Consider the following 72,089-nt stretch of genomic DNA (forward strand, 5'->3'; position numbering starts at 1 on the left):
AGAAATTCAACTTCCCTTCGGTACTAGTAAAAAAACGAAATAGTAACAGTAAAAAAAATATAACTTAGATTACTACACAAAGCAAAGAAAATGATTCAAACAGCATGCAAGCCTCGTGGTTTCAATACAAAACTTTGTATTACAACACATTTCGGCTGGAGGCCTGAAAGGACATTCGTAATAACCATAAACAAATTAAACATCAGATTCAATCACTGAAGGAAGGTAATGGAAATAAATATTTCCCGCATATTTGCATATTTCTCGCTAGAACTGTTCTAAAACCCAATTTTCTTGACAAACGATATTAAAATATTGCATTTTCCACCAAGGATCAACTTAATGTCAGCCATATTGTTTGTTTTGGCATTAGAAGACGACAACCCCTAGAAAGTAAGGCAAGGCAACTTTATTTATATAGCACTTATATACACGGGGCTGACTCAAAGTACCTCACATAAACACATTGTCATACAATAAAAATAAATAATAAAAAAAATAGATAAATATAAGAAAACAAAGGCAAAGTAAAAAAAAATGCATTCTAGAAAGTGCAATGTAATTAAGATTTAGCAGAAAGCTAAAGCAAACATATATATATATCTTTAATTAATTAATTGAAAAAATTACATTAACATTTACATTTAGGGCATTTAGAAGACGCTTTTATCCAATGCGAAACGGTATATATCGCTGTCAGTACAGTAAGGATGTTCAGAGAACCAAGTGCCAAGCACTAACAATCACTAGGTAAACCCATTCCCTGTATACAACAGAGACAGCTAGGATAAGACGCCCTTTAGCTTCCAGCGTCCGCCTGAGGCCTGGGGCCTGGACCGGCCGTACTCCTCCTCACTCTGAGGCCTGGAGCCTGGACCGTCCGTACTCCTCCTCACTCTGAGGCCTGGAGCCCGGACCGGCCGTACTCCTCCTCACTCTGAGGCCTGGAGCCCGGACCGGCCGTACCCCTCCTCACTCTGAGGCCTGGAGCCCGGACTGGCCGTACTCCTCCTCACTCTGAGGCATGGAGCCTGGACCGGCCGTACTCCTCCTCACTCTGAGGCCTGGAGCCTGGACCGGCCGTACTCCTCCTCACTCTGAGGCCTGGACCGGCCGTACTCCTCCTCACTCCCCCCCTGCTCCCCCGGTCGCCCTCGAGACTTTAACGTACGGTCCGTCATCATCTACTGGCTTCAAGGACAGCGGGATGTCTGAACGAGCAGAAGATTAGAAAATGAGAAAACAACATGGGGCATAAGATAGAAAGTAAATACTGTATTCATTCCCATTTGAAAATTCAGGTATCCAGTTGCTCCCGAAGTCAACAGACGGTAGAGTTGACGAATAACAAAATGGAAAAACAGTAAAAGTCAACCAAGTAAGTCAATAAAAAGTGAGCATATAGCACATAAATAAAGTGTGTGTTTAACAGTTGTCCCAAAGAGCCACACTGTGTACCTTGAGGTCTTGAGGTTTTCTTTTTCTTCAGTGCCCAGTAGACTCCCAATGCTACTAGCAGCAGCCCCACCACCGTCAGATAACGAGCGAAGAAAGGGATGGGGTCTATTACAAAGAAAAGCAGAAGTTAGTTAGGAGTGACTCAACTTGGGAAATGTTGTAAATACTTCCTTATGGGTTATGTATCTGTAGATATTCATTGTTTCTCAAAACGGTTAGTGGTCCTCTTCCTTAAAAAATAAAAATTCAGGTTTAAGTAAATTGATTGTAAGGAAATAGTATTTACTGGGGGGGGGGGGGGGGGGGGGGCGTTTATCTGACCTTCATGTGACGGTTATAGGTCATGTGACGGATCAACGGCGAGGATCCAAGGGTCTCTCATTGATTTTTGTCGTTGTGTTTTTCACTCACCGTCACACACAGACAGGGTGATGTTAGCCGCGGCGGCGCTCACGCTGTTGCGGACCGAGCAGGTGATCAGCCCCGACAGGCCCCGCTTCAGAGTGACGTCACTAGCGTTACTGGGTCCAGAGAGGGAACGCGTGGCGTTCAGCGGGAGTCCGTCTAGACTCCATCTGTAGTGGGGTCCGTCCCCCTCGGCAGAGCAGGACACCCTCTGCTGTCCCTGAGACAGACACTCCCAGGACAGGAGGGGAGAGGCGACCGGGGCTAAGGGAAAGCGACCGAGGAGGTGAGGCTTACAGTTTGTAAGCTTCAAGTAGAGGCTTACTTTTCCCAGACTACCTAGTGTTAACTGTACTTGACAAATTGTATACCGAAAAGGTAAGGTAAGTAGTAACCTACATATCTAAAAGGTTTTAAATCAAATTTGGTAAGTATTAATAATAAATGGGAGGAGGAACTGTTTAAAGAGTGTATTGAATAGGCCTTAAACGTTTACAAAGTACAGTATAGCATAATGTTACCGATAATGTTAACAGAGCCTGAGAGCCAACAGTGATTCTAAGAGCTACGAGGTCAGAGGTCAGGGTCTAAAATGTAGACTAAAATTTAGACCTTGACCTCAGCTGTTTCCCTCTTATCATCATTAAGGGTCCATCAAGGTCATTATGGATCATTTAGAGTCTAAATGATCCTTAATGACCTTAATGAACCCTTAATGATGATAAGAGGGAAACAGCCGCTCGAACCGGCGGTTGCTACTGATATATATATATATATATATATATATATAGTTACTCACCTTCAATGGATAAATAAAAATAATAACAATCTGTTCCCCTTCTGAAACCTATACCACCCATTGAGTATAAACCATTGTCCGACCTGTTGAGGTCCTTTATAGTTAATATTCTAGTACTGTAATTCATTGAAAATCGAGTGTTGTTTATTATCCACGGGTTGATAAGACCAATCAGAACATTGTTTCGCTTCAATTTATATCGAAGCCTCCTTGAGTTCATATCCAGCTGGACCTCCAGGGTTCCTCCCGGGGAGCCGAAGCACGGGGTCATTGAGGACTGTGTTGCGTCGCAGAAGGTCTTCACACCTGGAGGTTTACAGAAGACAATAAAACACAGGAGATCTCTCACTCAGATTCACAGACCCCCGCTCTTATTGTTATTATTATTATTATTATAAGAGGGGCGGACATTTTGATTGCAGTATGTTCCATTGCAGAGAGGAACTTTATACTAATATATCAACAATTTAATATTTTTGTAAATTTTTGATTTAATATACGTAATTTCCCTACGATTGTCATATAAATAAAAATAGCTTACCCTAGCCCTAATACTCTTGATGATATCTGGTGATGCATTGTGTTGAAGTCAATGTAAAAGGCAGAGTAAATTAAATAAATAAATCAGTCAATATACCCAGAATTAACGTACGATGAAAGAAATGTTGGTTCAACCCAACTACTAATGTTTAAACCAAGAGCTACAAAACCATAAGTCACTCAATTATATAAAATACGTTCTGAATTAATTCAATAATAATGCCACAAAAGTCTTACCATCAGTCACCCCGATTAGTAACAGCAGCACAGCCCCCATGTTGAGCATCTCGACCTCAGTATGATCTCAGTGGAGTCCAGGACTCGAGTCTGTTCCCAGGAACCCACAACCCCAGCCTATATGAGATCCACATGTCATCGCAAAAGTGGAAGTGGTGCGGCTTGGGACACATTATAATCACCACAGCTGTACTTAAAGGAGCAATACCTCATTAGGATGAAGACGACCGACAGTACTGTTTTAAGAGCAGTATACCACCTTCTAGGATGCAATAATAATCAACACAAAGAAAATAGGAAATTAAATGATAAATTCATATTCAAATTCTCCTAGTATATATGAATGATTTCGTGAAAGGTTTTCTTGTGTCATTTTAATTTGGGGAAGTCAGAGACAGCAGAGCAGCAAACATAGCTCAACGGTTTGCAGAAGTCAATTGAAACCAGTCGACTTACCAAAAACTTGGACGTTTCTCTTCTGTTTAAGGTCACAGAGGTATAATTTCCATGAGATTGGCTCTTTTCTTTACATTTTTGGAACATTTACTGAGAAAGTATGTTTCAGTCCTATGTAGGTACTTAATTGTGTAGCATCTAGCACTTGGTTCTATGAACATCTTTACTGTACCGACAGCGATATATTGTTTCACTTCATATGACAAATGTACTTATTGTACCAAATGCTCTTATTGTAAGTCGCTTTGGATAAAAGCGTCTTCTAAATGCCCTAAATGTAAATGTAAATGTAAATGTTGCAACATTAGTGTTGTTACAACATCAACACAAGTATATGCATGAGGTTTTGTACTGTTTCCTATTTAAAAAAAAATAGTTATCAGTTCTTGGGTTTCATTCTATTCTTATTCTAGATTTTCGTTTCTATGGGGAAGTATTCTAAATGTGTCACTAGCCGCGTTTACATGGACACCTCTGAAAGATCCGAATAGATTTCTAATCGGAATAAATCTGTTCCTATCATGTCATCCGAATGTAATGTATACATGGCATTAACAAAAGTGTTAAGCGTACGTTTGTATGTCTCTCGCGCACAACCATTATGTTGGTCTGGACTTATATGATATATGTAAGGGATAATGTTTTACAGACCGCCGGTCATTATTGGGAAAATAAGCCTCGACAGGGTGAACCGGACCCTGACGCGAAGCGGAGGTGACTTGCTTCGCCCTGAAGGGTATTATCTTTTATAATGACCGGCGACGTTCTATACATTTCCCGCTTATTACACGGCTCCTTGCCAAAACGAAACAATTCTATACACGGTGTGTCTTTTTACAATTACTATTCGTAGTGTTGATCAGCAGAGAAATAGTCTGCCAAAGACGTTGACGTCGCTTAGCAACCGGACACGCTGGGTTTGATAAGTTACCGTACTACTTGCGGAGTGGTAAGAAAGACGTGAATCAGGCAAAAAAATCCACTTTCGATGTGCATTAAAGTACCGACGGAATGGACCAATTGCGAACTACTGCAGCTGCTCTAAGTAATAAAGTAGCCCACCCACCCCAAACTAATCTGAATAAGTGTATACATGTCGATTATAGCGGACTACACAACTTCTTCTATTCCGCATAGAATTCTATTCCGAACAGATAATTGTATTCCGACTGAGGCGTATATATGATCCTTTTCTATTCCAATTGAGCTGTTCTTCCAGATCTATTCGGATCAGAAGTGTCCATGTAAACGCGGCTACTGATTCATCATCTATTATTTCAGAGCAATCTGTTAACAATTGCACTATGATTTTCTAGAAATAGGAATATAAGTTCTTGTTAGTACATCAATCTAAATTTTTACATTTGCATTACATTTTCGAAATAGTATATTTCATATAGAAATACATTAAAGCAAGTGACACATGCAGAATATTATATTATAAATACTAGTCATATTATAACATGCATGCTAGTTAAAAATATTTAATATGTCAATTGCTAATCTGCCCACCAGATGATTTGCCTCACCCGCTTGGTCGTGGAATGGCAAACTGGGTGTGGCCAATACCAGATATTAAATAATAATACACCCATTGTAACACACTCGGTGGCTGCCACACTCCCCCTAGGGGACTTCTTCTGGGATCCTCCAGACGTCAAGGACGCAGGGTGGGGGTGGCCTTGAATCCAGTTTATTGTTAAAGCTGTAGTTAACAGGCATGGCAAGGGTGCTGCGCTGCCATGCAGGAGATCTCCCGGCTGCGTGTGGAGATGGCCGGTTTAACCTTTTGCACATTGATTATTTAATGTGCAACAGGTGTGCAACCCCAGAGTCCAATCCGACTCAGCCAGGTGAGGCTCCTTCAACCAGCCATCATCCATACACACTTCCACACCCCTTACTCTAACAATGTGGAGAACTGGATACGAGTGAAGTGAATGGGATAGGCGGTCTTGAAGAGCCTCGTTGATATTAGCATTAGGCTAACAAGATGCATGTATTCCTCCCACACTAGTACAGTAATGCTGGCCTTCAGACCCGCTCTGCGCCGTCTGCAATATGCTTGTCTGCTCTGCCTCCACAAGTGTTGCGATTCTGTTATTGCAAATGAGCTGTTTACAAGATGTTGCATGCTACATCAACACTTATCTGTCTGGCGTTGTAAATGGGGAGGTTATAACTATTTACCAAGAATCTAGTGTGAAAGCGACTTAAAATGAATTCAGATATCATTGGTTTAGGGGTTAGAGCATCTTGCTCAGGGGTGCCTTAAGGTATCGGGGTTTTAAAACCCTGCCCCCCACAAGCTCCTGCCTATAAAACACATTAACTGTGCGATGATAACAATAACAAGACCTGGTAGCAGTTCTCAGACCTCACATCAACACAGCTTTCCAGGTCCCAAGCCTGGCCATGGTTACTTCAGCAGATCAAATAGACCTACCACAACAAAGACACAAAAGACACAAAAAGTACAAAGACGGTCACGTGTCATATAGAGACACATATCGAATCATAGTGTTCATATCAATCACGTGCCAAGCAGCCTGCAGCTCACACACACACAGCACGCTCGAACGCATACATACACCGCAAACCCAAACATACACACCGCATACACACACCTGTGATGGAAAATCCATATGTTGTAACGTTTTTCTTTATGAACTTAGGCTTTGTTTACTATTCCATGTATAGTCTTGGCACCCGGCTCTTTTTCAGGATCGTCTATAATGTAAACCTTTGTGTTTCATCTGATGTATATCTGTTTTCAGATTCTGTTAAGCTCGCTGCCTCTTGTTGATTTGGGCCTGTTTTCTTGACCCCCTGGGGAGCGTTGAGAAGGGAAGGGTTCCATAAGGCACGGCCACGACCTCCTTTATGACATCCTGAAGAGCTTAAATCAATAGATTACCATCTGGTTAACAAAGGCTTTTGGTTTATTGGGGGACAGCTGCCCTCAGGAACCCGACAGAAGTGTATAAGAAGTCCTGACTTTAGGTATGCAGTGGACTTCTCCTTGCGAACCTTTAGAGAGACGCAGTGCAAACTTCCATCTGAGGCCTCAGATTATTGTATTGTATGCCTATTCTATTGTTTGTTGATGCATGTTGTGATGTATCTTTGTTTGTACTATATTTACAAATATATCTGACCATAATTGTCCACAAGTATTGTGTGCTTTTTGCATTTGGAAATCTCATCTGTTACCTGATAAAGGAATTGCCAAGACACACACACACACACACACACACACACACGCACACCCCGTACGTCAAGACAAAGGCAACGACACGCTCGCCGAGCTAAGACATTATGTTTTTACACATAACGGCTCCGCCATCGACACACGCGCAGGTTAGAACACACATGCACGTCGTGCACACACCGCAGCGACACTCGCCCAGGTAAGACGTTATGTTTTTAAACATAAGTGCTCTGCCATCGACATACGCGCCCAGGTAATAACACACACGCACACACCGCAGCGACAAACTGTCCCAGATAACACGTTCTGGCTATAGACTGTAGAAATTGCGATAAAAGCGTGTCGTTCATTTTGTCATATAAAAAACGTTAAATTCAAACATCGCACCGACCGGCATATCAACACATAAGTCACAGGATCTTAAAGAGACATTGTCCCTATAACACAGAACGAAAACATGTCAATAACACAGTATGGTGAATTATTTCTATAGAGTCCCCCACAAGACTACACTTTGTTGCTCAAACGTAAAATTACCCTCCTCCTTGAGCCTCCCGAAATGTCTTTGCACTTTGTTGCTCAAACTTAATATTACTCTCTTCCTTTAACCTCCCCATATGTCTTGCGATATTGATATCCCCCCCTCCCCCATGCGGACTGTTTTAGTTGTTTTATTTTTCTTATGTTTTGTGTGTATGCTATGTGTGACTGTTGGCTACTGCTGCCTGTCTTGGCCAGGACACTGGAATAGATGTTTATTCTCAATGATGATTATTATTTTCAACTAACCAATAGTAGTTGCCTTGCATTTTAAAATGTGAATGCACTTTTCACCCCTGAATAACAGTAAAAGCTATTAAATAATTTATTTGCATGCATAGTATACTACCCTTTCCATTGAACAATTACCCCTGTTACCATAAATTGCCACAAATTTTATAATGTAATCAAATGCTCACACACTTGAGCATTTGATTGTGTGCTTTCAGACACACGTGAAAGTCCTGATATTCTCCTGATGGGCCGTATGTGTGAACAACATATCCTGACATTTGTACCCTGAAAATCTCCTGAATAAGGCTACCCCTGAGGTAGTCTTTTCTCCATAGGAAATGTAAATGACCTTATATGTGAATGAGGAGTAGAAAGTTGATATTTCTCACACCACTTCAGTGGGCGTGTTCATGATGCTTCTGCATGTCATTGAGTGGCCCCCTAAATGATAATCAGAATGTTGCCTTTTGTTCGCTGAATGGTTAAAAAATATTTAAATGTAGGCCCTTCTTTTCAGAGTCATTTGTGGTGAAAGACTGTTATACGTTGTAAAATTATAGGCAAAATGTTATTATATTATGCGCTCAGGGGTTTCCACATTATTGCTATGAGTTTTCGCGGGAGTATTGCGCGCTCGCTCAACCTCTAGTTGTAATAAAAGGTGATGAAAGTCCTTTGCTCAGCAGATCAGTGTGATGCTGAGGAGGGTGAGGAGTTGTTCTGCACTCCTGCAGCTCTGAATAGCAAACTAACACAGTCCCCCCAGCCCCCTCCTAGCTATGAATTATGGATGAAATATTTACAGCCATGACAGAAATAATCTGTTTTGAAAAGATCTATCAGCAGATGTCACTGCGGTGGAGCTGGTGAATGCAGTACACGTGAATTCACACAAATGAATTGCACCAAGAGGTATCATGGGGACACCCACTCACTCACTCACTCCGTGCCTGGCCTGTATATTATGTATTTCGTTTGGAGCCCATTCCTTATCGTAGGCTGCTCTGTTCCTGGGCGACGACAGCAAATAGCACAAGAGATAACAAGCCAAGCAACTTTGTGTTTTGATTCTCCTCAATTACTGCCTCTATTTTTTTTATGACCAAAATTAGCCCGGGGAAGTCTCTCGGACCAGACGAATCACTCGGCTGGAACGAACAAACAAGGAGGGTTGTGTTATTTTCCCAGGATGCAGTGCAACCAGGGTTAAAGAACCTCTCAGGACACAAAGACCGCAATATCACAAGTGTGTGTGCAGAGCGTGTGGGGCTCAGCAGGTAGAGAGGGTTGGCTGGTAACCGGAAGGTTGCTAGTTCGATCCCCTAGCACCTAGAGTGTCGAGGTGTCCCTGAGCAAGACACCTCACCCTGACTGCTACTGACGAGCTGGCTGTCGCCTTGCGTGGCTGACCCCGCCGTCGGTGTGTGAATGTGTGCATGAATGGGTGAATGTGAGGCGATATTGTAAAGCGCTTTATGTGGCCGCTGGTTATAAAAAGTGCTTTATAGATGCAGTCCATTTACCGTCTAACCTGCTTGGGAAAACCGAGTGTGTTCCCCCACCCGGAACTCTGTGGCAGCCGGGCTGTTTTTACAGCCAGCTGCTGTCGCTGATGATGTTACTGATGACGTCACACATCCTCTGTGGCAGCACAACGCCACTCTCCAAGGCCCTCGTCAACAAGCCGGATCAGATCTTCCAGATCAAACCAGCCACGACCGAAAGCTACGGGCCTGATGGCGGGGCCTGGTGTCATGGGCTGACCTGACTCACTGTCACGTGTCAACACATTCATCCCACGAGACTCGATAAAGGATAAGGTAGGTTGGGTTACCATATCCAGTGGGGATCAAACCCAGAATCATTGGCTGGGAGTCTCCTAGGCCCGGTGTTGTGTTCACTACTGCATTGAGTTACTCATACAGTCATGTTCCGTTGAATTGTACAGCCTCTAGGTGGCGTAGTAAGGCAGACGAATGATAGATGCGAGAGGAGGGGAAGAAGAATGTAATGTAGGTTGATACAAGAACGGAGATAAAGATGTTTGCTGGAAAGTAACGCGTTCGTGTTGGTTATTACTACACACCCAACATAACACCCGGTTTCCCGATAACGTCCACTCTTAGCGCTCTAAGAAGACTCCTACGTTTAGACCTATCAAAGTTGTTTACCTCTATAGGCGTGGTTGCCGAACAGTCTCTTAGGAGTCTTCTTAGGAAACACTTCTTCCGTCTTTCGTAAACAGCGCTGACCAGAAAGAACGCTGAAATCGATTGCTCAGAGATCGTTTCTCCTTTTCATGCGCAGGTACATAGCATAGCCTACACTGATTTAAGAAATATATAGAAAATTTAGAAACAGAGGAGGAGATTGAGGCAATCACATCCTTAAAGGTCCCATGGCATGCTACTTTATGGATGCTTTAATATAGATATTAGTGGCCCCCTAACACAATATTTGAAGACGTTCCTGAAATTCAGCCGTGGTTTAGAATTACAGCCACTACAAACCATTCGCACATTGAGCTTTCCCCAAATGCGCTGTTTCTGTAGCTTTAATGCAAATGAGGAGAGAGGCGGGTCAAGGAGGAGGGTGGGGGTATGGTCCTGAGGAGCTTGCGGCCACGGTACCATGCGCTCTGTTTACATTGGATTGGATTGGATTGTATCGCAATGACAAGGCGTACACAGCCTTAGGCCGTGTTCTGTAAATATTCTAGAACACTCCGGGTGCCCCGGCGGGAGTCCTGGAGCTCTATATCTAAATAATATCATATTATACATAGATATCTATATCATATAATATATATTATCATGGCCAAAAGCTGTGTGCGCTCCAGAGGATATTATGAATCTCAAATGACTGCGTCGGGTTCTCCGACGTCTCTGGTTCTTCCACTTCCACATCAATCTGAAGTAGACTGAACCACGACATGGAGGAGAAAGGGAGTGTTGCCCGCGATTGTTGACCGCGACTGTCTCCCGCCGGGGCTTCGCTGCCGAGGGACCACCGCCTCGGCAGCGGGCAGCGGGACGCGCTTAGGCACCACCGCCTCCTGCAGCGGGCAGCAGGCAGCGCAGAGGCAGTGGTCCCTCGGCAGCGGGCAGCGGGAAGCGGGGCTCAAGCGGGAGACAATCGCAGGCAACAATCCCTTGCTCCTCCATGTCATGGTTCAGGTACTTCAGGGATTCAAAGCCAATGTTTCTTTCCCCCAATTCCTTCTCAACCATGGCTGAGATAACCCCCACTACGAGTCTCATTGTGGAAAGACCAGAGACGAGAGTCTGACGTGTTATGCGCCATAACACCAACAGCAGAATGGTTATCCATATAACAAAGAATTGTACAACACTTGCATTACAGTCCTGGAGCTCTATATCTAAATAATATCATATAATACATAGATATCTATATCATATAAAACATATTGTCATGGCCATAGCTGTGTGCGCCTCCAGACGATATTATGAATCACAAACGACTGCGTGGGGTTCTCCGACGTCTCTGGTTCTTCCGCTTCCACATCAATCTGAAGTAGACTGAACCGCGCGCTGCCGGCTGCCCACCGCCGCTGCCTGCTGCCGGCAGCAGGCAGCGGCGGTGGGCAGCGGGGCTCCGGCGGGTTCCTTTCCCCCAATTCCTTCTCAACCATGGCTGAGATAACCCCAACTACAGTCTCATTGTGGAAATACCAGAGATGTCAAAGAACCGATGTTTTATGCGCCATAACACCAACAGCAGAACGGTTATCCAAATAACAAAGAAGTGTACATCGCTTGCGTTACAGTGTGTGAAATCACACACACACACACACACGTGTGGCGCTCGCACAGTCATAGCTCATTGTCTCATTGTCGGGCCAAATTCTCTGGGCTGGCAAGGCAGAGAAAGGGGAGGTGGCATCTCCACTTATGATGACAGACGGGGAACATTCCAAAACAACGCGTCTGAGCTTCGTTTTATTCAAAGGCGGAACAGAATGCCTAGTGCTCGTTTTACACCAAAGAAAATTTAGCTTCTAGGGGAGCATAGGTAGCCTGGCTCCGCCCGCCTAAGTACTTCCACTCAATTTTCATTTCCTTTCAGTACTACGTCTTGGTCTTCAGTATATTCTTGGGTTTTCTCCGTCCAAATTTTGTGCGTCCAATCAGCGAACAGAGGGAGTGGATGAGAACAATGACGTTAAAGTCATCTCTCGTTGACGGACATCTTCACGCACGGTGTTTGGTTTGTTTACAGCCTGCGCGCAACGTGATTCCCGGCCAAACGTTAGCGATTGGTTATGGCAGATCCAGAGTGGCACTGGGCAGATCCAATAGTTTCAACTTCAACAGACACCCGCCTTCAAGTGAGTTAAAGGTGACATATTTTGGTGTTTGCCCAACAAGTAAACGTAGTATTTGAGTTCCAGAAAACATGTTTATGAAGCTGTTTGCCGGAAATAGCTTTTAGGAAATATCGTCTACCGCTATTCCCCTCTGCTTCAGTCCCTTCAGAATGCGCTGTTTCTGGTGTCTGTAGCAGATGCAAATGAGCTGCTGCCCATTGACCAATGAGCTGTCAGACTGAACCACAGCATGGAGGAGAAGGGATTGTTGCTGTTTGCTGACACCTGGAGCTCTATATCTATATAATATAATATAACATAATAATAATATTATATACGGGTATTTATATAATATATCTAATATCACGGCCAAAAGCTATGTGCGCCTCGGATGAAATTATGAATAGTAAAGACTGTGTCTGACGTCTCTGGTACTTCCACAAGTAAAGACTCGTAGTGGGGGATATCTCGGCCATGGTTGAGAAGAATTGGAGGGAAGGAACTTTGGCCTTGACTCTCTGAAGTCCATGAACCGCGACATGGAGAAGAAAGGGATTGTACTCCGGGAGCTGAGCTGCCGGACTGCCTCCGAGCTCCCCGCGCCGGAGCTGCCGGACTGCAGTCCGGCCGCCGTTGAAGCGGTCCGGCCGCAGTCCGGCGGTGTACTCCGGGAGCTGAACTGGCGCTGAAGCTAGGTGGCAGCTCCAGCGAACTAGCAGCTCCGGCGGACGAGCAGCCCCGGCTGGGGGAACTCGGCGGCAGTCTGGCAGCTCAGCTACCGGAGTACAATCCCTTTCTACTCCATGTCTCCTCCTCCCGACTTCCACCGAAGCTTTGGCGGCAGCTTCGGCGGGGTGAACTCGGCGCCAGAGAAAGGGATTGTAATCCCGGAGCTTAGCTGCAGGGCTAGCGCCGAGTTCCCCCCGCCGGAGCTGCTCGTCCACTGGTCCACAAAATCATAGCGATGCTCTGATTGGAGGGGAGTGAGGAAGTGGGAGGTTATATTCAAATGCCCCCTTCCTACGTAGGAGGGGGCGCCGAAACTGACTCGCTCGTTTGGTAGCTGGAAGCAGGCTGCTTCCAGAAATGCGTATCTCACTTTTTTCAAAGTTTGTATGCGTGTGGGAGCACTATATACCCTCAACAACACCCCAAATCCCAGGAAAAGTGCTGTTTGCATAATATGTCCCCTTTAACGTTTGTCAATTGAGTGGGTCCGGCTCTCTGTGCAAATAAGGTGTCTGACTTTATTTATGAAATAGACATTTTTGAAATGGAAGCTAATTTTTGAATAGTTTATGTTGCTTATTATATAATACTGTTTATGCTGAGCCTGCTTTGCTTTTTGCTTGGGGTTGCCGCGTTGTCCTGCTTACTACGGTGAGGGTTTCGTATAATTTTGTTAATTAATTAAGGGCGCCACCGGAGGGCGCCCCTACACGATTACTGCACCGTCTGGGCCCCGGTGCAGTGCACCGGTGGCACCGTCGATATTTACGCCACTGTACATATGGAGTCTGCAGGGCCGATTTGATCTTGAGTCCCCTCACTTGAGTCTCACTCGACATGCGCGGAGAAGGGGGGCAGACAGGCTCAGGAGGTTCGAGGTAAAGGCAAGGCAGGACCAGTGGGGTATACTGCGAACCTCGCTGAACATACCCAGGCTTTCTTGGGAAAGCCTGGATCGACAGAGACGCAACTTGCAATCAGAGTTAAATGGTACTACGAAGCTCACTTAGGATTTGATTAGTTGAGCCAGGTTTTCCGTTTTAGGTTCAATGCGTGTGCACGTGAAAGTGGCGTTTATTGCGTCATTTTACTAAGTTTTACAAACTGGATAGATCAAGCAGTCAATATAAATGCGTATGAGTGAAAAGATTCTGCATATTGTCAATAAAATAACCATGTGCCAAATGCTGAATTGTTCGCCATTAATCCCAATAGAATGATGATGATTTCAAAATGCATAAGCAACGTCCAACCTGCCTCATTCTATAATTTAGGGAATTCACTGGACCCGGAGGGATATGAACACAGAGCGGGTTCACCAGGCCCGGACCGGCCCTGGTGTGATAATGGACGCAGAGGGATGTGAACACAGAGTGGGTTCACCAGGCCCAGACCGGCCCTGGTGTTATAATGGACCAAGAGGGATATGAACACAGAGCGGGTTCACCAGGCCCGGACCGGCCCTGGTGTTATAATGGACGCAGAGGGATATGAACACAGAGTGGGTTCACCAGGCCCAGACCGGCCCTGGTGTAATAATGACCGCGCTGTCAACAGGGCAACTTCTGGGACCTAATCTCCGCTCTGCTAATTAACTTCTGGATGCACCGAAGTGTTGGGCTGGGCCATGTTTAATTCAGCTAGAGGGGGAGGAGCGGGGGAGGAGAGGGGGAGACGAGGAGGAGTGGGGAAGACGAGGAGGAGAGAGGGAGAGGAGAGGAGTGGGGCAGCGGGTGAGAGGAGGAGCGGGGGAGTGGAGGAGCGTGCGAGACGAGGAGGAGAGGGGGAGACGAGAGGAGCGGGGGAGACAGCCTCGCTTAATGGAAACAGTAGCAATTTTGACCGGACAAAACAGGAAAAGGCAGCAAAAAAAAAGCACGTCTTTGATTTATATTCAAATGAGAGATATTCACAAGGCAGAAATTGGATTCTTCTTCCATTGCAGACAAATGAATTTCCTGGTGGAAAATTGTTTTGTATCATCTGGTGGTGTTAATACACAGCTCAGAGCATCAGAGGCAGGACTCATTACAGAGATTGTGAGAAACTTCTATGAAACATACAACCTTCTCTAGAAAGCAAACCGCATTTTCATTTCCCCCGTCTGACAACGCCCCCGAGGGCTCTTAAGGGGTGCTGCTGCCGCGATTAATTTGCACATGTAAGAAGATCGCATATCAAAGGACTGTCTGCACAACGTTTAAACGGGACATATTATGAAAACAACACTTTTCCTGGGATTTGGGGTGTAGTTTTGGGTCTCTGGTGCTCCCAAACATATACAAACTTTGAAAAAAGTCTGTACATGATTTTTTGAGTGAGATATGCACTTCTGAAAGTACCCCACCTACAGTTACCAAACGAGCGAGTCACTTTCGGCGCCCCCTCCTACGTAGGAAAGGGGGCATAGTTGAATATTACCTCCCACTTCCCCCAATCCAATCAGAGCATAGCTAAGAGTTTGCGGACGAGCAGGTCCGGTGGGGAGAATTCGCGGCAGCCCTGCAGCTAAGCTCCGGGAGTACAATCCCTGTCTCTGCCGGACTGCGGCCGAAGCTTCGGCGGCAGTCCGGAGGAGGAGACATGGAAGAGAAAGGGATTGTACTCCCAGAGCTGAGCTGCCGGACTGTCACCGAGCTACCCCCGCCGGACTGACAATCTGGCCGCCGTCGAAGCAGTCCGGCCGCCGCCGAAGCTTCAGCGGCAGTCCGGCAGGTCCGGCGGTGTACTCCGGGATCTGAACTGCGGCCTTAGCTTTCTGGCTGCTCCGGCGGGTGTACTCTGGGAGCTGAACTGCCGCCGAAGCTGGCAGGTCCGGTGGGGGTAGGTCTCGGCGGCAGTCCGGCAGCTCCGGCGGGGGGAGCGCGGCGGCAAGTCCGATAGCTCAGCTCCTGGAGTACAATCCCTTTCTCCTCCATGTCGCAGTTCATTGACTTCAGAGAGTCAAGGCCAAAGTTCCTTTCCCCCAATTCCTCTCAACCATGGACGAGATATCCCCCACTACGAGTCTTTACTTGTTGTGGAAGTGCCAGAGACGTCAGATGCAGTCTTTATGATTCATAATATCATCCAAGGCACACATAGCTTCTGGCCATGATATTAGATATATTATATAAATACCCACGTATAATATTATTATTATTATATTATATCATTTGACATAGATATAAAGCTCCAGGAGTCCGCAAACAGCAACAATCCCTTCTCCTCCATGCTGTGGTTCAGTCTGACAGCTCATTGGTCAATTGGCAGCAGCTCATTTGCATTAAAGCTACACACACCAGAAACAGCGCATTCTGAAGGGACTGAAACAGGGGAATAACGGTAGGCAAGATTCTTTTCCCTAAAAGCTATTTCCAGCAAAAAGCTTAAAAAACATGTTTTCTGGAACTCAAATACTATGTTTACTTGTTAGGAAAACACCATAATATGTCTCCTTTAAAAGAAGCGCGTCAGACCTTTACCCCGCACACTGTTGTCTCTCGGCACCAACAGCGGGCGTTTTGCTGTGTTTTTTACGTAAACACAAACGCTTAAGGAGGACACGGCCGCAGCTTGTGACGGAATTCATTTTTCGGTTCACCTCAGGTTAAATATGAGGTTCCTCCTGTGAGTGACAGCTGGGCTTCCACAGCCTTGATGACGAGCATCACCACTCGTAGATCCATACCGGATGTTCAGAATGTTTATACAATGAAACCCTTTTCCAAACAAAACATCATTTTTTTCATGTTTTGAGGTGAGGTTGATTAAATCATGACACTTAAATGAGACGGTTAAGTGTCACTGTAAGGTACATTTGCCACTACCCCTTCATACAGTTTTCATTTCAACTACTAATCCGTTATAAAGCAGTTATATCCTCCAAATAACCGCTTATAAAGGCAGAATGTCAGCGTAAAGCCTTGAGGGAAAGACCTCGAGGTGGAGTCCCCGGAAGAGACCCCACACCTCCCCTTCTAGCCCTGGGCAACGGAGCCCAGGTGTGTTTGAGTCCCAGCTGCTGGCAGCACTGTGAGGTCTCATCCTGAACACTGCTCAATACGACACAAGCGTTTTGTACCAACGCTCTGTCGTGTCATCAGCCGATGACCATGAGCTACTAACGAGAATACAACAGCATGTGGATCAGGAGGTCGAGCGGGTTGGCTGGTAAGAGGAGGGTTGCTAGTTCGCTCCCCGGCTCCTCCTAGCTGAGTGCCGAGATGTCCCCGAGCAAGACACCTCACCCTGACTGCTCCTGACGAGCTGGCTGTCGCCTTGCGTTGTTGACTCTGCCGTCGGTGTGTGAATGAATGGGTGAATGTTGGGCGCTATTGTAAAGTGCTTTGAGTGGCCACTGGTTGGAAAAGCGCCGTATGAATGCAGTCCGTTGACCATTTACAACATCATATTTACGTCTGTACATCATTTCTGCAGAGAAGGGAGCTTTGAGAGTCAATAACTTTAATGATCGCTTGTGGAGTAACAAGCCCCCTCCCCCACCCCACCCCCTCTGGGTAGACCCTAGGGCACGGAGCCCCCAGCCTGCTGCTGTTGGGATCCCCACGCAGACAGACTGTGAGAAGAGGTCTCCCGGTTAGTCCTTCGGACCGGGGACTGATGGCCCCCCATGTGGCCTCAAAGATAAGCAACACTTTATGCACTTGATCATCCACAGTGTGAAAGAAGTTTCTGGAAAACGCCTCCCTAGTCCCTTAGAACGATTGGAAAGGTTAGGAGCATTTTCGTTAAGGTACACGCCTCACCGGAAACAGAACGGACGACATAAAACGCTGTTTAACCGAAAATTTAAGATTTATGGGCTTGCAAAGATATCAACATGAGTGTGTGAGTGAAAATGTAGCATGTTTTCTGCAGTGCAAGGCGATTATCATTAAATTGTCCAGGCCTTTAACACTTGAAATATTCTACATTCACACACATGCTGCTTCATTCGGGAAGCAGGCAGACATTTTTTTTTTTCAAGACGATCCTTATCCAAATAGAAAGTCCGACAGGTGATGCTCTTTAACGCTTCCATTAGTTCTGATGCGACAGTGCCCCTTTGAGGACAGCGGCGGTCATGACGCTCATTCAGCCGTCCATGGGTTGATGAATGATGTTTCTATATGGACGGTGATTGACACAGTACAACTACAGTAAGCCAGCATTTAATAAGCCTTCTGTATTTCACCACAAAATACTAATTGTGTCTAAAATAATATTTGTTATCGGCCGTTTCACCGATGGCAGTTTTTCAGTTAAAAGCCACGGCCATGGTTAAATAAAGGGCCCTTATTTTAATTGACTGGAGCAGGGGCTAGGGCAGCAACGCATACTAATAAGAGATAAAATACACAAGGGGATCAGAGTTCCTTCTGTTGAGGGATTAGTCCATGACCTCTCAGGCAGAGGAAGTTAAACCAGGATTCATCAGTCTCATTCAAGTCTCTCAGGCTTCGCCGCTCCACCTTTCCACCCATCTATCCCCCGCTAACTCTCTCACACACGCTCACACTCTAGCTCCCTTCACACTCATTTTCTGTCTCTCTCACACATTCACTCTCTCACACACACTCCATCACACTCACTCACTTATTCTCTCCCCCTCTAACACACTTGATCTCACACACTAACTCTCATGCTGTCACTCTTTCGCACACTCTCTTTTTCACCCTCTCTCTCTAGCATTCTTTCACTCTCTCATTCTAGATCTCTCCTCATACTCCCTCCCTCCCCGGGGGTCACTTAGGGGGGCCCGGGTCTATCCCCGGGGCGTCGGGCATCATGCTGAAGGGCTCCAGGCGCTCCCTCCCCCCCTCCCCCCCTTCCCAGCCCTGTGTCTCAGTGGGGGGGGGGGGGGGGGGGGGGGGGGGGTCATTTGGGGGGGCCGCGGTCCGTCCCCGGGGGGTCGGGCCGCATGCTGAAGGGCTCCAGGCGCTCGGCCTCCGGCAGCAGGTTGTTGAGCCGCTCCATCAGGGGCACCGTCTGGTCGACGCCCATCTGCACGCGGCGCAGGAGCATGGACATCTCGTTGACCTTCTGGATCTGCTCCGCGTACTTAGCGTAGCGCTTCTGCCGCTCCTGCATGACGGCGAACAGGGTCTCCACCGACAGGTCCATCTGGGAGAGAGACAGAGAGAGAAAGAGAGACAGAGGGGGAGAGAGAGAACAATATCTCACACAATATCATACAATAGTTAAAGGGTTACTTCACCCATTCAGAACCGGCGTTCTATCCTTATAAAATCGCTATTGTAATATAAAAAAAAAGGTTTTTTTCCCTCAGTCTAACCCAGTCTTCCCTTGGCCCAGCTTTCCTGATCTAATTTTCTCCCGAGATGACGTCAAATGACGAGTTTGACGTCATCTCGGGAGAACTTTGCTTGCCTGCTAGAAGGGCCGAGGACTACAAACCACTGGTTCTGCAAATTTGTGTGCCCACCAATAAGGAATGAGGGGGGGCGGGAGCTCGTGTACGAGATGTAAACACAATGTTCGCCATCTTTCTTCACCGCTTATTTAGAGATCAAATTTGCATTGTGAAACAGCCAAAGTGGATTTGGAAAATCTATTGTTGGATTCGGACATTCAGGGCTATTAGTACGAGCCAGAATACAGCCAGGAAGAATAGACACAAATAGAGGAGGAGGCTGCTGCGGCTGCAGCTGAACAAGCCTTGCCTGTTGCCGAGGACGAGGAGCCGGAGCGCGCCGGTTTGCTCTGTTTGCCTATAGACACTAAAACAGAGTCCCTGTGCTGCAGCGAATCTCAGCTATGCACGTTTCTTCTAGAATAAATGGCTGAATCTGGTGAGGACGAGGCCATGTGTGTAACCTCTCACCCAGGCTTCACGCCTCATCTGAACAGCTAGGTATTGGATACATATTTCCGGACCCAGAAAGTGAACTGGAAATGCCAGCCAAAGCCCGCGGAGAGAAACAGACGTCTGAGCATAGAGTAAGTGCACAACACATTGGCTACAATAGTTTTGAGTCCTGGGGAACGTGACAATGTTGCTATCCAAAAGTAGCCCATCTTATTGGCAGAGCATAGGCTACGTTATGTTAGCTTGAAGTCTGTGTAATGCTGTATCGGCTACTCAAGGCATAATTTATCTTGCTTTGCTAATGTTGTTCTCTTTCTTTCTTAGACAGCATCGGCTTCCTGTGTTGTCCAGGCCATTACAGCTAATTACCCAGCACAAGATGGGCAGTACCGTGGCTACCAGGAGACAGTAGATGCTCAAGATGAGCTGTGACTATTTTGACTGTAGCAAACGCACCCTACACGTTTTATTTTTGTAAATAGTGCATATTTTTTCATGAATAAAACTTCAAATTCATGTTAGTTGTTGTGATTTGTTCACTAACCCAGGTGCTGTTATACTAAAGTAGGCCTACTGTATAAGATAAACACTTATTTCAACTGGGGAGAAAAGGTTGAGTACAACTACTGTGCTGAGCTACTATAATTAGCAAATGTTTTTATGCTGTACAGTAATATACAAATGATGCGTTTGAAAAAACGAGGGCAGAACTCTAAACTAGTCAACGTATCACGGGGAACATGTTTACACAAAGTTTGCTCACGCTACCACTCGCGCTAGGACCATGGGTCCTTCCCCCTCCAAACAGAAACAGGCGGGCAGTGCAGCGAGCGCAATGCACTGTGGTAGTTGGAGGATTTCTTACTTTTGAGCCAAAGAGACAATTTTACATTTATAATACATAGAATTATTTACTTCATATAACCTTCATATCTCCATCGGTGAAGTATCCCTTTAACCTTTTTTAATCTATTATGATGCCAATTTTTATTGTTTCTAACGGGTGAGAGTAGTAGATAGTGGTAGACATTGGTACACACATAGACCCCCCCCACACACACACACACACACACACACACACACACACACACACACACACACAGCGAGAGAGAGTGACCAGAGCGAGGGAAGGTCGGCCCTCCGCCCCACCCCCCCTGTGACGGCGTACCTCCTTGATCCTCTTGACCAGCGCGTTCTGGTCGAAGGACACTGCCTCGGCGCACTGGTGCAGGTGGTCCTGGTAGCGCAGGCAGAGCTGCATGACCTGGGCCGAGTCCAGCCGCTCCAGGCTCACGCTGATGGGGGACGTCTGGCCACTCAGCACGCCTGGAGGAGAGACCGGACAGGGGGCTGGAGAAGGCCTTTCAAATGCTCAGCGCTGTCTCAGAGTAAGACAAGGCTCTTGGGTCTGAGCGCACTGAAACTGGAAGTCATGTCGAAGTGGACGGTGGAAATGGAACTCAAACTGTGTATGGGCATAGGTCTAGACACAGCACTGTTGTCATTCACTCTGGTCACCATATCATACCACTACTGACTGACTGACTGCCGGGCGATGTCTCTGTCCCATTTCTTACCCAACACTCTCTGTACTCAGCTTCGCGGCCGCATATTGATCCCATCAGAGACATGAATAGATGGAAACTATCTATATATTATTATCAATTTAACACAAGTGTCTAATGGACACCATTTGCCATTAGAAACGTTTCTCAGACACACTAATCACCACTAACCTTATATCCAAACTTAACCGTCTCTAACATAATACCTAAACGAACCATCTCTAACCTAATACCTAACCTTACCACCACTAACCTAACACCTAAACTAACCACCTCTAACCTAACACATAAACTAACCACCACTAACCTAATACCTCAACCAAACACCACTAACCTAGTACCTCAGCTAACCATCTCTAACCTAACAACGAAACTAACACTCTACCCTCTGGGGACGCAGGTACCTTTCAGCAGTGGCTGGAAGGTGGGGATCTCCTGGAGCTTGATGACGTCGGGGTCGCTGTGGATGTTCCTGAGGGCCGTGGTGCCCGGGGCCACCACTACGATGTCGTCCATCTTCGCCTTCTGCTTCGCCGGGGAGGGCACCACTGCGGCGGAGGAGACAACACCAGCCTTCAGCAGTCATCTCTTAAAGCGGACCTCAAAGACACACCCCTAGGATCTCGGTTAAAATCTCTGTGCATTTTAACGCATCTCATATCTATTTCCTGATATAACTCCCTTAGCCCACCATCACACTGAACCGTCAATACAGAAACGTATCTTACCTGTGGAGGTGTAATCAGAGTGCTTGTGCTCCGCATCCACGCTTTGTTCGGCCCCCATGGTGCTGGTGCAGCTAGTGGATGGATAATGGATGGATGGGTGGGTTATGGATGGACAGAAGGGCCACAGCAGCCTCAAAGTACTGTAAACCGTCGTTTAACAGCGGGACGGTTCCAGTAATGACCTCAGCATTGGTTATAAGCTGGTCGTTTTACCCTTCTGATCCGCGGTCTAACTACATCATACCGCTAGATGAGCCGACGCACACACCAACCTAGGTCCGTTGATTGTTGAATTAAATAAAAAGCATTATTCATACGGGGAATATGATCCGACGTAACGCGTTGGCTTTGTTTTTTATTCAGCAGGTTATGATAAAAGAGGAACGATGACCGACAACGGACACACACTTCCGTAAATACTGATCACGTGTTTGTTTTGCGCAGACTCAGTAGCGTGAGAAGTGTGCAGAATAGTCGTAGGTTGAGAGATGAATAAATAATTAAATAATTATTATTAAAATTAATATAAATTTATATAAATATGTGTAAATATAAACAATAAATATATATGAATATCATAATAAATAGTGTGTAAATACTGTGTCATGCTCTGTATGAACACTTATTACTCTGTGGCTTTAAGTGCTGTAATGGCTCTAATCGACGTCTCCAAGGGAGAGTGTTACTGTCCTTAGGGGCTGTAAAAATGCGATTGACTGATCTGAGGACTAATGAAGGATATATGTCAGCAAACTTCCTCACTTTTGGTGTTGGTCCAGCCTTTGTGTGTTGATCCCAAGCATTTAAACCTGGGAAAAAGACCACTATCTTCACCTGGTCTTTGGAAAGTCAAACAGAGACAAGAATAGCATGTTCAAAGAGTGAAACAACACAATCCATGTTCCACGTGTGCGATTACATGACAAGCACACACATACACATACACGCACATGCAAACACACACACACACACACACACACACACACACACACACACACACACACACGCAATTCTACAGACATGTTTATATATTTTTTTATTCCCATGGGCCCCCCTCTGCCATGGGCCCCCCACAACTGTGTAACTTATACCCGCAGTCCTGCTCACACACACAGGGATGGATTAGGGATGGATAAACCATTTCTAATCTAATACCTAAACTTAACCATCTCTACCCGACTACATAAAGTAACCATCTCTAACCTAATACCTAAACTGACCATGTCTAACGTAATACCTAAATTAACCACCACTAACCTAATACCTAAACCCAACCATCTCTAACCTCATACCTAAACTAACCATCTCTAACGTAATACCTAAACTAACCACCACTAACCTAATACCTAAACCCAACCATCTCTAACCTCATACCTAAACTAACCATGTCTAACCTAATACCTAAACCAACCATCTCTAACCTAATACCCAAACCCAGTCCGAGCGTCCCCATTGGTTAGTGGCCAGCTTGCAGAAGCCTTCCTGGGAAGCGAACACATGTCTGTGGTTAGGGTTAGGGTATAAAGCCAGCGACAGATCCTCAGTATGCAGACGTGACTTCAGTCCGGAGCGATCCCAGATAGAATGAAGGTGCTTGCGTTACTACTGTTGCTCGTTGTGTCAGCCTTGGGCAAAAGGGTTTTCAATGGGTGAGTGGGCTTTAGATTGTGGCGTGTATTGTCTATGCATGTATAGATTAAGGATATGTGTGTTTATTAACACCCCTCATTGGTTTTCCTTTTCAGAAGTTTCTTCCTTGAGCTTTAAGAGGGTTCCCTTGCCCTTTATGGTTAGAAGGTGTTGTCAAAGGTGGCCTGGGAAGCCCTTTGAGATTGTTACTGTGATACTGAAGAGCCATAAAAATACAAAAGACTTCTCTTAACAGCTGCTGTTTGTAATATTGAAGGTCTGGGAGTTGCGTGCCTGGCTGTAAACTGGAGCTCTGGTTTTGTGTCCTGTAGAGACCAGGTCTTGAGGGTCCACCTGGAAGCTGAGGAGCAGGTCCAGGTTCTGCAGGCGCTGGAGAATGAGCAGGTCTGGAAGGTGAGCTGAGGACACACACGCAGACACACACACACACACGCATGCACACAGACACGCACACACACACACACATTCACAAACTCACCCACACTCACACACGCACACTCACAGACGCACCCTCACTCACACAAACGTACACATACGCATGCACACATACACACATGCAGACACACACACACACACGCACACACAGAGACAAAAACACAAAGACAAATCCACACGCACACGTGCACACACACACATACACAAACACAAAGACAAACTCACACAAACATACATACACAAACACAAAGACAAACTCACACTCAGACACACATGCACAAAAAGACAAACTCACACACATGCACACGCATACGCACACACACACACACACACACAAACACACACACATGCACCCACACACAGAGTTAAGTCTCTCCTCTCCTGGCAGGTGGACTTCTGGCTCCACCCGGTGTCTGTGGGGCGGCCAGTGGAGGTCCGCGTGGGCCAGGCAAGCCTCAGCGGAGTCAAGGATTACCTGCAGACCCACAACATCCGCTTCTTCGTCATGATCAACGACCTGCAGGTGGGTCACTGAAGAACCTCCAAATATTGGAAACTCCCAGCAGAGCCAGAAGGGAAGTCATAGATTAACATGCAACACATTATTCTGAATGAAGACATTCTAAAACGTTATAATCCACATTTAAATCAATTCATTTTCTACTTGACAAGGCAACAATACAGCATGACAAAATAACATCAATGCTGATAAAATTATATATTCTGACATTAGTGAATGGATTGACTTTTGTGTGTGTCTGTGTGTGCGCGTGTGTATTTGTATATGTGTGTACGTGTGTCGTGTGTCTGTGTCTGTGTGGCGGTGTATGTGTGTGTGTGTGTGTCTCTGTGTGCATATGCCCATGTTTGTGTATGTTTATGTATGTGTATTTGTGCGTGCATGTGTGTCTTTGTGTGTGTGTGTGTAGGAGCTTCTGGATGAACAGGAGGCTGAGATGAAGGAAAGTCAGGCTTTGGAGCGCAGTGGATCGGATTACAACTTTGGGTCCTATCAGAGGCTGGAGGCGGTAGGTTCTCCAACACTCAGGCTAGTCCAAACCAGTTTGCTATTCAGACATGTGTCCACAGGGACTTACACACAGTGCATTTGTGTGTGTGTGCGTGTGTGTGTGTGTGTATGTGTGTGTGTTTGTGTGTGTGTGCGTGCGTCCCATGCAGATCTACAACTGGATGGACACTCTGGTGGCTGAACATCCCAAGCTGGTCACCAAAGTACTCATTGGGTCGTCATACGAGAACAGACCCATGTACGTCCTAAAGGTAAGGGAGTAAGAGAGAGAGAGCGAGAGAGAGAGAGAGAGAGAGAGAGAGAGAGAGAGAGAGAGACACACACACACAGAGACACAGAGAGAGACACAGAGAGGAGAGAGAGAGAGACAGACACAGAGAGAGACAGACAGAGAGAGAGAGAAGAGAGGAGACAGACAGAGAGACATAGAGAAGAGAGGAGAGACAGACAGACAGAGAGAAATATAGAAGAGAGACAGAGAGTCAGAGAAGAGAGGAGAGAGAGACAGACAGAGAGACTGAGTGAAGAGAGGAGAGAGTGAGAGACACAAGAGAACGAGAGATAGAGAGACTTTTGATCGGTGTGGGGGAATAGATATAGCTTTCTAGTATGTATCTTTCAGTATCTCACATGTCGTGTATGTCTGAATAAGTGTTGACAATGTAGGATTTGTAATAAAGCATTAAACAACCATGACACAATCGCACCGGTAACTGATCTCCATCAGAGGTTGTTAGGCTGAAACCTTCTTTACGACATGAAAATGAAGGGCTTGTGTCCGTTTTCTACATCTTCATTCAGTTCAGCACCGGCGGCACCAACCGTCCAGCCATTTGGATCGACACCGGGATCCACGCCCGGGAGTGGGTGTCCCCCGCCACCGGCATCTGGACCGCAAACAAGGTAGAGAAACACCGCTCCCATGTGATCTAGTGGGATCCAAGTCAACCATCATGGGCGATGTCATCATGTGAACCAGTGGATCCAGGGCAACCCTTATGGGCGATGTCATCATGTGATCAAGTCTGAAGCACCTGGCTCAATCAAACACCCTGGCTGATGTGGCTCAAGAGTCGAGCTCACCCCCATCACTTTGTTATCGGGTTTTCAGATTGCGACGGACTACGGCAAAGATGCTTCCCTGACCTCACTGCTTAACACCATGGACATCTACATGCTGCTGCTGGCCAACCCTGATGGCTACTCCTACACCCATGACAATGTAGGCTAACAATTAACCCCGATGGCTACTCCTACACCCAAGACAATGTAGGCTTACAACTAACCCAGGACAACGTAGGCTAACCACTAGCCCCGATGACTACTCATAAACCAACGGCAACGTACGCTAACAACTAACCCTGATGGCTACTCATACGCCCACAACAACGTAGGCTAACAACTAACCCCGATAAACCCACAACAATGGAAGCCAACAGCTAGCTATGAGGCTGACTCATACATTCACAGCAATGGAGGCTAACAGCTAGCCCTGACTCAACTGAAACTAATCAGTCCCTCCAGAAAAATGTGGCGTTTTTTTGTGATTGTGATGCGATTAAAAAATGCGATAAAAACATGTGGCATATTTATGCAATTTTATGCGATGAAATTGCGGGAACTTGCGAAAAAATGCAGGAACTTGCGAAAAATGCAGCTTTTCGATGACGTTCACGTTGCGTAATTACATCACTTCATAACGTTCCCATGGCAACAGTGGGAAATGGCTGCTCTTGTGTGAAGTAAATGCAACATTTCTCAACTTTCTGCTAAGATATATGTGACTTTTTTGCAACGAAAATGCGCATAATTCACCGCATAATTTGCGAGGAAATCTGCAATTTATGCGGTGAAAGTGCGGCATATTTGAAAAAATGCGGCCCCTGCACGAATATGCGGACTTTGGCTGATTATGCGATCGCATAATCACGTTTTTCTGGAGGGACTGACTAATACAGTCCCAAAGGTCGTTCCAGGGCATTTCACCAAAACAGAAGTATTACTATAGTCAAAGAGCTTGAGAAAAACTTTCACAACAAGAAAAATGCTTTGATGAGCTGGTTAAATTGACAATTAGAAATAGGAAGAAAATTCATGAAAGATATGGTTTTCCTTTGGTTTTTCAATAAAAGTATAAACAGTATACAATATGCAATGTAATATGTTTCTTATTGCCCCAGGGGGTGTAAGTAAGGACATCGCAGTTGGAATGTATTCCTTGGAAAACTCCTATTAGCGCTAACAATAGGATCACCATTACAGAATAGTAATTCACTAACATTGTTGAAATTATACTACATTTACAATTACTATCTGTTTAAAGTTTAGAAGTGTGCCAATGAAAAAATGCCTTGTTTGCTGTGGCTTGCAGGACCGCATGTGGCGTAAGACCCGCTCTAGGTCTCCTGGCGTTAGCTGTCGCGGAGCGGACCCCAACAGGAACTGGGACTCAGGCTTTGGAGGTGCAAACAAAAGGCAGTGGTTTTCCACATCATTGATATGTCTTAAAACAATGGTTCCCCAAGGCAATGGTTCCATCAGTGACCAGAAAGCTGTGGAGAATGATTCTGAAAAATGTCACTGATGTATTAATATATATATATATATATATATACACACACACACAGTATGCACATAGCCTACTTTGAACACACAGTATGCATATACTGTGTGCATTAACATACAATTACAGTTATATATTATATATATATAATACATAACGGTAATTGCATGTTATTAGACATTTCCCCCTATATTTCACACACAGCATAATCAATCTCAAAACCAAAAAGTTAAAATTTTATACAATATCTCATGGACAATCAAATCATGGACACATGCCCAATACGTGTGTGTTCCCCCTGCATGTGTGGCCCAGGCCCCGGCACCAGCAGAAACCCCTGCTCCGACCTGTACCACGGCCTCTCTGCCAACTCCGAGGTGGAGGTCAGCAACGTGGTGAACCTCATCAAGGCCCACGGAAACTTCAAGTCCTTCATCTCCGTCCATGCCTACTCCCAGCTCCTCATGTACCCCCACGGCTACTCCTGCAAGGACATCCCTGACATGGCCGAACTGGTGAGGACGAACACACTATAGAGGCCCTGTTTTATTTGGATCTACTTCAGTGGTTCTCAAACTCTTTCTCAGTGTAGACCTACCCCCTCTAAGATATTTTTTCAGCTGAGTGCCCCCTTTTACCGGCACAAAATAATTTTGGGAGGTTTTTTTTATGAACATAAATAATGTATTTGTGTTCTAATTGGCAGTATCAAAATAAACATTACAACCGTGCAAATACTCACAATTTAAGCAGAAACATGGGCCTGTGCTTCATGCAACTCCTGTACCCCCGTTTGAGAACCACTGATCTAGAGATCATCCTACAGCCATGTCATGCCACCATAGAGATGGTTCGATAGGGTGTGAAACTGCTTCTTAAGGCTACAACATCACAGCTGGAGGTAGAGTAGGAACCTGCACGGATAACCAAAATACATAAAACATAGAAAGTGGTCAAATTCAAAATATAAATCTGTACAAATCGATTTAGAACGTGTAAATGCAAGATGTGTTGGATACTGTGCAACAGGTTGCTATTGTTCCGTATCTGTAGCTGTAGGCACTGCAAAAAGTGTATTATTATTAATTCTGTATTACTACTATTATAACTATTATTATCTGTAACATCTGTATCTTCTTGGTTCTCTTTAGGACACTGTGGGCCGGGCCGCAGTCAAGAAACTGGCCTCCCTTTATGGAACCCGCTACGAAGTTGGAAGCATCTGCAAAATCATCTGTAAGTGACACTTGACTCCTGCAGTCCACTAGAGGGCAGTAGTCGCACGTACTCGAATGTGTTGGAACAAACTCACAGCGTGGCACATCTCACCACTTTAATCAAACATGGCATGGATTGAGCACAATGAGGGGTATGCAGAGGGACTCGTGCCTCAGTGGAAAGAAAATACATGCAATAACGGAAAACAGAAAGTAGTGGGGTAGTGAAGTTGGGACACTATGGCATGATTAAACTTTTCAAAGGGCTCCAAATAGAGGGTTTGAGAAAGTGAATTCTTTCTACAAAGAGAAAGACTAAACTACTTAACAAAATACCTAAATAAATGACGTATCCTTTACAGATCCAGCCAGCGGCGGCAGCATCGACTGGGCTTACGATACCGGCATCAAGTACTCCTTCGCCTTTGAACTGAGGGACACCGGTCTATCTGGATTCCTCCTACCGGCCAACCAGATCATCCCGACCGCTTCAGAGACCTGGCTGGCCCTGAAGCACATCATGGAGTATGTTCGTGATAACCCCTACTACACCCAGCATTGATCAATAAAGCATCTATAACGCTGTCATGGAGTTGTGGGTTTGTGTTTCGGTACAAAAAAATTAAAGAATACAGGTAAACTGTCAATGTAAACCCTGAAGAAATGGGATACATATAATGAAACTGGTATGAGGAACATTAATAGCACCTATACAGTCTATGATTATGACTGGGGATGTTTATTGGTATTGGTAATGTTCCTATGGATGCAGACTGGAACATACAAAAAACACAAAATAAAAGAACATCATTCAATCACATCATGGCATTACAAAAATTAAAGTTCTCTCGCCTCACGTCGAGCGTAACAGGGACAGCCCCCTTTATGAAAGGCTGAATTTCCCATTCATTTTCTCCAATTACTTTTCAGAAAAACGTTATATAAAGAGTTTTAAGCCTTGAACAAGCCGATTATCCGTCAAGTTAGTCGTGATCATAAAACATTTGATTCAGGGCAAAAATAAATAAATCAAAATTTGAAGAAAAAAAAACGTTTAAATGGGGGGCGGTGACTGTTACGCTCGGCGGTCGGGGTGGAGCGTGGACCTATTAAAGGGGTGGAGGCGGGAAAGTGGTCCTTTATGTCGGTGAACTTTTGTGACCCTGGCCTCCATTTTGTCACTCTCCTTTGCGGGTCGACACAGAGCAGGGGAAAAAATGGGATACTTGAAACAAATCGACGTCGAAAACTTCAAATCATGGCGAGGAAAGCAAACTTTAGGGCCATTCATGAGATTCAACTGTATTATTGGCACGAATGGGTCCGGTAAATGTTTACTTTTATGTTCTGTTCGTAAGTTAATATTTAGATATCTAGTCAATAGTTAGCCTTAGCCGACGCATCCCACATTAGTAAAATCCCACGTATAAACGACGGTGTTCGGGCTGCTTTTTTATAAATTTTATAAAATTGCTTTTATAAAATTATTTAATTGCTTACACATTAACAAAGATTAATACACATATCCCCCAAGGGAAGTCCAACATCATGGACGCGCTAGGCTTCGTGCTTGGGGAGCGGGCCAGCTCCCTCCGGGTGAAGCAGACCAAGGACCTGGTCCACGGGGCCCACACCGGCCAGCCCGTCCCCGGCCCGGCTGGCGTGTCTATGACCTACTGCGGGGACCGCGACCAGGAGGAGAGGGTGTACTACCGCAAGATCTCCGGTGAGCTCTTGATTAGCTCGGTGTGACGCGTTTATCCAGAGTTTTGTTTTTTTATCGCTCGTCTAACGGAACAGTGCTGTCTAGTGTTCCTCGTTGAGTTTAGTGGTCTTTCGAACCATGGTACTCTATCAAAAAGTGCTACCTTATGTGTTTGGTAGAGTATTTAGTCTGTAGACTACTACAAAATCATGTTTATTTAGGGGGCGTAGCGTTCAACACGGTGTGACGTCAACTTCGCGTTCCCTTACATTGTTGTATTATTGTAGTATGACAGACTCGAGTCATGATTTTGATGACTTCAGACTCGACTTGACAAAATTACGCACGACTTGCGACTCGACTTAGACTTGACTGCTATTGACTTGAGACTTGACTCGGACTTTGCCACTTTGACTTGTAATGACTCGACATGTCTTGAGTCAAAAACATTTATTGTTTTAGATATCTACCCTATTTCTCGCCTAGAGGGGTAGACACCCAAGACGCATTCACTTCCGTGAAGATGAAAAAAAAACAGCGAGCGAAGACAAATCTACACTTCAATAATATCAAAACGAAATTTTGATATCGTTTATACTTTATTTAGAATAACAGTTTTAGTTTCATATCGGCTGCGTTTTGAGTTGGTCCCATTGAAGCCGTCTGGCCAGCCTCTTACACTTAAGACATCGTAACTAAATTACTAATTGTTCAACCGTTTACCTTCGTTCAAAAAATATAACAAATCTACACACTCGTATCTTCAATAATATCTAAACTGAATTTCGATATCATTTATGCTTTCTTCAGAATCGCAGTTTAAGTTTCATATCGGCTTCGTTTCAGTTGGTCTCATTGATTTACGTTGACGCTGGAAGTGAGGACGTTCAGCAGTGTTGCCAGATTGGGCGTATTTTACCGACTTATTGGGCTACATTTTGAGGACGTTCAGGCAGTGTTGCCAGATTGGGCGGTTTTCCCACACTATTGGGCTACTTTTAACAGCATAAGGTTTACCGCGGCTAAACGGAATACAATTTTATGATCGGAATAGAATTCCATGCGGAATAGAAGAGGTGGTGTAGTCCACTATAATCGACATGCATACACTTATTCCGATTGGTTTGGGGTGGGTGCGGATACTTTTTAAGTTAGAGAGATGGCATCAGCAGTTGCAGTAGCTCGCAATTGGTCGTCTCTGTGCTTTTATGCACACCGAACTGGACCGCTGTCAAGGTAACTGGATTTTTTTTTATCTTTCTTATCACTACGCAAGTATTCCGGTAACTTATCAACCCCAGCGTGTCAGGTTGCTAAGCGGCGTCAATGTCTTTTGCGGGTTATTTCTCTGCTGAACAACACTACGAATGATAATTGTAAAAAGACAGTGTGTAAAAATATTTTTTAGTATTAGTTTTATCAATGAAAAATTAACGTCATTGACGAAATTCTTAATGATCAATTAGTCGATCGTCGATTAATCATGCCCATCCCTAGTCCCGATACCACTTTTTCACTTCTGATAAGATACCATCGCGTAGGCCAGTGTTTCCCAAACATTTTTTCTGGGGACCCATTTTTTTTAAATTACAAACTATTGCGACCCAATTCACAATAGGCCTTATCTGTGAAATCGTGAGAAGAACAAATTTGTGCGTAAATTAACATTCCTGAACGTTTTTACTGCCAATTCCTCATCCCCTTCTATATGAACTTAAACCAGCCATTTCAAAGAGATAAATCATAACTTTGTTTTATGCACTTGTTATTGAAAATATAATACACATATTAAATACTCAATATAAAATGAGACCAAATAAATACATTTAGGCGGAGTTCACATATCCTTGTTTTGGCTATCTCATTGTTGTTATTTCCTCTCACAATACATTAGCCTTTCAACTAGATTCAATGTTATAAGTAAAATTATCAGAACAATACAACAAAACATTCAGTACTATCAAAAACATGATTCTTGTTGAAAGTTTTTTAAATGCAAATGTTAAAAAAAAAAGTTGTTTTTTTTGTTCAATTTATTTGGCGACCCAATTCAAATCTCCCAGTCTTTGGGAAAGACTGGCTTAGGCTAGCTGCCGACATCAATATCTATCCAATACTTTTTTATACTCTTGGACAAATAATAATAATAAAAAAATATATGGAACCACATTACTCAGGATTGCCAATATGCCACCTTAAAACATCTCACTTAAGAAAAGTTGAATGGCTTAAATAAAGTGAAAAGATTTGAACAGAGTTCAAACATTTAAATGGAGTAAACAATTTAACAAAAATGTAAATAGTTGGAAACATAAAGTGAAGCGCTAAACAAATAGCTAAATGGTTAAAGCTTGAATACATTTTCGAGATAATATATAGAATAGCTGAGCTGTTACAGCTAATAGTTTGGAATGGTTGAATCAAGTATGGGCGCTTGTGCGCATGCAATGCATGCGTGTGTGTCATCACTTGTAGTAACCAGGAAGTGTTATTGATATTATTCTTTCACATCTAGTTAATCGAGATAAGCTCAGAAAACAATAAGGCATGTACAGTTGGACTCCTTTGAGTCTCATTCATATGGCTTACCGTTTGTGTAGATATCATGAAGTGAAAAATATTGTTTACGTTAGCATTTAGCTTCTACCGGGAGTACATTGGATATGTAGGAAGCAGCTAGCCTCTAGCCATATAAAAGGGGGTCCCGACACTCAAATGCCCGATTTATATAATATTCATATTCATTCAATATTCATATTTCCAATTGATCAATCATTTTAATCGATTGGATGTCCGCGACGTCCGAAATGGTTAGCTTTTGTGATCGCCAAGCTTGTGGCTATCACAACAGCTGTGATCCGCTGTAGCCGAGGTTGGTGCTTGTGACGGCGCCTCTCCTCGGCAACAGTCGAGGAGTGTCGTGCCACAGATAGGCCCAGGCTGTTGCACTTTTTTCTTCTTTAAGGTTGAAATACAGCCACACTGCTGACATGGTTTTTCAACAGGAAGCTCTCATGCGTATGCATGAGATAGTAGTAATACTACTGTACCTTAATAGGCTATTTTACATATACAAAGTGATAATGTAGTTATGTATGTGTTTGTCTCTATTCCAACATCAATTAAATCTGATGCTGGTGATTTCTTTTCTATGCATCACAGAAAACTTTTTAAATTACGTGATGTTCTTCATTTAAACAAAACTTCTATATCCAAAAACATAAGATATACAGTATTCATAGCTATCCTGGCTATTATTTCCCATATTCTGTAATTTTACATTAGTCCTGAGTGACTACGACGACAATCCCATTTGGGGACTTGTGTATGTAATAATCTTAAAAATGAATAGTGTATTGCTATGCATCTGAAATGGGTATGAATCTACTGTTAAACTGCCATTTATTTATTACTTAAGGCAAAAGGCTCTTCCTGAAACCTAGTATTTTGTCCAGGCAACTCATCAGAATATTATGTCAACGGTGAACATGTATCCCTGGCCAACTACAAGAAGGATCTGGAGTCGATCGGCGTTGTGACCAAAGCCCGGAACTGTCTGGTATTCCAGGTAAGCAGAAATCTTATTTCCCAAGTGATTGAGTTGACCACTACCATCAGTCTACTAATGTATAACAAGAAAGACTCAAGATGGAAGATATCTCTGAATGGTGGCCTTTGGTCGACAACAAGGAAGCTTGAAGACACTACATCTTGAGAAGACTGAGCTTGATATATTGAAAAACCTAAGCCCCTCTACTTCTATAATCCCAGTTGTACTTCTGTGTCGAACGGTCGCTACGGTAGTAGGCCATCTAGCTACGGTAGTAGGCCATCTAGCTGCAGTAGTAGGCCATCTAGCGGCGGTAGTAGGCCATCTAGCTACGGTAGTAGGCCATCTAGCTGCGGTAGTAGGCCATCTAGCTGTGTCCCGGGCATAGCCTGTAGGCCACAGCCGTAACTAACCTATGCTTCAAAAGTATAAGACAAAATGGAACAATGCATCAACGAATGCTCATCTTCCTCTTTCCTCCCATTGTTGAAAGTAAAAAATGACCACCGTGTTTGTATTTTCATTATTGCCCCAACAGGGGGCAGTGGAGTCCATCGCCATGGAGAGCCCCAAGGAAAGGACAAAGCTGTTTGAGCGGATCAGCCAATCAGACGAGTACGTTGCCCAGTATGAGACGATGAGAGTGGCTCTGCAGAAGGCCAATGATGACACTCAGTTCCAGTTCTACAAGAAAAGGGCAGCCACGGCGGAGAGGAAGCAGATCTCCCAGGAGAAATCGGAGGCAAGAGAGTGTTTCCCCACTTTAGAGTTCTACTACTGTGCATTTTATTTTCTAGTTTTATTCTTGTTTTAAGTTTTAATTCTACTACTGTCCTGCAAAAGCCGAGTTTCCATGCTGGAACGGATAATGTAATTGACCCATGACCTCCACCCGCTCCCCAGGCCAAGAAGTACCAGGCACTGGTTGACAGTCTGACCCAGAGCCGGCTGAGGCTCAGCCTCTTCTGTTTGTACCATAACGAGAAGGACATCCTGGCCCTGACCTCCCACCTGGGGGAGGAACAGCAGGGGGCAGCCGCCAAGAAGAGCTGCATGGAGGAGTGCAAGGTCACCGTCCAGGCCCTCAAGAAGGATCACGGACGGCTGAACAGGGAGCAGCTGGCCATGGAGAAGGAGCTCCGGTGAGTAGTCATCCCCCTGGCTGTGTGTAGAAATGAAGAGAAGGAGGAAGCACTGAGCTTGTTCTCTGTAGTGTCTTTGTTCGTATTGTGTCACAAGGTTAATGGTAAAACCCCCTCCCTGTGAGGTTGATTTAACTGAACTGGTTTCCATACGATTCAAGATTGCCCCCACATCCTCCATGTCACTCAAAGAGCCACTCCTAGGATGTCAGCATGTGGCTGTTCACGCCCTGCGCCCTAGGTCGGTCCCGGTCAAATCCTATCAATGTTGTTGCCTAGTGCTGAGGAGCAGAGGCTGACCCAGGGTCAGTCCCAGTACATCAGGGCCAAGGTGAACACCTCCCACCACGTGAAGAAGGCAGAGGAGGCCAGGGTAAGGCTGCAGAAGATCCACCGGCAGAGGGCAAAGAGGGAGGCTGCCATGGCGGAGGTCAGGCAGGAGATGGTGGAGCTGGACGCTGCCTGGAGGCGCTGCGAGAGGGCCAAACAGGAGGAAGGGGCCCTCGGGGGCCAGGACATTCAGCTGGCGGAGGAGCAGGTGATAGTAACACAAGTAGTAACACAAGTTCAAAATACAGTCTGCCTCTGTTGATCGGCCTTCAGCAATTGCTAACTGTTTAAAAAATATATATATAGATATATATACGTTACTGACAACAAGTTTGTTGGTTTTTCATATATACAGTATGATATATATATATCATATATATATCATATCAGTATATATATATATATCAGTATATATATATATATCTCAGTGGAGGCTTCTCCAGTGAGGAGAGGGAGGAAGATCCTCCTTAAAATTTTTGAGAATAAAAAATGTAGATTGTCCAGACCACTACTACTACTTTAATGAATTAATGCCCTTAAATAGGACTACTTTAATGCCTTTGTATAAGTCATGTTCGTTTCCCTGGGTAAAGGGACATTAGCACCCCCTATCGCCTGTTGACAATTACTTCAGGGAGGACGTTCCTCCCTCAGCCTCCATTGACTCCGGTTCATTTCCCCGAAAGTGTTAGCAGCCGGTGAATAACATGGGGTTCAATGGGAGAGAGGAGGAAAGTCCTCTGAGTGGGTGTGACTAGCTAAGGCAGGGGTCTTCAAAGTTTTCCAGGCCAAGGACCCCCAAACTGATGGAGAGATGGAGTGGGGACCCTCTACTTATATATTGTATAAAATTGTGTTTTATATTAAACTGGTCCTATAGTGCCACGTATAATTTTACCTTGTTATTTTGCATTCAATACTAAGATATTCAAATAATACACAGGTTCATATATTCATGTTTTTATTTTCAACATGTGCAAGGTACAGTGAGAAGGGTGGCCATGCCACTGCCATTCATAAACATAACATAACATAATAAACTGATACCTGCCAAGATCAATAATGATTGCATGTAAACTTGCATAAAAGCTATTCAAATGGCATTTTTAAAACATAAATGTGGAACCGAAAATTAGTGATGTTTGTTAGTGTCTTTCTTACACTCAGCAAGTAGTCCGGTAACTTATCAACCCCAGCGTGTCCGGTTGCTAAGTGACGTCAACGTCTTTGCCAGACTATTTCTCTGCTGATCGCTTATTTTCCCGACAATGACCGGCGTTCTGTACATTATCCCTTACATTACAGCACTCTCCCTCTCCCAACAGTCTTGGCTGCGCACTCTCATCCAAATTCGTATCGTTTGTGGCGGAGGAGGGGGTAGATACAAAGACCGGACGAGAAACTTGTCGCTGTGCTGTCCTTCTTAAATGAAGGAGCAGGCAGAGGAGAGTTCTCTCCTGCTGGGCTTTCATTAAAATGAAATACATAAAAATGTCGCAGCCAGTCCAGATGTGTCAGGTGTGCGCGAGAGACATACGGACCTACACACACTTTTGTAAATGCCATAGCCTATCTAGTACATTTGAATCGCATGATAGGAATAGATCTACTCCGATTAGAAATCGGATCAAAAGTGTCCATGTAAATGCGGCTAGTGTGTTGGATTCATGTTAATGTGTATTTAAAGACATTTCAATTTGTGGAAAAAATTGGGGGGGAACATAAAAAAAATGTCTAATCAACCAAAACGTTCGTTCCCCCCCCCCCCCCCCCCCTGCAGTACCTCCGCGGACCCCCTAGGGGTTGCGGACCCCCTGTTGAAGACCTATGAGCAGGGATCTGGATCCCGCCTACGTCTATTCACGAATAGGCTGAAGCCCTGGTTGCGCTATGAACCAATAAGCAGGAGTCCTGGCTGTGGAGCAGCCAGGAGGGAGCGGTTATCCCCTCAAGTCTATGCTACAAGAACCAACAAACTCACTCAGTCGAATGCCTCGTTTCCACCGAGCAGTGCGCTACTGTTTGTTGTGGTACAGTGCGGCTCTGTTCGCTTATATTGACGTTTCCGTAGCCCGCGGCCGGTCGGCGGAGCCCGCGGCCGGTCAGGGCTACCCGCGGCCGGCCTGTGGAGCCCGCGCGGAGGGTTGTCTTGATCTATAAAAGAAGTCCCTCAATCTTAATTGGCTTAACGCCATGACCAACATTCTGAAACATCCATTAACATCCACATTTGCCTCAAACAATGTTAGGCTTACAGCCTATGCAAATAGTTGTGAAATAATGTTCTTGTTGTTCTGTTAATTGTCTGTTACTCTGACCATTCTGTATGATATTGTGGAAAGGATGTTAGTGAATGATTCAGAGCACGATGCATTTTAAATGGCATCACTTTTGGTCTTCTGTCTTCATTTTTCTTAAAACAAATTACAACCGATAGCTTCAGTCACTGAGGGCAAAAATAGGCCCAATGCTAGGCCCAGATTTCTTTATTTAGTTTTACAAATCAAGAGTAGGCCAGATTTGACTAATTGGCTTTGCATCCTTTCCTTCTGCCCTTGTAGTCCAAGACATGCTGCCCGCCAGCTTTCAAAGTACAATGCTGCCAATGGTGGATTTGTATCAATTCACATAATTATTCCTCCCTGCTATTTTGTAGTTCACCAAAACACCCTGAAACAACTTGAGTCTCACATATGCCACCATACGCCACTAACAGTATAAGCAGGCCAATGGCAACCAAACGTGCAGTCCTTCCTCCCTTACTTTAAAAGCCAGCAGCCGCCACTGATCTCAACTGAGTGTTGAGAAGGACAGTAATAAAATATATTTGGTAAGATGGACATAAGAAGAGAGACCCGCAGTAAATTCAACCCGGTCCACTTGACATCGGGTAGGTGCATGACAGTGGTAGGCCTACCGTAAAACTTCAATAGCCCAGGCTTTTATTTGTTTCAATCACTGAACTTTCAAACAAAACTCTTGCTCAGCAAAGATGGGAAATACTAACATTTATTATTTAAACCAGTATGAATATTCCTACCGTACGTAGGCCTATACACATTACCAGGCTATCGAATAACGCCCACACACACGCACACACGATGGCGGAGTGGTAATCGGGAGAGTCGGGAGAATTCCCGGTGGGCCGTTAACGTTTCGGGGCTTTCGGGCTGATTACTGCGTAATAACAATATTGCGTTTATAAAAGTTCCTTGCAGCGCCGTCTGGCAGCCTGAGCTGTGTGCCCGCAACCTCTCACTCACTCAACAGCCGCAACACTAAGCAAACTAAGCAAAAGCGGCCCCTCCCGAAGTGGTACAGCCTAGGTGGGCCTTGAACTGCGATTGGTCAGAAAGACGTAACAGCTAATAACAACATTGAACTCTCGTGCAGGCACGAACAGAGTGACACACAAACACACACACACTTTTAAGGAGTTTTTCACCCGCTCCGTATCCTTGCTTGCCCCAACAAGTTTGTGCGGCGTGCTTGTTGTTTCCTTACCGGTGTTGCTAGATCCGGTATGATGTTGTAGTTTTTCTAACGCGACTAGTTGTTGCTAGAAAGCAGGTGATAAAACTAACACGTTTGCCAAGCCAAAAGAGCGTTAATCACGAAATAAAATAAAAAAAAAAAATATATATATATATATATATATAGTTATGTTGAGAGGTGCCAGGTGGAGGAGTACAGGGATCCCTGAAGCTGTATAACTACTGTATAGTTATGTTGAGATGGCAGGCCTCAGGTCCCTTTACTCCTCCACCCGGCACAGCTGGAGATATAACTAGAATGCGTTTCGTCCTAATGAACTGCGAGAGTGTGCTTGCTAAAATGCTAACGTCAAAGCTAACATCAGGGCTAATGTCAGCGCTAACGTCAACACTAGCGTCAACACTAGCGTCACCGATGCCTGAACGTCGTAAAAAGTTGGCTGGAAAAAACGCCAAATCTGGCAACACTACCTGCACGTTCTCCGCGCTCTAACCTCAGCGTAAATCAATGAGACCAACTGAAAACGAAGACGATATGGAACTTGATCTGTGATTCTGAAAAAAGTATAAAGGTAATCGAAATTCGGTTTTCGGATTATTGAAGATACAAGTGTGTTGATTTGTAAAATGGTTTGAACAAAGTTAACCGTTGAAAATTGACCAAGTTACGATGTCTGAAGTAGTCAGAGAGGCGGACAAAAAACAGATAAAAGGAATAAAGAAAACTTAAGAACAGTAGATGTGCTTGCAGTAGCAACCACACTAACGACATACATGTGTATATTTATGTTGAGATGTTCTTCTGGGCCAGGTGGCGCAGTACAGGGACCTGAAGGAGCTGGCTAGGACGCAGGGGGCCCTTCTCTGCCAGCAGACAAATAAGCTCAGCTTGGAGGTGAAAGCGGACCACGATAAGATCACCCTGGACCAGAGCAAGAAGAAGAAAGTGGAGGTTCGCTCAAAAGCACAGTTTCTCTTTGTCTTCATACATACTTCATGAGAAATATGTCTTGTAAGACACCCGTGACAGCAAAGTATTTTATGTAATCGAGTATGACCATGTAATGTGTGACGTTGTGGTCGCAGGCTGGCATCAGGAACCAGCAGAGCCAGATTGAGGATTTGACCCACAGGGCAGAGAAGCTGGAGGAGTACACCAATGGCTGCACGTATGAAACGCATTAGACGCCCATGTCAATAGCCCAAGAAATCAACATGCAATTCAGGGGGACCCAAGAGATACTGCACTGATCAAAGTACCTGTCCCCATAAGTCCCTTTATCTTTTTTTTTATTTAAAGAACAAACAAACATTGGGGCATACTTAACGGTGCTGAGGTTTAAGATTTCAGAGCTTTCGTTTGGGTGTAATTTGTTAGAAGAGACATAGTTATCCGTCCGCTGTTAGTGAATGAAATGCACTGTGAGATCATCTGTTGTGATTTGACTATGCTTGTCACCATACAGACGATTCAGATGTTTTTTGATTTCATTCATTCAAGCCTGAGCTCAGCTAACATGCTCAGCTCCACCAGATCTTTTACATGAATGGTCCTGATGGCCTTTTCTCCGTGCAGCACTTGCCTGTTAAGGTTTGATGTTTTGTATATGTAGGTCCCTTGTAGGGGTGTAACGGTACACAAAAGTCACGGTTCGGTACGTACCTCGGTTGTTAAGTCACGGTACGGTACGGTATGGTATGGTTCATAGTTAAGGGGAAAAATTAAAAAAAATGCTTGTTTGTCAACAGCGGAGAATGGCCGTAGATCAGCAGCAATGAAAACACCAATAAACTTGGTTATGGCATTTGCATTTCTGAATTCCCAGACAGGGGTTGTTGAAATAGTGTCGTGAACTGGGTTTGCACAGCTCGTTTTTTTTTCCACAGCAACAGTGATAGTAACACCTGGGTGGTGCCTTTTCAAATGCCTGTGCTAGGGATGTGCATTTCTGGAAAAAATATTATTCGATATTCGCTGAGAAGTATTCAAATAATATTCGAAAATCGCTCAATCAAGAACCCACCACGCACGCACGCACCTCGGATACACGCACACACAATGACACAGGGAGAGGCTTTTATGATTTGTATGAAATCAATCTGTTTATTTCAACAACTGCGCCATCAACATTCAATATCGAAATTATTTCAACGTGGGCTAAGGCAGATAGACCTACATGCGCCGAAAACGGATCGCTATTTATTTAATTAACTATATATTATTTATTTTACTGAACACAGCCTGCATGACGGTGAACTAGACACGTCAAAAATATAACTTCACACGGTGTGTCTTTTTACAATTTATTTGTTACCAGCATTCGTAGTGTCGATCAGCAGAGAAATAGTCCGTCAAAAACGTTGACGTCCCTTAGCAACCGAGGACGCTATTCACCGCCAGAAGTTGTGAAGGCCCATGCAAGTCAACGGAGCGTTCGTCAGCATTGAGAAGAGCCGTGTAGTAAATAGCGATAGTCACAATCATTGTTCGATATTCTACGTGACTCCAACTATTCGACTATTCGACGATCGTTGCCCGCTATGTACGCCACATTTACGTACCGCGGTACACCTCTGTAGCCGCTCCGTAGTGCCTGTACCGTGACGGTTCGGTACAAATACGTGTACCGTTACACCCCTAGTCCCTTGTTAGATCTAACATGAACCCACGTCTCCTCGTCAAGGATTTGTTCTTCTGTAATCAACTGTTTGTTTTCCCTGTAATTAATATCTAAAGTAATTCCTTCATCTTATGCCACATATCATGTTGTATTTGGTTATTATAATGCACATACAAAAAGAAAACCTGTGATTGTTCGACTCAAAATAATGAGTGGCTCTGGGTTATCATTATGACAAACCGACCAGTGGATTTTTGGGTACTGCCCTAGAACGCTTTGAACCAGACACCCAAAGCTGTATGAACGTTTCAGAACAGACGTATTAACCATAACATAATTTCAAATCGTACCTGTTCCCACCTGGGTGTTTGCCGCGGGTCCAGCGTGTCCCTGAACCAGTACGTCCAGCTGGAGAGCAGCCTGAGTGAGGAGCTGGAGCATGGCCGCCAGCGGAGCAAGGAGGTGGACCAGGAGCTGGGTGAGGTGCTGCAGGAGCTGGGGCACGCCCGACTGGACCACCATGAGACCTGGCGCCAGCAGCAACGCAAGGAGCTTCTGGGGAACCTCTTAAGACTTTACCCCGACACTGTGGTGAGGAGAGATAGGCCTTTAAATTTATATTATGAATTCAATAACATGTTACATATTATCAGAGGCATTTGTTCCTCAATATGAACATGAATTTCCTATCTGGGATCATGAAAGTTCCGTCTTATCCTGTGAACAAAGCACCTGTCAAACAGAGGTTTCTCCCCCAGTACGGCCGCCTGGTGGATCTGTGCAGCCCCATCCACCGTAAGTACCAGCTGGCCGTCACCAAGGTGTTCGGTCGCTACCTGAACGCCATCGTGGTGGCTTCGGAGCAGGCAGCCCGCAGCTGCATCCTCTACCTGAAAGAGGAGCGTGTCGAGGCCGAGACCTTCCTGCCCATCGACTACCTGTCTGTGAGTGACACAGTCACTGTCAGTGTATCAGTCAGTGTTAGCCCTTTAACCAAACGAGCTCTGGTTCCTGAACCGGTTCCGTCCAGGATTCTTGGAAGTGTGGCGCTATCGTAAACCGGCATGTGTTGCCGACAGTTTTGATCATGTTGTAATCAAGGATGATTCATGAACAGGGGTTGCACAATCCACACTGGAAGTAAACAGTAGTAGCAGGCTCTTCTGTCCCTTCCTCTCGTTCCAGCCTGTAGAATACGACACGCCCACCGATGTTCTCTCTTCAGGTCGAGGAAACCTGATGTTTTTGAACTCCAGCTGGGAACCAACTTTACGGGATCCAAACCAATTAAATGTTGGTCAAAATGCTGTGAACGCTTAGATTCGTAGTATTAAAGAAAGTGTAAAGATTTACAAAAAGGTCAAACAGCAGGGAGGTCAATTATTTTTTAGTGCCACTATCTTTTATCTTTTGGAGTATTTTAAGATAAGATAAGACTTTATTGATTCTAGGCAGGATTTTTCTTTTTTCTGATTAAAGTTTCAGGAGAGTTTCTCACACATTCAGAAAGTCTTTCGGAAACGAGCAGTGGGATACTAATGTATTCTGTGATTTTATTTTTGAATCTTTGGATGAGGATTTCATTGGTACTAGGACTGATATTGAATTTATTAGCATTACCAATGCGTCATTTCCCCTCAACATCATCAACATTGATCGTTTACACAAATTAAATGGCATAAAATGTAATTTAAATCGTCTGTATATCCCCACCGCATCACAGACATATTAGTACTGGATCCCTGATTACAGTTAACACAGTGCCCCTCAGATGGTCCCCCTGAGGGGACACCTGCCTGTAACTGAGGCTGTTGTGGTTGTGATGGGATCACCTGCCCGTACCTGAAGCTGTTGTGGTTGTGTTCTGATCACCTGCCTGTACCTGAAGCTGTTGTGGTTGTAATGTGATCACCTGCCTGTACCTGAGGCTGTTGTGGTTGTGATGTGATCACCTGCCTGTTCCTAAAGCTGTTGTGGTTGTGATGTGATCACCTGCCTGTACCTGAGGCTGTTGTGGTTGTGTTATGATCACCTGGCTGTACCTGAGGCTGTTGTGGTTGTGTTGTGATCCAGGTGGGCCCCCTTAACGAGCGGCTGAGGGAGCTGAGGGGGGCTAAGATGGTGGTTGACGTGGTGCAGTGTAAATCTGGGGCCGTCTCCGGGCTCAAGAAGGCGCTGCAGTTCGTCTGCGGCAACGCCGTGGTGTGTGAGACCCTCAGGGACGCCCGTAGGGTGGCCTTTGACGGGCCCCAGCGCATCAAGGTGAGGCCCTGCCGAGGGTTTATGGACGACTACTGGGCCGGGTTGTTCTTTTGTTCGTCTGCTAGGAGTGCAGAGGATTGCTTTGCATTTAAGGGCGTTCTCATGTTAGATTTACTCATTTTAAGGGGTGCTACTTTATTCTAAGGGATTATGAATTTTAGATACGTGTAATTAAGGAGCATTTAGGGGTTACGGCAAGGAAGTCTACAGGTAGACTGAGAGCAACCTTTTGGCTTTGAATCAAACACCTTGGAATAGATCATCATTAGAGTGTCTTGTAGAAAGCACTTAGATATGGGATTTCTACTGGTCGCACTACCACTCATTCAATACAATAAATGGCTACTCTTCAATATCTCCATTTCTTTTCAAACTGTACACCAATGTAGCGTTTCTTTGGTCGCCACTCCCAATTTTGAGTGTGGTCTTTAATTGTTCTCAGCCTTACCTGTTTAGCCTTATTAGATCAGACCGTCTGCCCAACAACTAACACCGTAAATACCAACATTTTAATGCTCTCACCTTGCGTAGACGGTCACTCTGGACGGCACCCTGTTCACCAAGTCAGGGGTCATCTCCGGGGGGTCCAGTGACCTGCGCACCAAGGCTCGCTGTTGGGACGAGAAGGCCGTGAAGACACTGAAGGACCGCAAGGACCAGCTGACGGCCGAGTTGCGCGTGAGGCCATCACTGGATTATATCACATCTACCATGCAGACATGCAAACGCCGCCCTTTTTTGTGCGAGGCGCTATTTTATCATAAATTTCGGGACCTGTGTGGTTAGTGCAGATCCGAAGATTTTGTCTTTGGGGAGGGGGATAACGCTGCTACCGTTACTTCTAAAAGAGTCGCTGCGTTACTATAATTGAAGCAGTTTTTTCATCAGACCAACTAGAGCTCGCTCTCTTTACTGTTCTTCCTTGGTTAGTCGGCACGAGACAATCGCATTAATGATAACGATTGGCTGAGGTAGAGTAACATGTCACGGTAAGCCAATCAGAGGTAGAGTTGGGCAGGTGTTGTTTACACAAAGTCGAAAGCACAAACACACAACGACACGTTGTGTGTCTGGTTTAACAAATTCAAGGTCAGTTTTAATTCGCCCAATCATACACAGACACAACAGCCTGGCAACTCCTCATGCTGGTCACCATCCTGGTCACATACGTGTATGTTTTTTCCAAACACTACTGAGGCTCCTGTTTGTTAAATGAATAAATTGTTAAATTACCAATATGTCTTGTTTCTTCAAACTTCAATCATCCAATCCACCAAACACCAAACAAGAAACAAGAATCAATGGCAGAATAAGCCGTTTGGCATTGGCAGGGAAGATCGCTGTCACGCTCATATGAGTGGTCTTAAAATGCTATTCTGCATGAGGAACTTTCCATCACTGCCCATCACCTGCTATGCGCTGCAATTTCTACTGAATAGAATTTTCTATTTATTGAAGCATATTGCACAGGCCTTCTCATGTTAATAGGATATTACGGCATCATATTTTTTTCCGACTTCGGGTAGCTCTCTATTTTTTTGTCATACATGTGTTTGCATCCCTGACCATAAGTAGAGTGAGATATGTGATTGTGGACTGTGTGTGGATGATGGCTGGTTTAAGCTGCCTCACCTGGCCCTAGTCTGATTGGACTCTGGGGCTGGGTGGGGCGGCACACCTGTTGCGCATTGAGTAGTCAATGTGCAACAGGTTGAACCAGCCATCATCCCCACACACTCCACAGTAATATTCTTATGTCATGATATATTGTATTTGTAGTTTGTATTTAATTTGTAGTACTGCACTACTTCAAACCTTTGTCCTCATGAACGTATCCCTGCCTCTATCATCCCATCACATATTGATTCAGTAGCGCAAGTCATTGCAATCACATTTAAAATCACTTTTTAAAGTCATTGGACAAATAATTATCAACTGTTAAAGGAGATGCTTACCAATTTAAGGCGTATTTATGGAGTCTTCAATAATACACAGTGCTCACTTCTACTGGATTACAAAAAACTTCCAAATCGTTAAAGGTGCTAAAAAAATGATATGAAACTGAAAGCAAAACCAATGTGTGTGGTCCTGTGACAGGGTTTGGTGAAGTCCAAGGCCAAGAAGTCTGAGCTGAAGGGGGTCCAAGTCCAGGCTCAGGGGGTCCAGATCCGCCTCAAGTACTCCAACAAAGAGCGAGAGGCCGTCCTCCACAAGATTATCCCTCACTGCCGAGCGGTACGATGCTCATGCTCCCAGCCGTGGACATGGAGACCTGAAGAGTTACTGGGCTGGTTACTGGGACCTCACATGACTAGTACTACGCATGCAACACACCACAAATACTCAATAAAAAAGAAGATCAAGCTGCATGGTGAAACTGAACACAGCTAGTTTTGCTCTGCAGGAGATCTCTAGCTTGGAGAGTGAGCTGGTCAACCTGGAAACTGAGATTCAAATCCAGCAGGGGAACATGGAGGTGAAGGAGGTGGTGATGAAGGAGATGAAAGATAAGATGGACCAGGTAGCTGCTATATGATATATATATATATATATAACCCCATGCTCTCATCAAAGCTTAGCTTGTACACCGCCCAGGCTGTTGTAGGGAGTAGGTCCAGGGTTGAGAGGAGGCTTTTGTGTGACGGACGTCCCTGATAGGTTAAGCCGTCGGTGCTGAATGTCGGTGATTGGTGTGTTGACTGCATTCTTTGGTTCCTTCACAAGCTGGAGGACCAGGTGTTCGAGGACTTCTGTGCACAGATTGGAGTGGAGAACATCAGGCAGTACGAACAAGGGCACCTGAAGCACCAGTCGGAGCTGGACAGGAAACGGTACTTCCATCTTCTTCTCAAACTTCTGCTATCTCCTTCCAGCTTCTCAACTTAGGGTCGCAAGGCCGTAGGGCAACCTTTTGAGTATCTCCAAAGGGAGAGGGTTCGTAGAGGGGTAGGTGCAGTAGGGAGCAGTGGCGGCTGGTGGTTTTTAAAGTTAGGGAGGAAGGACTGAGCCCTTGTTTTTTTTTTGATTGATACAAATCCACCAGTGGCAGCAGTGTACTTTGAAAGCTGGTGGGCAGCATGTCTTGGACTACAAGAGCAGAAGGAAAGGATGCAAAGCCAATTAGTCAAATCAGGCCTACTCTTGATATGTAAAACTAAATAATAAAATCTGGGCCTATCATTGGGCCTATTTTTGCCCTCAATGACTGAAGCTATTGGTTGTAATTTGGTGTTTATTTTCAGCTACAATTGTTTTAAGAAAAATGAAGACACAAAACCAAAAGTGATGCCATTTAAAATGCATCGTGCTCTGAATCATTCATTAACATCCTTTCCACAATATCAAACAGAACGTTCAGAGTAACAAACAATTAAAAGAACAGCAAGAACATTATTTCACAACTATTTACATAAGCTGTAAGCCTAACATTGTTTGAGGCAAATGTGGATGTTAATGGGTGTTTCAGAATGTTGGTCATGGTGTTGAGCCAATTAAGATTGAGGGATTTCATTTATAGATCAAGTCAACCGTCCTCGCGGCCTCCGCATCTCAGCCGCAGGCGACCGTCCGCGGGCTCCGCAGCCCGGCCGCAGGCAACAGAAACATTGCTCTGTTCGTCAATATAAGCGAACAGAGCCGCACTGTACCTCAACGACCAGTAGCGCACCGCTGTGTGGAATCAAGGCATACGACTGAGCGGGTTCGTTGGTTCTCGTAGCCTAGACGTGAGGGGATAACCCCTCCCTCTCGGCTGCTCCGCAGCCAGGGCTCCTGCTTATTGGTTCATAGCGCAGCCAGGGCTCAAGCCTATTTGTGAATAGACGTAGGCGGGATCCAGATCCTTTTCTTAGTCACACCCACTCAGAGGAGGACTTTCCTCCTCCCTCTCTATGTCCAGGAATTCAGAGAGAAGTGTGGCTGAAGTGCAAATTCACTGATAGCTGATGATCTTTACAATGTCAACATCATCACAAGGTAAACGAGTAGGCGAATCACTACAGCTCTCTCTCTCTCTCTCTCTCTCTCTCTCTCTCTCTCTCTCTCTCTCTCTCTCTCTCTCTCTCTCATCCCTAACTCTTTTTCTCTCTCTCCCTCTCTCTCCCATCCCTAACTCTTTTACTCTCTACCTCTCGCCACCATCCCTTCCTCTCTCTACCTCTCTGTACCCTCCCAACTCCAGGCTGGAGTTTGAGGGCCAACAGGGCCAGCTGGCTGCCCAGCTTGAGTATGAGGAGGAGCAGGCAGAGCAGCAGAAGAGGAAGCTCAGCCAGGTGGAGAAGACCATGGCTAAGGAGGAGCTCACTGCGGCCCAGCAGGCCACAGTGAGTAAACACACACCAACTTAGCTACTGGGAGGCCTAGACACTCGTGGCCTAGTGCTTAAATTACTTATTTTGTAGCTGCTCAAATTTTAAATCTTTGTCTAGCTCTTTCTCAACCTCACTTGTAAGGCTCTAGATTAAAGCGTCTGACTCCCCTTAGGAGGAGGGTAGAATTGTGTCTCTGACTCCCCACAGGAGGAGAGTACCAGTGTGTCTGACTCCACAGGAGGAGAGTACCAGTGTGTCTATGACTCCCAGCAGGAGGAGAGTACCAGTGTGTCTCTGACTCCCAGCAGGAGGAGAGTACCAGTGTGTCTCTGACTCTCCACAGGAGGAGAGTACCAGTGTGTCTCTGACTCCCCACAGGAGGAGAGTACCAGTGTGTCTCACTCCCCACAGGAGGAGAGTACCAGTGTGTCTCTGACTCCCAACAGGAGGAGAAGAGGCTTCTGGGTGCGGTGGAGCAGGGCCAGAACAAACTCCTGGACTTCAAGAACCACCTGCTGGCCAAGAAGATCCAGATTGGAGAGTCCAAGACAGCCTTGGACCAGGCAACCAAGACCATGCAGGAAGCCAGCAGGTATCGTAGTTAGAAGATCATCTCACCTGATCTTCATTTAAATCAGTGGTTCTCAACCTTTTTTGAGCAAACGCCCCCCCTGACCTTACCCTGATCCTCTGGTGCCCCCCCCCCCAAAAAATAAATAAACTAACAACCCCACTCACACTCTTGTTATATTGCTTAAAGGTGTCAATGCATCGTTTTTCATTGATTTTGTGGTGGTCACTAATAGCAATGAACGCCCTCTGAATCGGTTTTGGTGAAAAAAATATTCATGAATATTCATGACATGCAAATGTCTGACCTCTGAGAGAGAGAGAGAGAGAGAGAGAGAGATAGATAGATAGATAGATAGATAAGAGTTGAGGAAGAAATGGTTAGATTGAACATTCATCATGGTTAGATTGAATATTCATCACCGCGGCGCGGGCACTCCCGCGACTCCCGGCCGCCACGTCTCCCGTCGTGCAGTGGTAGCCCGGGCACCGTGACCTTGGGCACCATGGCCACGGCACTCCCGCCGTGCCCCGTGAACGAATTAATGAATGGCCCGGGCACCGCGAAAACAGATCTTGCGCAGAGGCCTAATTAGGCCTATATATTTTGTATTTGAAATGCAACGGTTTTTCACCCTAAAAAAATTGAAAGCCATGAAAGTTTAAAATCCCCCCAAAAAAATGGAAAGAAAAATCACGTTCCCAGCGCCCCCCTAGGTTATGCGAACGCCCCCGTTGAGAAACCATGATTTAAATGCTCCCTGCCTCCTTCCATTTGTCAATAACTTCAAACAAAATCTTACAACATACCATTTTAGATTAGCTTTTTTTTCTCATCAAGTCGTGTAAAATAAAACGTTTTAGTCTACCTCTCCAATGTTTCTCTTATTCCGATTTTTTTCGAATAATGTTTCTGATATTATAATTTCTAAAAATTATAATAATAATTCAGGGGCTAATTAGTATACAACATAACCTGTATGGGTTGAAATGGGCTTAGACAGATCTTTTCAAGTTCATGAGTAGAACTAAACGCACTCAATTTAAACAACCTGTAGCATCCCCTCCCTGCTGTTTGACCTCTCGCTGTTTGACCTCTCGCTGTTTGGCCTCCCTGCTGTTTGACCTCCCTGATGTTTTACCTCCCTTCTGTCTGTCCGCCCTGTTGTTTGACCTCCCTGATGTTTGACCTCCCTGATGTTTTACCTCCCTGTTGTTTGACCTCCCTGATGTTTGACCTCCCTGATGTTTGACCTCCCTGATGTTTTACCTCCCTGATGTTTTACCTCCCTTCTGTCTGGCCGCCCTGTTGTTTGACCTCCCTGATGTTTTACCTCCCTTCTGTCTGTCCGCCCTGTTGTTTGACCTCCCTGATGTTTTACCTCCCTGCTGTTTGACCTCCCTGATGTTTGACCTCCCTGATGTTTGGCCTCCCTGATGTTTTACCTCCCTGTTGTTTGACCTCCCTGATGTTTGACCTCCCTGATGTTTTACCTCCCTTCTGTCTGTCCGCCCTGATGTTTGACCTCCCTGACTGGCCTCCTGCAGCGAGCACAACAGGCAGCAGAAGTTGCTGGTGTCCATTGAGATGTCCCTGGAGCAGCAATGGATGGTTAAACACAACATGCTGATTGACTGCAAGGTCCAGGCCCTGCCGCTGATTCTGCTGTCAGGAGACCTCGGTGATATCAGCCGCGTGCAGGTACCAACATCACAGCGCTCTGGCCATTCAACAAGATCCTGAGTCGTCTCTGAATCTGATGGATCCTCATGGAATTAAGTCTCATCGATTTATGGAATCCGTCTGACTGAATCGCAATCGGAATGTATGCCCTTTAACTTATCCAATGTGAGGTTTGAGAAGGCAGAAAGAAACGAAAACTAGTTCAAGTGGACATTTCCATATACTTCATGTCCAACACATTTAATATAAATTCTATCTATTGATATTGTGTAACATTTTCTATAATTATCGTGATATTGTTCAGGTGCATGTTATCTACTGCGCATGAGCGGAAGTGAGTTGGCGGTTCTCCGAGTGTGAATAATGACTACGGCCATGGTTGCGCACGTGATAAAACTGAAAGAGCCTCTATGTCTGTCGAAAGGCTTTTGCTGTGAAAGAGCCTCTATGTATGTAGAAAGTCTTTTGCTGTGAAAGAGCCTCTATGTCTGTAGAAAGGCTTTTACTGTGAAAGAGCCTCTATTTCTGTAGAAAGGCTTTTACTGTGAAAGAGCCTCTATGTCTGTAGAAAGGCTTTTATGTTGAAAGAGCCTCTATTTTTGTCTGTCAGCTGGATTCAGAGTCCGACAGTTCCGTCCTCACCATGGATATCTACGAAAGAGAGGCACAGATGGTGATCGAATACGCCAGCCTGGGATCAGAGCTCAAAGTGAGGGCAGTGTTCAAACAGTTTTCATTCACAGTCTAGAATCACATCATGGGTTGTACCTGAATGATTGAATGAGTGACCCAGCTCCTTACGGTCTGCAGATTCCCTCCCTCCATCTTCAGGGAACATCTGAAGACCTAACTCTTTCCAGGAAATGACCAATGACTTGTGCACCTTCGTTGAATTGTGTCGTCATTCGCTCTAGATTGTGGTTTGTTTGTTTGTTGAGAAGCAGTTATTGCTGTCGTAATTGTGTTTAAACTTGTCTGCGCATGTGGGTATGGTTGTGTAGCATGTGAAGACGGAGCGTGACATGCAGGCTAAGCTGGACATGCTGAAGGGGGACGTGAGCTCCATGGAGAGGGCGTTGCAGGCCACCAGCCAGCCCAACCTCAAAGCCCTGGAGCAGATGATGGAGAAGGACCGCTTCGATGAGGTGGTCCGAGGTACGTGCCTGAATCCACCAGCCGCAAATCCACCGGTGTTCAATGAATGTCCATCTTCTGAACACATAACCAAATGTGCACCAGGGGCTGTGTGCATTTGCGTAAAGTTAACCAAAGTACAGTTGTTTTTTAACCCACCTTCCCGTCTCTCTTCCCTGTCCAGTCCACAGAGGCACAAAACACCCTTGAAAATATACGACAATAACAAAAACTCACTGGATTTGCGTGTCTTGTGTTCCCAGCCTTCAACTCCAGCTCCTCGGCGGCCAGGAAGAGCAGCCAGGAGTTTGAGCAGATCAAAGCCCAGCGCTTCCTCCGCTTCAACCGGTGCTTCGAACACGTGGCCGTCGCCATCGACCAGATCTACAAGAGACTGAGCCAGAACACCAGCGCACAGGTGAGAATACACTGACCGACACACACCTACTGACTAACACATACATACTGACCCACACACATTAACACACACTTACTGACCACACAGCCCTACTGACTAACACACACATACTGACCCAAACACACCTATTGACTAACACATACTTACTGACCCACACACACACTAACACACACTTACTGACCACACAGCCCTACTGACTAACACATACATACTGACCCACACACTCACCAACATGCATTTACTGACCAAAGAGCCCTACTGACTAAGCCCCACATACTGACCCATCCAAACCTAATGACCCACCCATACCTACTGACTAACACATACTTACTGACCCAAACACACCTACTGACTAACACATACTTACTGACCCAAACACACCTACTGACTAACACATACTTACTGACCCAAACACACCTACTGACTAACACATACTTACTGACCCAAACACACCTACTGACTAACACATACTTACTGACCCAAACACACCTACTTACTCACACACACAATGTTAACTCACAATTTCTGAAATCGGACTTTCGACGTACTGAACACACACACACACACAGTGAACACACACACACAAACACACACACTGAACACATTCTACACACACACGGACAAACTAACATGTGTGCACGTATATGCCCCCCCCACCCACCCAAACACACACACTCACACGCCAGGCCATCCTAACTGCTGAGAACCTGGAGGAGCCCTACCTGGGGGGGATCAACTACAACTGTGTGGCCCCAGGGAAGAGGTTCATGTCCATGGACAACTTGTCTGGAGGGGAGAAGGCCATCGCTGCCCTGGCACTGCTGTTCGCCATTCACAGGTCACTAGTACCACACACTATCACTAGTACTCACTACACCTGCACAACTCACTATCACTAGTACTATTCTGGCACAACTCACTATCACTAGTGCTCCTCTGGCACAACTCACTATCACTAGTACTCACTACACTGGCACAACTCACTATTACTAGTACTACACTGGCACAACTCACTATCACTAGTACTCACTACACCTTCACAACTCACTATCACTAGTAATCACTACAAAAACACAACTCAATATCACTAGTACTACACCGACACAACTTACTATCATTGTACTACACTGGCAAAACTCACTATCACTATCACATTGAATCTGAAGTCATATTGATAATCAATCATTCAACTCTTAACAAATATACCAAACATTTACTGTTCTCAGAAAAGGCTCCAGAAATTCAAATGGTGTGTTCATGGATCATTATAAAATAAAGACTTTAGTTTCCTTGGCTGCTCTTCAGCACAATTAAGACTAATCACTTTGGGCATTGGGAACTTGTGTTGGGCATTATTTGGTAGCCTGGATGATTCATGGAGAAGATAACGGTCGGAAAGAGCCCTACGAAGGAGGCCTCAGACACAGGGTTCTTCATTTACCAGAAAACATAAACCCTTGTTGATGGCTCCCTCAATGGGCTTTGGACAAGCCCAATAATGGGTTTTTAATGTAATTTAATGGAGTGCATCTTGCTGAAATTCAAGCATAATAATCCTCTTGCCGTTTGTTAAAATACTACCCGTCTAAATACACTTTGCGCATTACTGTTTTTAAGAATGTTCTAATTTTAACATTCTTACAACCTAGTAATTGGCTTTTAGTCTTATATTAGTGATCGTTCAGAAAGCAATCTTACAAAATTGGAATTAATGATTCAAAATGCAACCATGTAGCTCCAGTCATTATCCTGATAACAAGCGCCTTCTGAAGGACTATGAAACAGGATCATTAAAGCCATGCTAAAAGAAGCATATTCTCTGGTAGCCAGACGTCTGGTAGCCAGACCTGCACCTATCATGCAGTCACCCAGCTTGTGGAGGTACCAACCACCAAATATTTCATAACACAAGACTCCCGGTTCAAAATACTGAAGGGTACTAGAACACAAGACTCAGGGTTCAAGGTATTGAGCACTAGAACACAAGACTCAGGGTTCAAACTATTGAGGAGCACTAGAACACAAGACTCAGGGTTCAAACTATTGAGTACTAGAACACAAGACTCAGGGTTCAAGGTATTGAGCACTAGAACACAAGACTCAGGGTTCAAGGTATTGAGCACTAGAACACAAGACTCAGGGTTCAAACTATTGAGGAGCACTAGAACACAAGACTCAGGGTTCAAACTATTGAGGAGCACTAGAACACAAGACTCAGGGTTCAAACTATTGAGGAGCACTAGAACACAAGACTCAGGGTTCAAAGTATTGAGCACTAGAACACAAGACTCAGGGTTCAAACTAGTGAGTACTAGAACACAAGACTCAGGGTTCAAACTATTGAGGAGCACTAGAACACAAGACTCAGGGTTCAAGCTATTGAAGAGCACTAGAACACAAGACTCAGGGTTCAAAGTATTGAGTACTAGAACACAAGGCTCAGGGTTCAAACTATTGAGGAGCACTAGAACACAAGACTCAGGGTTCAAGGTATTGAGCACTAGAACACAAGACTCAGGGTTCAAGGTATTAAGCACTAGAACACAAGACTCAGTGTTCAAGGTATTGAGCACTAGAACACAAGACTCAGGGTTCAAGGTATTGAGCACTAGAACACAAGACTCAGGGTTCAAACTATTGAGGAGCACTAGAACACAAGACTCAGGGTTCAAGGTATTGAGTACTAGAACACAAGACTCAGGGTTCAAACTATTGAGGAGCACTAGAACACAAGACTCAGGGTTCAAAGTATTGAGGACTAGAACACAAGACTCAGTGTTCAAGGTATTGAGCACTAGAACACAAGACTCAGTGTTCAAGGTATTGAGCACTAGAACACAAGACTCAGTGTTCAAGGTATTGAGGAGCTCTAGAACACAAGACTCAGGGTTCAAGGTATTGAGGAGCACTAGAACACAAGACTCAGGGTTCAAGGTATTGAGCACTAGAACACAAGACTCAGGGTTCAAACTATTGAGGAGCACTAGAACACAAGACTCAGGGTTCAAACTATTGAGGAGCACTAGAACACAAGACTCAGGGTTCTAAGTATTGAGGAGCACAAGAACACAAGACTCAGGGTTCAAAGTATTGAGCACTAAAACACAAGACTCAGGGTTCAAACTATTGAGGAGCACAAGAACACAAGACTCAGGGTTCAAAGTGTGGTTCTACTCCCTCAGTTACCGACCCGCTCCCTTCTTCATTCTGGACGAGGTGGACGCTGCTCTGGACAACACCAACATCGCCAAGGCAGGTGTCTCCGGGACGTGTGATTGGCTCGTGTTGTGAGGGAACAAGAGGCTCCTGAGTACAGGCCTGTCTCATTCAGTCTGTCACCAAATGATAACTGTACTTGTGTGTGTGTGAGTGCATGCATGTCTATTTCTGTGTGTGTGAGTGTGCGTGTGTGTGTGTGTGTTATATGTGTGTGTGTTCTCTATATGTATGTGTGTGTTCTCTATCAATGTGTCTGTGTCATATATATATATATATATATACAGTATATTAGGGGTGTAACGGCACATTGAAGTTACGGTTCGGTTCATACCTTGGTTCAGACATCACGGTTCAGTACAAGGAAGGGAAAAGAAAAAAGAAAATGCAGAAGGCAATTATTTTTTATTGTCTCAGGTTGTACCACCTAGTGACATACAGTCCCTCCCCTGAGCTAGCTGCAACAGCCTGAACTGTGTAATCTAAGATGTAAACATGTCTTATTTATGTCTTATTTCCACCGGAGGGTGCGGGTCGGTTCGGTGCGGTTTGGTGGATTAGTGAAAGTGCGTTTCGGCGCAGCTCAGTTACGGCTCGCGTTTCCACCGCCGACAGTACCCTTATGGTAGAGGGGGGGGTTAAACCGGATCTCGATTGCCGCGGCAGCTACGTTAGCATTGTGACCTCATAGCTGCCCAACACAGTGTAGCCTGCTAAGAAATCCAAGGGAAAAGAAGAACGCTTACAATGAACAAAGATCAACAATGTAGGACGTCCAAGAAGGACGGCAAACTTTTGTGCGACATTTTCTTCAATAAACGAAGCTTTCGCCGTTGTCCAGAAATACCTTGCGGATAATGTGTTTGTTTATTATCCCCCTGTCTCACGGAAATGTGATTCTGTCAACCAATCAACGGACGGCGTGTGTAGCTCGAACTTGCCGGCACCCTTTCAGGCGTCTCGGTTGTCCCTGAAGATCGCGTATCTAACATTAGTTTGGCAATTAATTTGCACGCCAGTTTTATTTAATTTTATATCGTGTATTCTCCATGTAAATCTATGCACCGAATGACGTCCTTACCGATTCAGTTCAATACGAATACATGTATCGTTACACCCCTAATATATGTTTGTGTGTGTGTTTTCAGGTGACCAGCTATATCAGAGAGGAGTCCAGGGAGCGCATGCAGATAATCGTCATCTCCCTGAAAGAGGAGTTCTACTCCCGGGCCGATGCCCTGCTGGGGGTCTACCCCAAGGTGACCCCTCCCTCACCACGACCACCACACATCTCGACTTGTGGTGATCCTAAGGGACAACCTCGTTCGTCCTTACTGTTAGCATGCTAGCATGTATTAGCACTTTAACACGCTCATGGCAAATACTTTGGAATATGTGTTACATGTTTGCACCATAGTGAGTCAGCATTAGCATGTTGGAACCCAACCTGTTTTGACTGGCACTGGGTTCGAAGCCCGATGTCTACAGGCACCCTTGAGTAAGGTGCCCTGCTGCTACTTCGTGGCATGCGCCTCAGTTCACTGTGGCTCTGGATCAGAACCCAAAGGTTATCTAGATGAAGGCCACTGGTTGGTCCTGGACACTGGTGGATGATACCCTCCTGTGTGCTCTCCTTCCAGTTCAACCAGTGCATGTTCAGCAGCAAGCTGACCCTTGACCTGAGGCCATACCCCCTGAAGCAGGAAGACCAGGATGAGGAAGAGCGGTGGCGCCCAAGGCCAACCGTCCTGTAGATCCCTAGACCTCAGGCCCTGGTACCCCCTACACCGGTTCCCTGGTTCAGTTCAGGATGTTGGTATGATGTTAAAGAATGGTGGTTATTGTTGTCTGGGGGTTTGACTCTGGGTTAAGGAGGTTGTTATTCGAGGTTGCTGAACCAAGCCTTAATGTGTCTGTGGGGTATTTAGACAACCTGAACACTTGGTATTTCAATTGTTAGTTTTTTATTTAAAACATTTATTTTGTGAGTTTGGTTCATCTTTGACATTTGCTATCCATTAGTCAAAGTCATTTGTGGCTACATTGCCAATGTTTAAAATATAGATGTTTTATCTGTACTAAAACATTAACATATTCACCTATAAAAACAAAGGGCCTTTTTTCTTATATCGTTTAATATTTTTTGTCTGTTTCAGAGTTGGGTCTAGAGAATTCCCTTTAAAGGTACTTGACATTCTCGTTTAAGGCTTTTACCTTACAGTTCTGCCTGGTGTTAATAACTGTTATTAAATTGGAAGAGCTGCAATGATGTGTGAAAGCTGTTCTTTGTCTCGACAGAGTCACGTATTACGAGATTATACGGCACCGTTAAACGACTCTAGTTGGCCTGCCAGCCTAAGGCCTAATCATAATTCCAATATAACCGGCTCCCCTGAAGGCTATCCCAGAGGTTGTTCCTCAGTCAGTGGTGTTAATGGTCTTGTGATGTTATTCTGGGTCATTTAGGAGCAAACTGACCAATAGGGGGCGGCAGAGTACCACCAGAGATCCCCATGAGTTGTGTTGGACAGCAGTGCTTCAAGGCAGAGACGCCGAGCCGAGTGTCATCCCTGATTACTCCCGTCTTGGCATTAGCACGAGGAGTTAGCGTGGAGCATTACCGTGCTCCTCGATGGAGCATGCCTTCATAACCATGACATCATGCGTATCTCTTCCCCCGGCGCTGATTCCTATTCGTCACACTCGTCATCTTCAACCTTGATTAGTGCGCATTGTGACGCCACTCTCTTTGTCTAACTCATCAAACCAATGCTAATTGGCGCAAACAAACACGTCACAAGTACCATTCCGGAACCTCCATTGCACCGCTGCACTGTATGCGCGTTGAATCGTGGGTTGGATGGAGAGGCTGGGATGGATTCCCCGATCTCCCCTCTCACCCTGGGTGTGAACGGCTCCCGTTGTGACAGGAGCACAATGGGAGCAGAGCATATGCATCGGCTCACACACAGGGCGCTCTGCACAGCTGATGAAGGTCTTACCTTGGAGATGATGGCTGAACAAAGCACACGTCTCCAGCCCGCTGTACGTAGGCCCAGAGATGGGATGAGACCCTAACACCCCGCCCTATTCCTAAGGACTGTTTTATATGTTTTAGTTGTGTTCAATATGCAAGGAAAACACAACGGGCTGTCCCGTTATTCTAGAATAATGTACGTCTGAACATTATTCTGTTTATTCTGCTTAGATCAATAATCAGACATTAGCTGCTTTCATCTATCCCGTTGTAGGTTATTTATCGACTTAATCAGCTGAAATTTAAATAGTTTTTTTTGTGGTGCTTTGAGCACATTATGTGTGTTAAGGAAACATCTGGTCGATGGTTCTATTTGACGGTTACAATGAATTTTTTGCACATTTATTCAGCACTGTTAGAAGGCAGAGTTCCCAATAATTAACGATTATGCACAACTTTGCAACGATGCTGACAATCAGGCTAGTGTATTGAACAACACTGCAAAACAGGTCATAATAAGTCAATGATGATGTACAGCAAGCCAAGTCTTGAGTTCAGGGTGATCAAGAACGCGTCCCGTCTGGGTTTATCTCAGGATGAACACCGGGTCGCTCTACATCATCCCGCTTCCTACATGGATACTTCCTGAAGCAATAAATTATTTGACTCAAAAGATGATAAAAAAAGGATTATATTGCTATATTAAATGGACTGTTGGAAACAGCGTCCATAGCAAGGGTCCGTCATTAATAGCAGGGGTCTGTTATATACAAATAACAGGCCGCTGAATGCTGTAATTGACCAATCAGCATGGAGTATTCAACAAAGCCAAGTAATAAGTGTCATTAGATACCGGTGCGGGTGATTTCACCATCCCTCCTGGCTCAATAAATCCTCCGCTACCAATATTGTTGTCTAAAAGACTTTGTCGTTCGATTCCGCCGAAGAGCATCTGGCTCCAGCGGGCCGCGCCACCCATGTTAACAACAGCAGTAGCACACTATGACTCCCCCACCCTCCTCCACCCTGGAAGCTCATTCTGGTCCACAGAGCTCACAAGGTGGGGGCGGTGTCTCCGGGGGTGGAGGTTGAACCCTGACTTCCACTTTCAACATGGAAATTATTTATTGCCGTCCTGCTGCATTGTGTTAAAGATTTATGTCCTGCAGAAAGTGGTGTTACATGCCAATGTGGTGTGTGGGTTTGTATATGTGTGTTTACATGCATGTTTATGTTTTATGTGTGTGTGCATGTATATGTGGGCTTTTTGTGTGTCTGTGTGCATGTATGTGTGAGTTATGTTATGACTATTTTTCTGTGTATTAATGTGTTTATATATGTATGTATTTAGGTATGTGTATACGTGTTTATATATGCATGTATTTTTGTGTATACGTGTGTACATGTGTTTATATTCATGTATTTTTGTGTATACGTGTGTGCATGTGTTTATATTCATGTATTTATGTGTGTGTGTGTGTATGCATATATATGTGTGTGTGTGCATTCATACATATGCGTCTTTACATATGCATCTATACATGTGTGCGTGTCTCTGAAAGCTGTCTGAATAAGTGAGGTTCTGCTTGGTTCTGCTGCTTGACTTCCTCGCCTATAAATAGATCCATTTACACTCCATTTCATGGCTGAACTGTCACTCAATATTTCAAGGGCTCCACAGTAAATTAACTATTAATCATTTAACAGACTTGTTCGCCTCATTGTTTTTGCATGTAGTGTATTTCTTAACGCGACAGTTCTTAATCAGGAAACCCCACACTCCAGCTCTTTCTGTCTTATATTTTGTGTTTTCTGCTTCACACATTTGTTCCGCTTGACTAGTCTGTCCCGTTGACTTTCTTTCTGTTCTGTGTGTATGCCAGGTGTGTGTGTGTGTGTGTGTGTGTGTGTGTGTGTGTGTGTGTGTGTGTGTGTGTGTGTGTGTGTGTGTGTGTGTGTGTGTGTGTGTGTGTGTGTGTGTGAGAGAGTGTGAGTGTGAGAGGTTACCTGGCCGGTTAGTTGGGGACAGCTGATGATGTTCACACGGGTCACAGGACGTTTTCTTCATTGTCGTCTGATCTCTGAATGCATACAATCCGGTACTAAATGAAAGGGTTTTAAACTACAAGGTCACGTGGGAGTGCCGTCTCAACATCAGCAAACAATCTGTCTTAAACAACATCACAAAATATTATCTTGAACAGATTTCTGTGTGTTGCTTGCCTCCACATTCCCGTTGACGATAGACTATCAATGAGTCATCAATGAGGCTGGGGGGGGGGGGGGGGGGGGGGTTACCGTGAACTTGTCGGTGGGTAGTCCCTAACCACTGCTAGTGACTATCTTCCTCCAAACCTAGATTAGTTTATATTTTAACCCAATCTCAGATTTGTTTGGGCTTTTTTCGTAAAGAAATTAGCAGCCCTGTATATAATTGAAGCTCCATCTTGAACGGCCTGTGTTTCCTCGTGGCAGGATAACGTGGCTTCATTCCAGGTCTTGGGCATCGTGCATCAAAATAAAGTTATTACGTAACAGGCCCAGAAAAGCGCACAACATTCCAGGACGGGGTAAAAATAGACGTCAGGCTCAACACGATCCGGCTATGTTTAGCCCTGTCCCCGCTTTCACTTGCTAAGATTAAAAGCAAGGATGTTTTCACTGAGCTGTTCTTCGCTCCTCGTTCCCATGCCAGTGCGTTTTTGGCACGGTGGCCTCGAGGTGTTGTGGGGACCGAGGCAAAGTGGGGGCCTAATTTGTTTGTGGCATTGTAGTCTTGGGGTGTTGGGGGGACCAAATGTGTTTTGGTAATGTGGTCTTGTGTTTAGTGGGGAGCTAGTGTGTTTGGGGTTTACTGGTCTCGGTGTAGTGGGCACTGACGTGGGGTCGGGGGGACAAAGTGTGTTAATGGCACCGCGGGAAAGTGGTTGCTGAGGTGGAGTGGTGACTTAGTGTGTTTGTGTCATTGTGGTCTGGGGGTTAATTGGGGACTGAGGTGGACTGGTGCCATAGGGCCCTATTTTAACGGTCTGAAATGCAAGTGAGAAGCGCCAAGCGCAAGTAACTTTGTGGGCGGTTCTATGGCGATGTCGCTAGTTTACCGGCGCAAAATTGACTCTTGCACCCGGCGAAAATCTAAAAGGGGTCTGAAGTAGCCTAATTACCCGTAGGTGTGGTTTGGGCGTAACGTGCAATAAACCAATGAGAGTGCCAGCTCCCATCCCCTTTAAGAGCCATGAGCGCATTTGAATCTGAAGAGTTGATATTTTCACAGCGCATCTGCAGTCTCCGATGAGACAGATGCACATGAATTTCAAACTTCAAATGGCTCAGTTTATGGCCAAATAATATGGCCTAATTCGCAAATGGAATGAGGTTTTCTTCCACAACTTCAGAAAAATACTGAGTCCTCAAATAAATTTCGGCAAAAACTTAACACACATATGATATGCGGTAACTGTGATTCTATTTAATAATATACGCAATACATTATAAACATCGTTTCTTATCAGTATTGTATGCATTATCGTTATCGACTTGTGTTCCTAATATGCACGTGTCCCCCCTTTAATATACATTATCATGGGCTGTATTATGCGTTACGTGTTTAGCTTGCGTGTGTTTAAACAGATGGACGCACACACGCGCGCCCGCATTCATTAATTATTTTACACATGCACACACGCGCGCCCGCATTCATTCATTCTTTTTAACACTCGCTCGCGGTGAAACAATGTTTTCTCACGATCAAATACTCATCAATCCTAAAAGTTATGGGCATGTACACAATGTCTGTGTCAAGAAAATATGTGTTTGCTGTACGGTGTTTGCGGATGCATTGATTTAAAAGTACAACTTATTACGCTGTATCAGCTGTTCTTTCCCAAATAATTAACCAAGAATGTGTGGCTAGGTAGATGAGAGAAGCAAAGTGTATGCGCGAGGTGCACAAGCAACATTATGCATGCGCCCTTAAAATAGCATCTGAACAACGCGCCACTGACTTTAAACCAGGTATCTCCTGGTTTGTGGCGCGAGTGGTTTCTGAAACTGCAAAATAGCACCAGGGACCGTTTGCGCCAGAACACGCCTCCTCCTTTCGCCGAACCGCCCCTAGGGGCGCAAGATCATTCCCTAATTTACCGACGCGTGGCGCCGGGGGGAAAAGAACGCTCTGCGCCAGTTGCAAACTAGCAACGACCCATGCGCAAATGTTTATGTTTGTTTAATGTCAATTGCGCCGGATGCAAGATAGTGTGTTTGTGTCATTGTGGTCTGGGGGTTTAGTGGGGACTGAGGTGGAGTGGTGACTGAGTGTGTTTGTGTCATTGTGGTCTGGGGGTTTAGTGTGGACCGAGGTGGACTGGTGACTGAGTGTGTTTGTGTCATTGTGGTCTCGGGGTTTAGTGTGGACCGAGGTGGACTGGTGACTGAGTGTGTTTGTGGCACTGCAGCATTGGGGCTCTGTCGGAACCGAGGCAAAGTATGGCCCGAAGAAAACCCATACCCACAGGGTTAGGTTACACCCCGCTCTCATGGGCTCCAGTGATCCCGAAGGACGGTTTTGCTTCATTGACATTTTTCAAACGCTCCCTATATTGGATAGCTTCTCCCCCTCACCGTCTCAGTGTAGGGGGGTTTAGCATGGAACCTTGGGAAATAAGCCGGGGAGAGCAAACACTCTTCATTCCTGCTGAGGCTGCTGCTACCCCACTTTATTTGTTGTTAAATCACATGCTTGTGTGGCTCATGAAGCGAGGAGCCCGGTCTTTGCTCAGCCTCTTGAGAGGTGATTATTATCTGCGGAATCTCTTGATGGCTCAGGAAACACCAAAAGATTATTATAACAATAAACGACTGCTCAGAGGAGACTCAGGAGGTAATTAGCAAGTAATTAACAATGATGGGGGGCGTCTGTAGGAGTGCATCTGCCAGGCAATCAACATAATATTAGCTAGAACCCTTCACATGGTCAAGAGTCTGCTTTATCATGACACAGCATGCAAACGCTTGAGGAGGAACCGTGCAACTTATCAACTGTTTCGATGCGGCCGTTTGAGGGGAATCCATGAACTATGACACACAATAATTGTGGTGGTTACCAATTTAATCACAAATTGTCGTTTTCACCTCGCCAAAGGTTGTTTTTCCAGTGATGCACATTCACTGATTATTTTTAACCTTTAGTAGGCAGCAATCTCAACAGACATTGGGCGTGGTCTCTGTTCATAGAAACATGTGCGTGTCAAAATCTAGGACGGTCCCTGGCACGGCAGCAGCAAAGTCTGAGTTAATGAAAAGGGTCTGAACAGCATTTCAGTTCCTTCAGTCGCCATTGTGCACATATCCGCACAAAAGTTTTTCTCTGAAAATAATAATTCCCAAATGTAACCAGAAAGGAATACTCTTGGATGTCAAATGCATGCATGAATCTTTAAGACAGAAGAAATAGAACATTTACAATAAAATAAAAAATGTGGATACAAGATATGACAAAGTGGGTTTCATATGAATATTTATTTAAATATTGAAATTCCATACATAAATAGTTTACTTTATATCAATCTTTTGAGGCTTTCCCATTTTGAAATCTGAACAGTGAAACCAGTGCTGTCTCTGACGACTAACCCGACGGAGGGGAACTAAAAAGTCATGTTATTATTGGTTTAAAAAGTCTGCCTCTCAACCAGCGAACACATTGTGGTTGATGAGGCCAGAACACTGTTGGTTGGACTCCACAATCAAACTAAATTCATCTGATCTAAATCAATAGGTCAAGTTGAAAGGTCGGCCAGCCAGATTGATAATGCATTGAGGAAGGAGGATGTTGATCTGGTGAGCAGCTATAGGGAAGGCCAAATGATACCTGTGTGTTGACCGCTAAGGCGTCGCCACACCGTGGGTCATTGGCGTCCCCCACAGATGCCGTGCCATCGGTTCCATGCACCTCCTAAAACAGAACTAGAACTACGCCTCGTCTTAACTGCTGCTCCTTCACACTCATTTATGATTAAAGAGGTTCATATATGTTTTAAACATTGGAAAGACATCATCTTCCCATTATAAAGATCCCCCGATGTCACCGAAAATAGCGACTTTTGGTGAATTTCCATCAGAATTTTCACCGCGGTATCGTACACGCTAGCACCGACCGACAGCGTACATATGGCGGCCGTACCATACATGTTTAATCGAAGCCCCAGACTAGCCTAGCTCTATTCCGCTCCCAACCAGAGTTCCACCACAGCCTCTCGGAGAACGCAGACAGCAACAGAAACAAATCAAACGGACACTTCCAGAGTTGTAGTGAATATAAACACCTTGAAGGCATCACGCGAGTGCCAAGATTGATCTGTGATCTGTTCATCGAGTAAGGCGAAAAAACGTTTTTTCATAGCAAAAGAACACACAGGGATTTTGTTACGTACACTTTGCCTTTCCCCACATCTGGTAGAAAAAATACACACATGCAGACATTAGGCATGCTACCAAAACAAGGAATATTTATCACAAGCGATCCGTGATGTGCCAGCCACCTGGCTGCCATCCTGAAGGGAGCCAGGACCAAACCCCAGGACGTGAGTGGATGGCACGCTCCATGTTTGTGCACCGCTTAGCATGCTGGCGTTTCCAGTGACAGTGTAAAAAAAAAAAGTAATAAAAGCTACGCTTGAACCTTATTGAATGTAATTCCTCCTCCTACACTCTAACCTCTCGCTCTCTCTACTCCAGAGTTTCAAGTCTAGTACGGGGGTTCAGTTCGGATCAAACGTTCCTGCTAAAAAAGCTTTCATCTCCTATGTCCATGTTTGGCTTTCCAGACATCTATGTGACCTGGACTGATCTTGGCTCCTGATTTGTTTTGTCTTATTACAGTTAAAGTCGAAATGGTTTAATCTATGAAATTCATGATTCTCACTGGAGCGTGAAAAGAAAAACAACCCACTGCTTAGCCCCTCTCTGCGCCGCCGCCGTCGCTCTATGGGTTATGTAAGTGGCATGCATGTTTCATGCGCGGATGCATGTATGTATATACGAGCGTGGGCGTGAGATGCGCTTGACATTGAATCACAATAAATAAATGAAGCGCCCTTCATTTTGTTTCACGGGAAACAGTCACAGTCCTTGCAGTATGCACACTTTTGACTCTGGACGAAATGGAAACTGAGGAGAGAGGACGCGGTCGCTTCGGCTCCCATCAAGTCTTCTCCACTGTGTTTGTTTGTTTGCTGAGTCTACCGGTGAAGAAGCTACGGATTCGTACCTGCGCTAGAACTGCTGCTACATTGTGCGTCGCGGGGCCACGGTCGGAAGGGAATAGTAGAAAATGTGTGTTGACTGCGGGGCCTGTATCCAGTCAAACCGAATCTATAGGGATGGGTTGCACGCTACAGGGAGAACCCTTGAGGAGATGAATAAAAGGTAGAATCCTTGTTTTGCTACTGAGATGTGGTGGCCTTGGAGACTGTACACACAGGAAATACTTTGGTATCCAACCAGTCACTTATAAAAAGGCGTGGGCCTGTCGTTCATGATTTAAATATGATTAACTCGTACAGAAACGTGTATAAGGCCTGTTAGTCATGATTTAAATATGATTACAGGCCTCTGTATAAAAACATGAACACTTTTACACCGAAACAAAAGCAGCAATTCACATGTACGCACCCAAGTCACGATAAAATGCAAACATTTTTGACATTTAGTGTATAAATGTGTAAGAAATCGTTCATCACAAGCAGTTTAGAAGTACTGTATACTTTTTTCGTTTGAGGATAATAAATAAATACTCAAGAAAATAAGAAATATATATCTGAGATGTATGCAGAAGAAAGTACGCTTTCTGCCTCGGTTGGTTACAGAAGTGTTTAACATTAGTGTTTACAGTGTTGTAGACAAATTGCTGTTCAAGTTAAATGTATTACACAGTAGTTCTCTAGCCAGGCAGTAGATCAGTGGGTTCCAAACCTACGGGTCCGGGCTACTCTTGGGTTCCCCTAATAAGAAGATGGGGATCGCAGGAGCCTGCTTATAAGCTATAGATATTAGGCTACAGAGGGGTCTCACTTAGAGCGGTCCTGGTTCTATGAACAGTCTAATGATTTGTAAGGTAGTCAACTACCAGGTGCTACTGTAGTGGGTCAGCGATGCGCATGTGTTCACCGGGGCGTTGATGAATTTGGGAGGCGAGACCCATCAGACCCACAGGGGGGTCCCGGGGCCAGCAGGGGCTCCACCCACTGCGGTAGGACGGGCCGATCCATGTAAGACGGAGAACGTTATGAATTAATCTCAGCTGTTCTGCAGTGAAACCATTTGTGCTTTGCTTAACATCATCAATCCACACGTAGAGAACACGGGTCAAAAAAACTGGCCGGCATTTAAGTCTCACCCAGAAACACTTGGCTTAGAAAAGTGACAGCAGTGCAGTTACCTGTTTAGATCGCAGTCTTACTATGTCTAGAAGGTGAGGTGGGGCCAAACTAAACCCCTGGTACGGTCATGAAGGAGTCCGCCCCGATGCACACTGTCCCCGGTGGACACCGACGAAGAAGCTTTGTGTCCTGGTGCAGAGACGCTGACGATACAGCAGACGAAGGGCTGCCGATGTCAACCCGGAACGGAGTCGATCAGATAGTGGTCAGAGCTCTCTCCCCTCACGGTTCCGGCAGACCCGATGAGCGTCCAGGGCGGTAGTCACTGGGAGCCGCCTCACTCTGTCGTGATCCGCCCGCCACCATAATAACAATGTGAGAGGTAGAGACAAAATGGAAGAATGCTTCTGAGGCTACAGAACGCCGCTCAGTGAAACCGGAGCCACGCTCGTCCCCAATAAGACGCGGAGCGTTGGAGCGGGTTTGCCTGGGCGTGGGTCCATGTGTCTGTGTGTGAGTCGGTATCACACCTGGGGACGCTCCGTGGAGACCCAGGTGGGGGTACGAGGTACCCAGGGAGAGTCCGGTGCCTGCGCGGGTGTGTAAGGCTACACATCCCCCAACCAGTACCCTGACTCCCTGCTGCTGGGCAGAAGTGTGTGTGTGTGTGTTCACGTGTGTGTGTCTGTGTGGTGTGTGTGCACGTGTGCGTGTGTGGAGGACCGGGGGGGGGTTTAGTTGCGGTGCAACAGAGCCCTGAGTGTCGCAGGACGACAGATTCTTCTGGCGGTCCTTGAGCCGCGAGGCATCGGTACGAGTCCTGCTGCACTACCTAGCAGATCTGCCTCTGTCCCGTCGCTGTAAACATGAACACAGACTGACTGACACACAACAGACAGGGGTAATGGATCACAGACTGATGGAGAGAAGAGGTAATGGATAACAGACTGATGGACAGACAGGGGTAATGGATAACAGACTGATGGACAGAGATAATGGATAACAGACTGATGGACAGACAGGGGTAATGGATAACAGACTGATGGACAGCGGTAATGGATAACAGACCGATGGACAGAGGTAATGGATCACAGACTGATGGACAGACAGCGGTAATGGATAACAGACTGATGGACAGAGATAATGGATAACAGACTGATAGACAGAGATAATGGATAACAGACTGATGGACAGAGATAATGGATAACAAACAGATGGACAGAGGTCATGGATAACTAAGACTGATGGACGAACAGAGGTAATGGGTAGGCTAATAGACAGACAGAGATAATTGACGGATGGAACGAGATAATGGATAACAGACTAATATAGATTGATCACATCTGGATGTAGATTGATTGATGACGGATGAAAGGAGATGAGTCAGATATAAACATATATTTAGACAGAGTGAGAGGATCTAATAGAAGAGGGTTGAATGGATATGATCTAGATAAATAGATAAAAGCCAGGTGGATAAAGATAGAGATAAACAATATAGATAGATAATGATAGATAAATAAAAGATAGATAATGATAGCTACATTGAAGACAGATGGATAATGATAGATGATAGAGGGATAAACGCTATGTAGATGAGAGCCATGCTCGTCTGTATTTGTCCATCTTGTGGGTCGATGAGTTGACCTTTGACCTCCACCCCAAATGAGCGCCACACGCTGCTTCCCCCCCACTCGTCTGTCAAAAGGGTGAGCGCCACAGATGGTTGGTTCACTCAATGTCGTCGTCATCATCATCATCATCATCATCATCATCATCATCATCATCATCATCATCATCATCATCATCATCATCAGGACCTTGAAGGTCTCCTCCCGGAGCGGCAGGGGGAGGAGCCTCCGTCAGACGAGGACCTCCTGTGAGGCAGGGCAGGAGGGTGGAGGAGCGGGGGAGGGACCTCAGATCCGGCTCACCCTCCGGGTGAGGAGGGGGTGGATGGCGGGGGTGTAGGGGGGCGGAGAGGTCCCCGGTTTGATGCCCCGCGTTCGCATGTAGGACAGGAACTGGTCGGGGATCTCGGCCAGCACCTCCTTGGCGAGCCGCGCCATGGACAGGATGTGGTTCCCCCGGCGGTCCACGTAGTCCCGGAACGGGACGAACTGGGGAGGAGGGGGAGGGAGACGTACAGGGATATAGAGGGGGGGGAGGGGGAGGGAGACGTACAGGGATATAGAGGGGGGGAGGGGGAGGGAGACGTACAGGGATATAGAGGGGGGGAGGGGGAGGGAGACGTACAGGGATATAGAGGGGGGGAGGGGGAGGGAGACGTACAGGGATATAGTGGGGGGGAGAGGGAGGGAGACGTACAGGGATATAGAGGGGGGGGAGGGGGAGGGAGACGTACAGGGATATAGAAGGGGGGAGGGGGAGGGAGACGTACAGGCTTGTAGAGGGGGGAGGGGGAGGAGGGGGAGGGAGACGTACAGGGATATAGAGGGGGGGAGGGGGAGGGAGACGTACAGGGATATAGAGGGGGGGGAGGGGGAGGGAGACGTACAGGGATATAGAGGGGGGGAGGGGGAGGGAGACGTACAGGGATATAGAGGGGGGGAGAGGGAGGGAGACGTACAGGGATATAGAGGGGGGGGAGGGGGAGGGAGACGTACAGGGATATAGCGGGGGGGAGGGGGAGGGAGACGTACAGGGATATAGAGGGGGGGAGAGGGAGGGAGACGTACAGGGATATAGAGGGGGGAGAGGGAGGGAGGTGGGCGAGAGTTGAGGGAGAGGGGTGGAGGGAGAGAGGTGGAGGGAGAAGGAGAGAGGGGGAGAGGTGGAGGGAGAGAGGTGGAGGGAGAGAGGTGGAGGGAGAAGGAGTGAGGGGGAGAGGGAGGGATGGAGAGAGGAAGACAGAGGAAGAGCGAGAGAGAGAGAGCCATGGAGGAACACACAGATTGACAAGAGAAACATAGAGGGGGAGAAACAGAGAAACAGGCAGGAGGCGCAGACCAGAGGGGAGCGTGAGGGTTAGAAGAGGGTAGGAGGAGGAGGAGGAGCACATAAGGACGAGAGACTCAGACGAGCAGGGTTAATGGAGGCCACTGCAGGGCCTGCTGGTGCAGAAGACCGGCTGTGTGAGCATGTGCATGTGTATACATATCTGTATACATATCTGTATGTGTGAGTACGTGCATGTGTGTGTGTGCATATGTATATCTGTGTAAGTATGTGTGTGTGTGTGTGCATGTGTATATATACGTGTGTGAGTATGTGCATGTGTGTGTGTTTGAGTATGTACATGTGAATGTGTCTATATCTGTGCGAAAATGTGCACATACGTACATAACGTGTGGTGAATAATACCCAGTGAGCCAGACCCTGTCCTTGATGAATCAGAGGGGTGCCTCAGCCCCCCCGCACCCCAGCCCTGAGCTCTGTTCCCTGGGTGCCCTACCTGCACGATGTCCCTCTCAGCCAGACGTCCCTGGGACGAGATACGCTCCTCGTCTCCGTCCAGCTCGATCATTTCTGGGATCACACAGAGACACACAGGTGAGGACACGCCCCGACAGCTCTGTGAAGTCTCATCAGCTCTGTTCTGCCTCTGGACGACTGGAGGGTCGTGTATGTTAAACGCACTTTACGTACTCAACGACATGTCGATCTAATTGGCAGCTCAGGAGGTAGAGCGGGTCTGTTGGTAACCGGAAGGTCGCTAGTTCGATCCCCGGCTCCTCCTGGCTGAGTGTCAAAGTGTCCCTGAGCGAGACCCCTCACCCTCCTCACCCCCCTGACACCGCTGTGGGTGTGTGAATGTGTGAATGTGAGGCAGTATTGCGCTTTGAGCGGCCACTGGTTTGAAAAGTACCATTTAGCGTACTGAACGACTGCATGTCCATCTCATTGTCTGTATAACTGTGGCCACGTTCTGAACCAATAGGACGATCAGGTGAGACCCTATCCACACCAGGGTGTCACCTGACACTGGCTGCGTCCCCCCAGCTGTTGATGAGCTCGGGGAGGCAGGAGAAGGGAGCATTAAGTTTCTAGCCTGGTGTTTATTCAGTTGTGTGCCTTGCTAGAGAGAGAAATGGGAGGAGTCACCCACGACCCTGAAATGAGTTCCAGGCGTTGGCAACCGCGCCACATAACCAACACATTTACATTAAACACTCAAATGATGCTTTACATATGCGGATTAAGAAACAAAGTTATGCATAGTTCGGCACACACACACACGCACACACAAGCACGCACAAACACATACACGCACGGGGGGGCAGCCGGCGGTGCATGAGGAATAGTAAGGCAGTGATGTGTGTTCTGTTAGCATGCTAATACACAGAGTCAGTGTGTCGCTGCTACAGGCTGGCGGCTCTGTTAGCATGCTAATACACAGAGAGTCAGTGTGTCACTGCTACAGGCTGGCGGCTCTGGTAGCATGCTAATACACAGAGTCAGTGTGTCGCTGCTACAGGCTGGCGGCTCTGGTAGCATGCTAATACACAGAGTCAGTGTGTCACTGCTACAGGCTGGCGGCTCTGGTAGCATGCTTATACACTGATAGTCAGTGTGTCGCCGCTACTGTCGGACGGCTCTGTTAGCATGCTAATACACAGATAGTCAGTGTTGACTTTAGCTACATGCTGGCCGCTCTGTTAGCATGCTTATACACTGATAGTCATTGTAGGCGCTACATGCTGGCTGCTCCGGTCCAACAAGCGAACCACTAAAGCGCTCAACAGGAAAGGCTGTTGAACAAGCCAGCAGGGGGCAACAAGAGGAGGAGGATGGAAAGAATGAGAGGGGAGAGGAGGGGGAGGAGAGGCGAGGGGGGAGAACGGGAGAGGAGAGGACAAAGGAGAGGGTGGAGCGATGATAAGAGGCGCAAACGAGAAAAGGAATTGAGAAGAGGAGAGGAGGAGAGGACAGAGGAGGAAAGAAGATAAGAGGGTAGGAGAGGAAAGGAGTGGTGGGAGAGAGCAGTAGTGAAGGGGGAGGGAAGAGGGGAGGGGGGGGTGGGGAGAGGAGAACAGCAGCAGGAGGCATGCATATGGAGCCAGAGATAAAGGGACATAGGAGATGAAAGCAGGGACTTCGGCAGGAGGATTAGTGAAGGAAAATAAAGGCAGTGTGCTTATGGGATGCACACACGGCTGTTATCAGTCCCAACACACACACACACACATAAACACACACACACACAGGTCTTGATACACACACACATATGGACACACACACACAAGCATGGACACACACACACACACAGACACACATGGAAACAGACACAAGCACGGACAAACAGATATGAACACACAAACACACACACACAGGTATGGACACACACACATATGCTGACCGTCAAACTCAGCCGGTCCGACGCCGACGATGATGATGGACATGGG

General features: G+C 45.7%; 4 protein-coding genes across 4 annotated transcripts in view; 2 read left to right on the forward strand and 2 right to left on the reverse strand.

Moving 5' to 3' along the window:
- Positions 1–17,508: 17,508 nt before the first annotated feature.
- Positions 17,509–22,441, reverse strand: borcs5 (BLOC-1 related complex subunit 5). The gene is made up of 4 exons (XM_079742662.1): positions 22,041–22,441; positions 21,717–21,860; positions 20,916–21,073; positions 17,509–19,041 (listed from the first exon to the last, which is right to left on the reverse strand). Exons 1-4 carry the CDS (start codon positions 22,096–22,098, stop codon positions 18,796–18,798), a joined length of 606 nt encoding a protein of 201 aa, XP_079598788.1. The 5' UTR covers positions 22,099–22,441; the 3' UTR covers positions 17,509–18,795.
- A 1,183-nt stretch (positions 22,442–23,624) lies between these two features.
- cpa4 (carboxypeptidase A4) lies at positions 23,625–29,497 on the forward strand (the record flags this gene model as incomplete). Its single annotated transcript, XM_079742678.1, has 11 exons — positions 23,625–23,689; positions 24,002–24,083; positions 24,514–24,648; positions 25,055–25,153; positions 25,305–25,406; positions 25,957–26,058; positions 26,267–26,377; positions 27,527–27,617; positions 28,034–28,233; positions 28,870–28,954; positions 29,298–29,497. 11 exons carry the CDS (start codon positions 23,625–23,627, stop codon positions 29,495–29,497), a joined length of 1,272 nt encoding a protein of 423 aa, XP_079598804.1.
- Positions 29,498–30,152: 655 nt separating this feature from the next.
- Positions 30,153–57,125, forward strand: smc1b (structural maintenance of chromosomes 1B; the record flags this gene model as incomplete). Its single annotated transcript, XM_079743876.1, has 25 exons — positions 30,153–30,261; positions 30,470–30,661; positions 34,096–34,208; positions 34,729–34,932; positions 35,094–35,332; positions 35,612–35,870; positions 39,968–40,108; positions 40,243–40,325; positions 42,161–42,368; positions 42,536–42,721; positions 43,851–44,039; positions 44,571–44,717; positions 46,137–46,274; positions 46,444–46,560; positions 46,764–46,870; positions 48,220–48,361; positions 48,796–48,941; positions 50,468–50,621; positions 51,214–51,312; positions 51,605–51,758; positions 52,001–52,155; positions 52,842–52,993; positions 55,338–55,407; positions 56,520–56,630; positions 57,012–57,125. 25 exons carry the CDS (start codon positions 30,153–30,155, stop codon positions 57,123–57,125), a joined length of 3,729 nt encoding a protein of 1,242 aa, XP_079600002.1.
- An 11,517-nt stretch (positions 57,126–68,642) lies between these two features.
- The window catches only part of LOC307080951 (copine-8-like), a gene marked incomplete at both ends in the record, with an annotated part of 51,368 nt that continues 47,921 nt past the window's right edge, over positions 68,643–72,089 (reverse strand). Inside the window, 3 exon segments of the mRNA XM_079743930.1 lie at positions 68,643–68,843; positions 70,139–70,212; positions 72,044–72,089. The exon segment at positions 72,044–72,089 is cut by the window's right edge and continues 12 nt beyond it. Of these exon segments, the coding sequence (XP_079600056.1) occupies positions 68,643–68,843; positions 70,139–70,212; positions 72,044–72,089 (321 nt within the window).

The sequence above is a fragment of the Pollachius pollachius genome, assembly GCF_949987615.1.
Source record: "Pollachius pollachius genome assembly, chromosome: 9".
Taxonomy (NCBI): Eukaryota; Metazoa; Chordata; class Actinopteri; order Gadiformes; family Gadidae; genus Pollachius; species Pollachius pollachius.

Bases quoted from the DNA above. Each gene is read 5' to 3' on its own strand.
- borcs5 (XM_079742662.1), bottom strand. From the start codon at position 22,098: ATGGGGGCCGAACAAAGCGTGGATGCGGAGCACAAGCACTCTGATTAC. The intron at 21,861-22,040 runs GTAAGATACGTT...CCTCCGCCGCAG, and splicing joins CTCTGATTACACCTCCACAG to TGGTGCCCTCCCCGGCGAAG. The intron at 19,042-20,915 runs GTACGCCGTCAC...TCTCTCTCCCAG, and splicing joins TGGTCAAGAGGATCAAGGAG to ATGGACCTGTCGGTGGAGAC.